We start from the raw sequence: 72,089 nt of genomic DNA, 5'->3' as shown, positions 1-72,089 counted from the left end.
TAATGTATAATTCAAGCCTCAAAATATGATATGAAGTGGGTCACTAAGTGGCAAAGTTGTAAATAAGGCCAACTATTGTAATTTATCAATATTTAATCTAATTTAATCATACCAAATCACATTTCAATTAAATATACCATAAAATCATATAAATCTTAATTAGCACAAAACATCAATCAATTTCAGATTCGGCCGCCGATAAGGCTTTCAATTTGCAGTTTAAAGCATTAAACATGAACAGATAATTTAACAGTCAACATATAGAATTGCATTCAAACTAGCACAATCAATCAATCAGTTTAATAATTCAGTCAGTCAGTCAATTAACATGCTTAATCATAGATTAGCATTAATCAGTAGTGTTATCAGTAAGCAGTGGTGGGGGTTGTCACAATGGTATACTCCACTCTTTAATTCATCACATTACACGTATTACTCACTGTGGGTGCTGATTTCTGACCACACTGCCAAACAGGAACTCAGCAGGAGAGCACAGGCAGAATAGATCACGCCCGGACAACTTGTCATGGAAAGATAAGACTCCGGCGGTGGTTTGTCCACCTGGGGGCACTCTGACGATCAAGTCAGTACTCAGTTATCTTTCAAAGATAGCAAATAGTGCTTAACTCACTACTCAGAATAAAAAGTGTACCATTAGACCCATGAGGGTGCCTTACTTTTATAGCCAGTACTAACTTGATCCTTGTAGAAGCCTAGCTTCAATAGACTCTAGCTCAATTCTCATCTTGGACTCCCAGCCAGATAGAGATAAACTCCCTAAAAGCTTTATCTTTATCCATGCTAAGGTCTTCCCCAAGACTCCTGTCCCTTATCCGCTCATCTCAGATTTCGGTATCTCCAAAGATAATCTCGTCCTAGCCGAGATCACCTCGGCGCCATGACCAAGACACGTGGCACCTCAGCTGACACTTTGGCGTTACCTTGGCCACATGTTGTCATTCACAAAATATGTCCCCACAACTGCCCCTTGGGTTCTATTACCTCGGCATCCTGAGGTGATGGAACCTACATCGTTTGTCCACGTAGTACGTCGGCTACGACTGACTTACTCCATCCTTCATAATCGAGATCATCACACGTCGGCTTGACATGACCAAGACTCTGCAGCCTACTTTATCAACGACCAAGAACCAAGTTCTTCAAGTTTCTTAACCAGGACCGTCCTTCTAGCCAAGGTTCTTGCTTCATTAAATCAAGAACTTCAAGAGTTCTATCTACGCATGAGTTGTCACGCACGGTTTTCTTAACCGTTTCATCCACGTGTCCTTCTCTTATTGATTTGTACCTGACAAGGGCCATCAAGTCACATCGCGTCTGTGCACGTCGCCTGACCGACACATCGTCCAAGGTATATCATTTATGGTTTGCCGCCTTTTCACATTTTAACAAAACTTCTCCTCTCTCCGTCTCTTCACTTTGCATTCTTCCACTCTTTCAAAGTTTTCTCTCTCTACAAAAAACCTTCATTTTCATTCCTTCAAAGCTTTTTACAACTGCTCTAATTACCTCCTCCGGTGAACTTTTCATCGTCCGTTTGCGACCACTCACGTCATCTGACTCCGGCATCATTCTCTTCGGTAAGCCACTATTTTTTCCCTTTTCAGTCTTTGATTTCTTTCAAACTCTATTGCATGCTTATACGTTGTTTGCTGCCATTGTGAATCTGTTCATGTTCTTTAATCTTTGCTTGTGTTTTGAATTTCATCATTTGGGTGACAAATGTGTCTGTTTGCGACTTAGTTCTTTTTCAGTCTGTCTTTGGATCTGTACATACCAACTGTTCATGCACTTGAGACTTTAGGAACTTTACCACTATTCTGAGTTTTTGCACATCTGCACACACTCATTCAGTGTTCTTGAATTTCTTGAGTCTGAATCATGTTTTCTTTTCTATTTCTCTTTGTCTTGTTTTCAGATTCTTGCCATTGATTCTTTGTTTCCATATAGATTTAGGCTTGGGTTTTGATAAAAATAACAACTTTAGGAAGAACTGAACCAAATCCTCCCTTAGATCTAAAAAAACCCTAGAAACTGCCAGTTTAGGGTTTAGCCGAGGTATTCAAACCTACTCCACTCATTTTTTCACAAACCTTGCACCTTCTTCTTTTAGCCAACATTATGGGTATGTTCAGGTGGCGGGTAGATACCCCAGAAAAAATAGAGTACTTCTGCCGAGAGTTCTCCATCCCAACCAATGTTCACCTTAGGCTGGCAGGGGATGAGGACTCCATCATGTCTGATGGAGACTCTATGACTTTCCCTGTAGTTGCTTTCATAGAGTGTGGACTTAGGTTCCCTCTAAACATTCTTTTTTGAGAAATTCTTCAATATTGCAAGCTCAATCCGATGCAACTGGCAATTAACTCCTATAGGGTTATTAACGATATAATTGCTTTAACTAGCCAAGAAAATGTTAGGATAACACTAGCCAACATCCAATATTGTTACACCATATGTGGCCTAAAATTCGAAAAAGGCTACATTTATTACTTTAAGCCGAGATCCACAGCCTACAAACTCACAGCCGACCTCCCAGACTTCAACAAGGGCACTGGAGATGATTACTTCATCATCTTAGGCAACTGAGAATTTGCACCTGACGACGACCTTTATTTCTATCCTCTGCGCCGATTGGTGTTTAAAGAGAATGAGGGTAAGAACCCAGTGTCAATTTTTCTGTTTAAGACTTAACATTTTATTCCTTCTATATGTCCTAATGTATGATTTTCATTTTTGCAGCTTTTTCCCAACCCTCAAAAGATTTTCACCAGTCCTTCTTTCCCAGCAAGGACTTAAGAAGGTTGCTGGGCTTGTCGGTTGATCAGCGCAAGGCCCCTTTACTGCTTAACTACATTCCAACCTACAAATCCACATTGCCCAGCATTCCCAAGAGGAGCAAGACTCCTCCCTCTGCTATAACTCCAATAGTTGCTTCCTTACCAAGGCCAGACCAGGCCTCATCTTCTGATCCAGCCAAGGTTGCATCAACTTCTGCTCCTTAACTGATTCCTCTAGCCCAACGCCAACGCTGACACTGACCTCCACTCTTTGCTCCTGCAGGCAGAACTCGTAGCCGCAAACGTCAAAACACTGAAGTGTCGGCTTACGATCCAGCCAACCCACCTATTGCACTTCCAGCAATCCACTTTGGCACCAAAGTCATTGTAGCCACCATTGCTGGAGAGATGGGTCGTAGCAAGGCTGTCATTGAAGACCTTTTGGCTGACCTTCCTGGGGTTGTAACAGTTCAATCCTCCCCATCACAATCCTAACCCAAGGCTAAGCCAAAGAGGGTAAAGAAAGCCAAAGCCAAGGCAATAGTGACTCAGATCGACTCTGAGGACACTGTTCCAATCTCCAAATTAGCCAAGCCTGAAAAGAGTACTCCCTCGGCTAACAAGAGACCAGGCGAGACTAAGGCATCTGACCCACCACAATCCAAAAGGCCGAGGTCCAGCGGCTCCTCTGATCCTTCTGGTTTCGTGCCGACGCTCTCTGGAATCCAACCGTCACAGTCGGAGACTAACCTCTTCTTGCGGGGAACAGTGCTCTAGACAGTTTGGAGGTCGGTGCCGCCATTTCCACCATCGTTCTACTTCCAGCTAACATCAACTGGATGGCTGAGCTTTCAAAGTATGAAAATTATGCAATGATGATGCAACATTGTGTCTTGGTAAGTCTCAATATTTGTAACTTTCTATCTAACTTCAACTCTGGTTTCCATACTTAACTAATTTCCTTTGCATTCTTACAGGCTATCCAGCAGGGTCACTCCCTGGCAGTCAAGACCGATAGACTCAAAAAAAAGCTTACCCAAAAGACAAAGGAGGCTGCCAAACTTCTTTCCTCACTCACTAAGGCCGAGGCCTGTATCCGAGGTCTCCTAGATCAAGCTAAAGCTAATGAGCTGGCCCTGAAGAATGCTAAGGATAAGGCCGAGGCCGCGAAAAATGTTGTCGAGGTCGCCAAAGCCGAGGTGAAAAAAGCCAAAGAAAAAGAGGCCCAGGCCCAAACTGAGCTCCAAATGGTATTGCCTACAAAGGCAGCCAAAATCAAAGAGGCGAACGAGAAGGCCTACGCCGAGGGGGCAGCCGACGTCCTCGAGGAGTACAAAAAGCAAGTCAGACAGGCATGCAATAGGAGTTACACCCATGGTTGGATGGCTGCTTTGAATGAACTGGTTGTCCCCGAGGACTCACCTCTCCGAGATGAGAGTCGACTCGCCGTGCACTTCCCTCCCACTCCAATCCAGTTCGAAGATGAGGTTAAGGATGATGAGGAAGCTGAAGCCGACAAGTCTGGAAAGACTAAAACTATTGGGGCCAAGTCCCCAACTTTGAATGAGCAAGCCGTTGACTTGAATCAGGATGATGAGGACGAGGTTCCCAAGAATACGCCGAAAACCGAGATCGAAAATGCCGAGAAGAGCCTTGACAAGACTCTCCTACAGATCGACGCTGAAATCGAGGCCGAGAAGGCTGTCGAGAAGCTCTCCCAGTTGTCTGCTGAGGCCGAAACACAACCAATTGCCGATGTAGAGCAGTCTGTTTAGCATCTTCTTTTTGAGCTTTGTAATTTTTCTTTGTAACAGTCTTCTGCTTTTAGTTGGTCCGAAGTCCCACTTCTGTAATTGAACAAGTAATCATTTTGCCACTTCTGATTTCTTCTTTCAAGTGTTGCATGTCTTCTTTTCTCTTATGTATGTTTACCACTTTCATACTTAGAATAATTTTGTATGTCTTCAAAGTACACCTTAACTGTGCAATCTCCTCGGGGTAAAGTACCTCGGATATACCTCCTAATTGTTTAGCTCGGCCTTGGCTTAACACTTAAAAATATTTTGAAATATTTTTACAAGTGTTGTTTCTTCAAACTTGCCACTTCACTCTCACTTACTGTCTTCTATCAAGACTTTTGTCTTCTATCCTTCCCAAGTTTTGGCAACCTAGTCATCTCAGCACGTACGTATGTCGAGTACTTCTTTCAATATTACCTCGGCTTAACTTCAACTTACAAATTTTTCTGTAAAATTTCAACAAGTCCCAAGCACTTTAAACTTTTACTCATCATTCCCCAGCTCTCTGCCCCCTAATGTGAACCTAAGTTTCACTTATGTTCACATTAAGCACTTATGGCCTTTCGCCTAAGTCATTGTCGAACAAAGGCCATCCGAGCCATTAAACCTGGGTTTCTCTGTTAATGTACTTAGTTCCATTCTGAGTTTGACTCTGTCGACATGGAAAGTCTAGTTTCAATTCAACTTAGTTCAACTCTATTATATACAAGTATAATTCAACTCTGTCATATAATAAGTCTAAGTTACTTGTCATGTTTCAATCAGAAACATCGCCAACTTAGTTCAACTCTATTATATGCAAGTATAATTCAACTTTGCCATATAATAAGTCTAAGTTATTTATCATGTTTCAATCAAAAACATCGTCAACTTAGTTCAACTCTATTATATGCAAGTATAATTCATCTCTGTCATATAATAAGTTTAAGTTATTCGTCATGTTTCAATCAGAAACATTGCCAACATAGTCCAACTCTATTATATACAAGTATAATTCAACTTTACCATATAACAAGTCTAAGTTATTCATCATGTTTCAATCAGAAACATCGCCATAGGACTAGTTAATCCAATCACACAAATTTCAAATTCTTAAAAAATCAGGCTAAAATTTTATTGCTACCTTGGCTAAGAAAATTATAAATTTCGAAAAATAAAAAAGTCTAATGATAGAAAAATTTTAAGTTGCAAGTGTTCCAGGGTCTTGCCAACTCTTTGCCTTCACCGTCCTCAAGCCGATATGCCCCATTGCCGGCGATCGAGATGATTCTATAAGGCCCCTTCCAATTTGGGTCCAGCTTTCCCTCCCTAGGATCTCTCTTGTTGCCGACCACTTTCCTTAACACCAGGTCCCCAACTTTGAACTCTCTTGGGTTGACCTTTTTATTATAAGCCCTAGCAAGTTACTTATAGTATGCCTCTAGTCGAATTGCTGCTCTTTCCCTTTTCTCCTCAAGTAGGTCTAGATCTCAGGCCAAGAATGCCTCATTAGTCCCATTCTTTACTCCTTGGGTTCTAATCCCTAGGATGCCGACTTCTAGTGGGATAACTGCTTTTGTGCCATAAGCCATGGCAAATGGGGATTCCCCAGTTGATCTTCTCGGCGTAGTCCGATATGCCCAGAGTATATTGGGCAATTCTACTGTCACGACCCAAACCCGCCCCTATGGGTTTAGCATCGTAACCGGCCAGTAATCCGTGATTACCAAAGGCCTGCTTAACAGTAACAACAGAAATACAGAGTAAAAGGGCTGGCGGAAGCCAAAACAGTAAATAAAAGATGTCCAATGAGCTATGACAGTCTGAATGCAAAAAGACTTTTTATAAACATGCCACATTGACAACCAAAACATATATATATGCAACATATACACAAACATCCATGTCAGGGATCAAATCCCTGACTATAACTGTACAGTCAAGTCTTGTTTAACTATTACAAAATAGAAACAAAAAGGTGAGTCTGAACACCCTAAAACAGCTGTGGCTTGGACGGACTTGGAACCTCGAGGCGAGGCACATAGGTTGGCTTGACAAAACAAGAGCTAAACCGACGCTCCTAGCTCCGGTTCGGTGCCTGGACACCTACATATATATATAAAAACAGTGAGCTAAAGCCCAGTGAATAACAGTTATGTAAAGGGGTTAAGAATGAATGTCCTTTCAGTAATTAAACAGTCATATCAGTCACTTAGAAACCATAGCAGTCATATGTGATGCATCCCATAGCAAAACAGTACAGTAGGTCTTAACAGACCGAACAGTCAGTTGATGGCCATTATAACAGTAACAGTAGTGGTTCTAAACATGGGAACCGACAGAGATCTCTGTGACAGTAGCAGTAACAGTAAATTGCTATGGATGCCACGGATACAGTTTACAAATCGGACAAACATTCATTCATTAAACAATAACGTTTCAGTAAGTAGAACAGTTGATTATTCAGAAAATAATCATAATTGAACATATCTTTACAACTTTGTTACTCACAGAGCACTGGGCTATAGACAAGCTAACGAGCGTCCTCGGATGCCAACCCTACAGTTACAAAACGAACATACACTCGGGATTAATAACTTAGCCCCTAATTATACTTGGTGTGGTTCTATAACATTATCCTTATTAAGATGCCTTAAACTTGGCCTAGGAATGCCTATGATGGAATGAGGATGCAAAAATGCACTTTAAAACACTTTTCAAATTTTTGCTGAAACAGGGGTCTCACTCGAGCGTGACTTCCTTCGCTTGAGCGAGTTTGCCAAAACAGTGGGGTCGCTCGAGCATGGACTTCCTCGCTCGAGCGGTCTGTAAAAAATGTAAAAAGTACTGGATGTTGAAAATCTCCGCTCGACGCTCACTCGATGTTCACTCGAGCGTGAGACACAGTCCTCGCTCGAGCGTAGGTTCCTTCGCTCGAGCATGTATCTGCACACGTAAAAAACCTGAGAGCTTGCAATTCTCGCTCGAGCCAACATTCCATCGCTTGAGCGGACCTCTGAACACACAGGTGCTCGCTCGAGCGTGGAATCCTTCGCTCGAGCGAGGAAGCCAAATTCTGGATTTTCCAGATTTGCCTTCAAGGCTCAAACCAAGCATTCAACATATCAAAACTCGACCTTTTGGGCCAATTTTCTGGAAAACACTTGAAAACTCATAATATAACATGTCTTTGAAGATCAATTTGTAAAATCAAGCCCAAATGTAAGCCAATTTGAACACAAATTCAAGGAAACTTGAAGAACAATGCAAGAATATTACATGCAAGTGTTCTAATGAATTCCAATGTTCCAAAATGTAACCAAATGCAAGTTTGAACTACAAAACATGGTGAATTCATGGACTACAACCAAGATGTGGACATGCATGTGGAAATTCTCATGAAAACAACCTCAATTTCAAAAATGTGCACATGCATGCATGAATAAGCTACTCAAATCAACTCTTTAAATCAATTCTTGACTCTAAACACCAAATTTCCATGAACCATGTAAGAAATAGCTTAAGTTCACAATTAAGAAGATGATTTTCCTACCTTAGGCCTTGAATCTCAAGTGTAATAGCTCAATTTTGCAATTAACCTTCAAATCTTCTAAGTTCAAGCAAAACTTGTTGAATTCAACCTTGTTCTCCTACTCTCCCTCTCTCATACGGTTTGGTCTAAGAAAATGGCTGAATAATGGTGCATAAAATGTATAGATTAAGTCCTCAAACAATGACCCTAAGGTGGCCCACTCAATGGCATTAAGGTAAATAACTAGGTTCAATTAATTTAACATTAACAATGCTAATTTAACCATTCCAAATCAACTTTTAATTAAACCTACCATAAAATCACATAAATTCTAACTAGCATAAAACACTAACCAATTTCTGATTCGGCCGCTAATAAGGCCTTCAATTTGCAGTTCGAAATTAAAACGTGAACAGATCATTTATTGATAAACAGATAGAAATGCAACTAATGTAACACACTCATGCAATCAGTTCAGACTTTCAGCTTAATCAGTTACTTATCATGCTTAATCACAGATTAGCACTAATCAGAGGTGAGGGTTGTCACATCTTCCATCCATTTTCCCTTTGCTGCTTCCAGCCTATTCTTGATCCCATCCAAGAGAGTCTTGTTGGATGCTTCTGCCTGAGCATTACTCTGAGGGAAACTTGGAGTGGAGTAATAGTTCTTGATTTTGTACTTTGCACAGAAGCTTTTGATTAGCTTACTGTCAAATTGTGTACTATTATCTGCTATTGTTGCCCTTGAAATCCCAAACCTGGTGATGATGTTCTTCCATATAAAGTTCTTCACATCAGTGTCTTGAATCTTCGCAAGGGGTTCAGCCTCTACCCACTTTGTGAAATAGTCGGTTACTACCAGCAGGAACATCCTTTGTCCAGTTCCTTGGGGTAATTGTCTAACAAGATCCATGCCCCACTGGGCAAATGGTCAAGGGCTGGACACTGGGTTCAAATCTGCTGCTGGTTGATGTATTAAAGGTGCAAACCTTTGACACTTCTCACGCTTTCTGACATAGGCTTCAGCATCCTTCTGCATGTAGGGCCACCGGTACCCTTGAGTAATGGCCCTATGAACAAGTGATCTGCCTTCAGCATGGCTTCCACATACTCCTTCATGTATTTCATACAAGAAGTCTTTAACTTGTGAGGGATGCACACATCTTAGAAGAGGACTAGTAAAAGACTTTCTGTAGAGATGTCTTTTTGCTGTCAAACTAAACCAAGCCGACTTCAGTCTGGTCTTGTGTGTTTTTTTGCGATCATTTGGCAGCTTTCCATCTCTAAGGAACATTACTATTGCATCCATCCAACTTGAACCCATCTCCACATACATTGTTTCGTACTCTGTAATCAGTGGTTCCACACTTAGACCTGACAAATAATTAACCATTATTGTCCTTGCCTCCCCTGATTTCATTGCACTAGCCATGTTAGCCAAGGCATCGGCATGGCTGTTGTCATCTTGGCTAACTTGTTGTAGTCGACAGTCTTGAAACAAAGCTAACAGTCTAACAACCTCTTTGACAGAGGCTATCATTCTTTTATCGCGAGCTGCATACTCGTCTATTGCTTGGTTCACAATGAGTTGGGAGTCACAAAAGACTACCACTTCGTCAGCTTCCATTGCTACTGCCAATTTCAATCCTGCGATCAGTGCTTCATATTCTGCTTCATTGTTTGAGGCTTTGAACCCCAAACGAATAAACTGCTCTAACATTCGTCCATCTGGAGATACCAACACCACTCCTGCCCCCGCTCTCTGACGATTTGAACTCCCATCAACAAATAGGCAGAAAAAGTCGCCGATGTAGATATCGCAGGGCTTGAGTTTTTCTTCTTTCTTTTAATTTGCTGTGGGGTTTTTCATTCCTAGCTGGGTCTCTCCTTGTTCCCCTGGACATCCTAAGCCGCGGCTCGCCAGAGCCCGACGTAGGATAGCACCTAGTGTGAACTCGGCCACAAAATCGGCCAGAACCTGGCCTTTGATTGTTGTTCTGGGTCTGAACTCTAAATCGTATTGGCCTAATAACACTGCCCATCTGGCCACACTGCCTGTTAGATCTCCTTGTTATAGCAGTGACTTCAAAGGGTGCTCAGTCAATACCACAATCTTATGGGCTTAGAAATAATGGTTCAACTTCTTGGAGGCCATAATTAAGGCCAATGTTAATTTCTCTAGGGGTAAATACTTTTTCTCTACGCCTGCTAGGGTTTTACTCACATAGGATACTGCCTTTTGTTCTCCTTTCTCTTCTCTTCTCTAATTATTATTGCACTCACTGCATGCTCTGAAACCGCCAAGTACAAGAATAGCTCCTCTTAATGGACTCTGGCTCAATGCTCATCTTGGACTCCCAGCCAGATAGAGATAAACTCCCTAAGAGCTTTATCTTTATCCATGCTAAGGTTTTCCCCAGGACTCTTGTCCTTTATCCGCTCATCTCGGATTCTCGGCCTAGCCGAGATCACTTCGGCGCCATGACCAAAACACGTGGCACCTCAGCCAACACTTCAGCGTCACCTTGGCCACGTGTTATCATTAACAAAATATGTCCCCATACTCACATCCCCTGTTTTTCACCTCATTACACGTATACACATACACTCTTGTAGCACTTCCAGGACAACACATGCACATACCCCCAGAAGTTTCTTTGCACACCCACACCCAAATACATCCTCAATTTTAGATTGTTCCATAATTCAATTTATGGTCTTAATAAATCTTAAATATCACATACTTAACTTAGTTATAGCTAATCATAAATCCTACATAATTTAATTAATCTAATTTGACTTCCATTAGAGCCCAATTAATTATGCTTAAATTTATCATTCTGAATCAGATTTTTAATCAAACTCCCAAACAACTCCAAATATTAAATTAACCTTATTTTCATCCTCAATTCTGGTCGCTTAAATCATTAAGGCCTTCAATTTCTGATTAAACTTCAAAATCTTCATCAATAATTTACATATTCAATCGAACACCTCATAAATAAATTTAATTCATAATAATCTTAATTCTCAATCCTCATAACTTAATTAACTCCAATTAGGACCCAATTAATCAAATCTCAATTTTATAAATTTGAATCGAATATTTAATTAAACGCCCGTAAGGTCGATACTCGAAATTAAAATAATTCAATTCAACATTTGTACTCTCTTGAGCCATTTAGGCTTTCAATTTCTAATTCCAAAATAAATCCTCAATAGAGTCATGTACGAATCAATCTCCATAATTTTTATAAATCCCAGATTAAATAAGAATAGTTAACAATTAAAAGTTCAAATCTCCTTAATTAATTAAGTGCTAATCATTGTACGTGGAGGGGTCATCACAGACGTGAAACACATAATAAAGAAAACGATGAGGCCAGATAGGAAAGATTGGTCCAAAGGTTTGATTGATGCATTTATGGGCCTACCGCACTGCTTATAAGACATCTATTGGGATGTCATCATATAGGGTGGTGTTTGGCAAAGCTTGCCATCTCTCGGTTGAACTTGAGCATCAAGTGTTGGGGGCCATAAAGAAGTTTAACTTCGATATGGCCATAGCTGGGCTCAATCGGAAATTGCAACTCAATGAGTTGGAGGAAATTCGGAATGATGTATATGAGAGTTCAAGAATTTTTAAAGCTCGGACTAAGGAATTCCATGACAAGCACATTAATAGAAAATCCTTTGAACCCGGCCAAAAAGTGTGGCATTTTAACTCAAAATTGAGACTCTTTCCGGGTAAGCTTAGATCAAGATGGGATGGTCCCTTTGTGGTTGTAGAGGCATTTATTCATGGCACCGTTGAGGTGCAAGATCCAAAGAATGGCCACACTTTCAAAGTGAATGGCCAAAGACTGAAGCCATATATAGAGGGGATTGGGAATGGGGATATGATCGAGTCCATTGTTTTGATGGACCCTTTTTACTATGATTGAGAGATTGATATATTGTTCTCTTTTCTTTCCTTTCTATTCTATTATATTTTGCTTTATTCTTTCTGTGTTTTATTTGCGTCTAGGAAACTTTAAATCCTCTAAAGGTGTAATTCCTTTGGTGTTAGCCGTGCCCGAATGGCATCTGACGGTCTGGTATTGCCACCTAACTGTAACTGTGTTTGTAGTGAGTTCCTAGGAAACCAACTTAGACGATGGAAACTAGAGTTCGAATGGCAAAGCCTAGAATGCAAAGGTTTGGAATTTCTGAGACTAGAGTCTGGTTTAAATACCCAGGAGTGTAGAGATTGCTTCAAAACCACCTCGACTTGAACTCTGTATGGCAGCCCCATAGGTCGAGTTAGCTTTATGCACCTCGATTCTAGATACCGAATCAACCTAGTCTGTCACCCTGTTGGAGAATAGAGAAAGTTACACACACTGTTAGAGAGAAAAGTAATACCCGTGGTTTTCGCGTGAAGATTGTACATTTATTGAACTTTTATTTCTTTTCATAGGTTATTCTTATTCTGATTGTGAAATAAAGGTACAAGTTGGGCTGAGGGTGTTTTTCAAAAAAAAAAACAAAAAAAATTCCAGTACATGCAGCACTACCCACCGCACGTGCGGCAAAATTTTCAATCCACAATTGGGTACTGTTTTAATTGCAGGTGCGCGGAGGAGGTGCGGCAACCAAGCCGCACGTGCGACTTGATCCCCACATGTGCGGAACGACGTCCCAAAAAAAAATAAAAAATCCTGCACATGTGGCCAAGTATTCAGTCCCCAAATTTAAGCCTACTTTAATTGCAAGTGAGGGTGTGTGGTGCGACAATAGTGGCGCATGTGTGAGGGTATAGTGTTGAGGACACATTAGTCTAATTTTATGGTTTGTGAGGGTATAGTGTTGGGACACATTATGTCCCCTCGAGGCATAGAGGTTGACAAAGCTAAGGTTAACCTCATTGTAGGCCTTCCTCCACCCAATTCTCTGTGTCAAATTAGGTTTTTCCTAGGGCATGCAGGTTTTCACCGTAGGTTCATCAAAGACTTTAGTAAAATATCACGTCCTTTATGTAGTTTACTTGCTAAGGACGCGCCTTTTATCTTTGATGAGGCATGCTTGAAGGCTTTTGAAACACTAAGAATGGCCCTTACCACCGCCCCAATCATGAAATCACCGGATTGGTCACTTCCTTTTGAAATCATGTGTGATGCCTTAGATTATACTGTTGAGGCTGTGTTGGGTCAAAGGGTTAATAGGGCATCATATGCTATATACTATGCTAGTCGCACTCTCTCGGATGCATAATTGAATTATACTACTACCGGAAAAGAGTTGCTAGTTGTGGTCTTTGCCTTAGATAAATTCTTGTCCTATCTCCTAGGCTCCAAGGTCATAGTCTTCACTGATCATGTCGCTTTGCGGTATTTACTATCAAAGAAAGAGACCAAGCCTAGGTTAATTAGATGGATATTGTTGCTTCAAGAATTTGACTTAGAGATCCAAAATAAGAAAGGATCTGAGAATGTGGTGACGGATCACCTCTCCCGAGTCCTTATTGAGTATAATAGTGACCCTTTAACTTTGCATGATTCGTTTTACGGACAAACAACTTATTGTAGTGTCACGAGCGACCCTCCTGTGGTTTGCACATATTGTCAATTACTTGGCCATTGGGCAAATTCCTCAAAATTGGTCTAAGCAAGACAAAGACCGATCATTTTCGCAGGTCAGGTATTATTTTTGGAAGGATCCGGAGTTGTTTAAATATTGCTCCAACCAAGTGATCTGACAGTGTGTACCGGAGTGAGGTGCATAGCATTCTTACATTTTGTCATTCTTTTACATGCGGCGGTCATTTTAGTGGGCATAAAACGGCCACCAAGGTTTTACAAAGCGGGTTTTATTGGCCCACTATATTTAAAGATGCCCATCAATTTTGTAGAACTTGTTTGTGCTGTCAGCAAATGGGTTCAATATCTCGGCGTGACATGATGCCAATGTCCCCTATTCTTGCGGTAGAGATCTTTAATGTTTGGGGGATTAATTTTATAGGACCTTTCCCATCATCATTCGGATTTGAGCATATTTGGTAGTGGATTATGTGTTTAAGTGGGTGGAGGCGATAACTACCCAAATAAACGATCATAAAGTAGTAATCAAATTTTTGCATAAAACCATCTTTAGTCGTCTTGGGTTTCTTAGAGCCATAATAAGTGATCAGGGTACGCATTTTTGTAATCTGCTCATTGAGTCAATAGTTAAGAAATACTCTATCACTCATAAAGTTGGCACTCCATACCACCTTCAAACTAGTGGCCAAGTGGAAGTCATAAATAGGGAGGTTGTCATGACCCAAACCCGCCCCTATAGGTTTAGCATCGTAACCGGCCAGTAATCGTTGGATTACCAAAGGCTTCTTAACATAATAACATATAATTAGGGGCTGCAGAAGCAAATAGCAATTATACAACATCCATTAAGTTGTGCAGACTTATATGAGACAAAAAAAAATTTAAAACTTTATATACATACATTCACACATCATCATATATATACAGACTAGACAGAAAGGGACTTGACCCTAAATACAGAATAAACAAAACTCGAACTTTATGCACATAGCCATAATCACTTGACATATCCGAAACCTCCACGGGAGGCACATAGGTTGGCTGACAAAACAAAGTATAGGCAGAAGCTCTAGGCCTAGTCAGGCGCCTGATCACCTACATACATAAATAATACAATGAGCTGGAGCCCAATGAATAATAACAAAGTAAAGGGTTTTAATGAATGATGTTCATCACAGAGTCAGAAATCATAATTTATATCAGAAATAGATTCTTATCAGAAACAGAGTCTTATGCATATTCAGATTTCAAATCAAAAACAGGTTCATATTCATATTCTTATTCAAATCATATACAGAATCAGAGTTCATGCTTAATCATACATGGTACATCCATTAGCGTTATCTTGCTTGTTAGTTCAATAAAGGAACCTCCGATACCGGGAACTTGTAATATACTTGAGTCACGGTATTGTTACCCCCGGGCAATGGCCATGAGACCACGGTATTGTTACCCTCGGCCAAGGGCCTTGTACTTGTAGACCACGCTATTATTACCCCCGGGCAAGGGCCTTATGCTAAAAATGCCACGAATATAATTCAGAAATTTAGACAATTATTCATTCATCCAAAACATCGCATTTCAGAAAACTGATCATTTCATAGCATTAGAAAATAATTAAAGTTAAACATAACTTTACAAAGTTATTACTCACAGATGGCTCTGCTAGCAGATCAGATCAGGCAAACAATAGCACGTGACCTACACAAACACATAACATATACACATTGAAACACAATATCACTTCTTTGATCAAACTTCACTTTCTCGTCTTTTCTATTTTAGTAGTCCGAAGTTCTACTACGCTTATTCCTTCTTATTCAAATGAACCGGGTTCTTATTTCACATATTCTTTCATGACTAAATCATTCTTTTCTAAATAAATCAATTTCTTACTTGGCTTCTTGATTAATTACTACTAAGTTAATGATTCATTCTTTAACTAACTAATTTATGTTGATTGATACTTTATTAATCTTTACTGAGTCATAAATCATGTCTAGAATGCTTTGGGAAGAGATGAGAATAAAAATATGAACTAAATGCAATTTTCCAAAATGCACTTAAAATAGTTGTTCACTCGAGTGAGCCTTTAGTCGCTTGAGCAGTCTGTAAAAGACTGCAAAAGTACTGGAAGCCTTTAATGTGCGCTCGAGCGGCAATTAGTCCGCTCGAGCGGTCTGTAAAATTCTAGAATTCTAAATTTCTCAAAAATAGCTTCCCAGTGCATTTTCAATCTTTAAACCCATACTAATCTTTATCAAAACTTTGAAAACACTTTGGAAAACATAAACACTTGTTTATTTATAAATCATTTCCTCAAATTCTCATTAAATTTTCCAAATTTAAATCAAAACTTCATGCATGCAAATATTTTCAACTTCTTTTCCTTTGAAACATAAGTATGCAATTAAACTTGAAAGTAATGAATTTTTCTGAAATACAATTCAATACAAGAACTTTCATACATCAATACTTTAAAATCCAAACTCAAAATCATGAAACATAATTAATAATTATTTTATTTGGACCAAAACCTTGCTTAAATGTTAAAATCAAAACTCATATATTCATGAACTCATGGTTTCTAAAATTCTTCTTCTTCAAAATCGAATATAATGAAATTGCGTGGCTCAATCCCTAAAAATTCATAATGCAAGTAATTTATGAAGCTTAATTCAATTATAACTTTCAAAATCAAACCCAAAATAATTAATTTCCAAATTAACTTCTTTAATTTTGAACCTAACTCAATTTCTTTATCCTTCTTACATATTCCTGTCAAAATATCAAATTAAAACCATAAAACTTGCAGAAAAACAGTTGCATGTACAAAACTAAAATCAAAATCAAATCATAATTTTGCTCTCTAACTTATCCTAATTTAGATTTAATCAATTTTCTTTGTATCAAACCTAAATTCAAACTCTCTTCTCTTTGTTCTTCAAAACATAACCATGAAGGATCAAATTCTTAAAGATTCATTAATACATATTGTTGTCAAATCTTCTATGTAAAATAAAATAACTTGAAAATAAATTCAAACAAAATAAATAAATAACATACCGGATTTATTTATCGAACCGAATTAAAATTAAGACCAAGTCGAGTGTGTGACACTCTGTCCTTAAGATAGATTCGCCCCGCTACGGTGGTTACGGTTGAGTGGCGTCTATCTCCTAGGATACAATGATCTTCACAAATTGTAGTAGCACTCCAAACAATTTGTTCGGCGAACTAGAACCTGTGTTCTATACTCTCTTTGTTATTTTTCCTAAAACTAGAATGAAGGAAAATGCACTAAATAAAAGTTGGACAGCAATATAAAGAACGCAGACTGAATTTCGGGATCAATCAAAATTGGAATGGGGCTGCCTTTATATAGGCTTTGTTGGCACCTATTCAATTTGAATAGAAAAGGTATGAAGAAGGGACATAACCCTTCCTTTAAAATAAAGAGACACCATGAAAGGTTTGCACCCTTTCATTCAAATGGAGGTTTGACCATTCCTTTAAAACAAAAAGACACCATGAAAGGTTACACCCTTTCATTCAAAATGGAGTCTATTTCAATTCACAACTACCTCTTTATAAATTTTCCAACAATCCCCCATATGAATGAAATTGACAGAGAGAAAATGCAACAACATGATGTAATTAGAGAGAGTACAGAAATTAGAAATATTCTGCAAAGGATAGGTAGCTTTTGGCTTTGAACCTTCCCTTGTGAGACACTATCGAATTTACTAGCTAACCAGTGAACAAGATGTCTTGAACTTTTCAACCGTTTGTGTAAACCAAGACAATAGAACTCACACAGTATATCCCCAAACACAGTTTAGTTCTCACTATTGTGTTCATTTTGGCCCTGAACAACCTGGTCTTTCATGAGTGCTTTAAAGACTTGTAGCCCTTCACAAATCTTATAGAACCGGCCCAGTTCACACTCACATAGGTGATTCTTATGAAAAGTATCATGCCATACTCCACTAGGTTTACCTAGATATAGGAATCATTAAAAGTATTACTTAACCTAAATCGCTGCAGACATCACTTATTTCATCATAGAAATGGGTAGGAGTTGGACTCCACAGTGATCTTTCTGAGTCAATCACAACTCGATTGTCCCTTTGAACCTAGATCTTGGGATCTCCAGTCAACTAGGTTGAGTTGCCGTTGTGGTAACTCTTATTTCATAGGCTTTAGTCCCATTCCCCTCGATGAATTCTCAACTAACTCTCTTGCCAACCCTTTGGTTAGTGGATCCGCTATGTTGTCTTTAGACTTAACATATTCTATAGAAATAATTCCATTAGAGAGTAGTTGTCTTACGGTGTTATGTCGACGACGAATGTGTCGTGACTTACCGTTATACATATGACTCTGTGCTCTACCTATTGCAGATTGACTATCGCAATGTATGCATATAGCAGGCACCGGTTTTGGCCATATTGGAATATCTTCAAGGAAATGGCGAAGCCATTCTGCTTCTTCCTCTGCTTTGTCTAAGGCTATGAATTCAGATTCCATAGTAGACCTAGCAATACAAGTCTGTTTAGAAGATTTCCAAGATACAGCCGCCCTACCAAGAGTAAATACATACCCACTAGTGGACTTTGAGTCTCTTGTATCCGATATCCAATTTGCATCACAGTATCCTTCAAGTACTGCCGGATATCTAGTATAATTAAGCCCAATGTTACGAGTAAATCGGAGATATCTAAGAACCCTTATAATTGCTTTCCAGTGTTCTACTCCCGGATTACTCGTATACCTACTTAATTTACTTACTGCATAAGCTATATCTGGGCAAGTGCAGTTCATCAAGTACATTAAGCTTCCAATAATTTGGGCATACTCTAATTGAGAAATACTTTCCTGTACATTCTTAGAAAGATACAAATTAACATCTACAGGAGTTTTAGCAAGATGATCATCATCTTTGCTGAATTTGTCAAGTATTTTCTCAATGTAATGAGATTGTGACAAACCATATCCTTCTGATGTTTTAGTAATTTTCATACCAAGAATTACATCAGCAATGCCCATGTCCTTCATGTCAAAATGTTTGTTCAACATTTTCTTAGTAGTTTTAATCATATCATTATTACTACTAATGATGAGCATATCATCTACATAAAGACATACAATAACATAACCTTTGTCTGTGTTTTTAATGTAAACACATTTGTCACGCTCATTAATTTTGAATCCATTTGACATCATTGCCTTGTCAAATTTCTTATGCCATTGCTTTGGCGCTTGTTTTAAACCATATAATGACTTAACCAATTTACACACTTTCTTTTCTTTCCCTGGAACAGAAAACCCTTCTGGTTGTTCCATGTAAATTTCTTCATTTAACTCACCATTTAAGAAAGCGATCTTAACATCCATTTGATAAATTTCTAGATTGTATAAAGATGCAATGGCAATTAGCATTCTTATGGATGTTATTCTAGTAACCGGTGAGTATGTGTCAAAGTAATCTAAACCTTCTTTTTGTCTAAAACCTTGCCTTGTATTTGTCTATTGATCCATCCGCTTTCAATTTTCTTTTGAAAATCCACTTGTACCCAAGAGGTTTACAACCTGGTGGCAAGTCCACTAATTCCCAAGTGTGATTTTGCAAGATGGATTCAACTTCACTGTTGACAGCTTCTTTCCATAAAGGAGCTTCAGGACTGGACATAGCCTCTTTAAAAGTTAAAGGCTCATTTTTTAACAAATATGTTAGAAAATTTGGACCAAAAGATTTTGAGGTTCTAGCACGTTTACTACGCCTAAGTTCCTCTTCCTCATTTTGATCTAACTCTTGTTCTTGATCATGTTCTTGATCCTGACTAGTAATAGTATCAAAAGATCTTTTATTAGTACTAGTCTCTTGTCCAGTCTTCTTTGGAAATACATGTTCAAACAATGATGCATTCCGAGACTCAATAATAGTATTTACATACATTTCGGTATGTTCTAATTTATGAATCAAAAACCGATATGCACTGCTATTCTTAGCATAACCAATGAAAATGCAATCAATGGTCTTAGGACCTATCTTAGTCTCTTTAGGACTAGGAATAGCCACTTTAGCCAAACATCCCCACACTTTTAAGTATTTGTAGGATGGTACTCTTCCATGCCACAATTCGTAAGGTGTTTGATTCACTTTCTTTTGGGGTACTTTATTAAGTATATAATTAACAAAAAGTATTGCTTCCCCCCACAAGTTCTGAGGTAATCCAGAACTTATTAACATGGCATTCATCATTTCTTTTAAAGTCCTATTTTTCCTTTCAGCAATTCCATTTTGCTGAGGTGAGTAAGGAGCGGTGGTTTGATGAATTATTCCATGTTCTTTACAAAACTCACCAAAAGGTGATTTTCAACTTCATTCTTATATTGAATGAAAGTTTCCAAAGCTTCATCCTTGGTTCGAATTAAATAAACATAACTATATCTAGTATAGTCATCTATAAAAGTGATAAAATACTTTTTCCCACCTCTAGTTTGAATTGATTTAAAATCACAAATGTCACTATGAATTAATTCAAGTGGTTCCGTACTTCTTTCAATTGAATGAAAAGGAGTTTTAGATAATTTTGCCTCAACGCAAATTTCACATTTATGATTTGAAACAATGTTAAATTTAGGTAAACATTCCATATTAATTAATCTACTCAAAGATCCATAATTAACATGTCCTAGTCTACCATGCCATAAATCTGAAGACTCAAGCAAGTCAGAAGAAGATGTAGTATTATTAATAACTGAGGGTACAACGGTTATTACATTTAACTTGAAAAGGCCATCAGACATGTAACCTTTTCCTACATACATCCCGTTTTTGGTAAGTACAAACTTGTCACTTTCAAAAACTAACCTAAACCCATTCTTACTCAACAAAGATTCGGAAACAAGATTCTTGCGAATGTCCGGTACATGCAGCACATTGTTAAGAGTGAGTTCCTTTCCATATGTCATCTTGAGTACAATCTTTCCTTGTCCTTCAACTTTGGAAGTTGAGAAGTTGCCCATAAAGAGTTGTTCACCATTGTCCACTATAGAATAAGATGTGAACATCTTTTTGTTGGCACAAATATGGCGAGTAGCACCAGTGTCCACCCACCATTCTTTAGTATTTCCGACAAGATTTGCCTCGGAAACAACTACAGAAAGATTGATATCATCTATACCATTGGAAATATTGTCCACTTCAGTCATGTGGGCTTGAGCAGGCTTCTTGCTTGTTCTTCTTTTGCTTTTGCCTTTGCAAAAATTAGTTCTTAAGAACTTCTCTGACTGTTTACCATGATTCACTGATATAGTCCCAACATAAGGAGAGATTGGCGCAATGGCAATCACCATACCAGTACTGGTTTGAACATTAGTTTGACCAGTTTTAGTAGCTATAAATTCTAAATTGTAAACCACAATTATAATTAGAATTTAATACTACACAGAAAATAAAACCAAATTCACAGAATTAAATTCTATAAAAATAAAAGAAACAAGAATGTAACTTTTATTTTCCAATTAATTTGAAAATAAAATAAAATTTTATTTAAACAAATTAATTCCACACAGAAAATTAAATTCTGTAAAATAAAAACTATAACTTTTATTTTTCAATTAATTTGGAAATAAAATTAAATTTTATTTAACCAAATTAATTCTACACAAGCAATTAAATTCTGTAAAATAAAAGAAATAAAAAGTATAACTTTTATTTTTCAATTAATTTGGAAATAAAATAAAATTTTATTTAACCAAATTAATTCCACACAGAAAATTAATTTCAGTAACGCTTCAATAATTAAAATACTGAAAAACAGAATTTTAATTAATGAAAACTCAGAAAATAATTTCTAAAAAACCAAAATTAATTTTCTGACAAAATTCCACCAAAATATATTCTGAATTGTTAATGACACCAGTATCGTACTACTAGTTGTTGTCAAAGAAAAGAGACAGTATATTACTACTATCTGTCAAATAGCATATAATCACTATTTATTTTTCCAACCAGAATATTATTTTGTAAATTCACAGAAAATAATTTTCTTCCGAAATTATTTACGAAGAATGAAAAAGGAAAACAAATGAAAAATTCTGTAAACAGAATAATTAAAATTCTGTCTTAAGATTGTTGTCAAATCTTCTGTGTAAAATAAAATAACTTGAAAATAAATTCAAACAAAATAAATAAATAACATACCGGATTTATTTATCGAACCAAATTAAAATTAAGACCAAGTCGAGTGTGTGACACTCTGTCCTTAAGACAGATTCGCCCCGCTACGGTGCTTATGGTTGAGTGGCGTCTATCTCCCAGGATACAATGATATTCACAAATTGTAGTAGCACTCCAAACAATTTGTTCGGCGAACTAGAACCTGTGTTCTATACTCTCTTTGTTATTTTTCCTAAAACTAAAATGAAGGAAAATGCACTAAATAAAAGTTGGACAGCAATATAAAGAACGCAGACTGAATTTCCGGATCAATCAAAAAAAGGACATAACCCTTCCTTTAAAATAAAGAGACACCATGAAAGGTTTGCACCCTTTTATTCAAATGGAGGTTTGACCCTTCCTTTAAAACAAAAAGACACCATGAAAGGTTACACCATTTCATTCAAAATGGAGTCTATTTCAATTCACAACTACCTCTTTATAAATTTTCCAACACATATAAAGATAAAGTCCAAATTCATGAGAAATAACACAAATTAAACTCAATTAATAAATTTCCTAAATTAATTTCTTAATTCTTGAACTTAATTTTTCATTTCATTATATTTAAATTTACATACAATTGAATTATATTTGTTCTTGATTTGAGATGTAGGAAAGAATTTACTACAAGCTTGGAGTTAGAAATCTCACCTAGAATTGTCAAATGATTGAAACTCTTCACAAATTCTTGAGTCTCCTTTATTTTCTTTATTTCTCCTTTGCTTTCTTAGTTGCTCATCTTGCATTCACACTCTCCAGCAAACTCTTTTCCAGGGTGAGTGATCTCTCTCTCTCTCTCTCTCTCTCTCTCTCTCTCTCTCTCTCTCGGTTTTCTGCCCTTTTTCTTTTTGACTTCTTGGACTCAATGGTGTACTCCACTTTTCAATTCATCACATTACATATATTACTCACATCCCCTGTTTTTGACCTCATTACACGTGCACACATACACTCTTGTAGCACTTCCAGGACAACACATGCACACACCCACAGAAGTTTCTTTGGACACCCACACTCAAATACACCCTCAATTTTAGATTGTTTCATAATTCAATTTATGGTCTTAATAAATCTTAATCCGCACATACTTAACTTAGTCATAACTAATCATAAATCTTACATAATTTAATTTATCTAATTTGACTTCCATTAGAGCCCACTTAATTATGTTTAAATTTATCATTCTGAATCAGATTTTAAATCAAACTCCCAAACGACTCCAAATATTAAATTAAACTTATTTCCATCCTCAATTTTAGTTTCTTAAATCATTAGGGCCATCAGTTTTTGATTAAACTTCAAAATCTTCGTCAATAATTTACATATTCAATCGAACACCTCATAAATAAATTTAATTCATAATAATCTTAATTCTCAATCCTCATAACTTAATTAACTCCAATTTGGACCCAATTAATCAAATCTCAATTTTATAAATCTGAATCGAATATTTAATTAAACTCTCATATGGTTCGATACTTGAAATTAAAATAATTCAATTCACCATTTGTACTCTCTTAAGCCATTTAGGCTTTCAATTTCTAATTCCAAAATAAATCCTCAAGAGTCATATACGAATCAATCTCCATAATTTTTATAAATCCCAGATTAAATTAGAATAATTAACAATTAAAAATTCAAATCTCCTTAGTTAATTAAGTGCTAATCATTGTACGTGGTGGGGTCGTCACAGAGATGAAACATATAATAAAGAAAACGATGAGGCCAGATAAGAAAGATTGGTCCAAATGTTTGATTAATGCATTATAGGCCTACTACACTGCTTATAAGACACCTATTGAGATGTCATCATATAGGGCGGTGTTTGGCAAAGCTTGCCATCTCTCGGTTGAACTTGAGCACCGAGTGCTATGGGCCATAAAGAAGTTTAACTTTGATATGGCCGCCGCTGGGCTCAATCGGAAATTGCAACTCAATGAGTTGGAAGAAATGCGGAATGATGTATATGAGAGTTCAAGAATTTTTAAAGCTCGGACTAAGGAATTCCATGAAAAACACATTAATAGAAAATCCTTTGAACCCAGTGTGGCTTTTTAACTCAAAATTGAGACTCTTTCCGAGTAAGCTTAGATCAAGATGGGATGGTCCCTTTGTGGTTGTAAAGGCATTTATTCATGGCACCGTTGAGATGCAAGATCCAAAGAATGGCCACACTTTCAAAGTGAATGGCCAAAGACTAAAGCCATATATAGAGGGGATTGGGAATAGGGATTTGATCGAGTCCATTGTTTTGATGGACCCTTTTTACTATGATTGAGAGATTGATATATTGTTCTCTTTTCTTTCCTTTCTATTCTATTATATTTTGCTTTATTCTTTCTGTGTTTTATTTGCGTCTAGGAAACTTTAAATCCTCTAAAGGTGTAATTCCTTTGGTGTTAGCCGTGCCCGAACGGCATCTGACGGTCTGGTATAGCCACCTAACTGTAACTGTGTTTGTAGTGAGTTCCTAGGAAACCAACTTAGACGATGGAAACTAGAGTTCAAATGGCAAAGCCTAGAATGCAAAGGTTTGGAATTTCTGAGACTAGAGTCTGGTTTAAATACCCAGGAGTGTAGAGATTACTTCAAAACCACCTCGGCTTGAACTCTGTATGGCAGCCCCATAGGTCGAGTTAGCTTTATGCGCCTCGATTCTAGATACCGAATCAACCTAGTCTGCCACCCTGTTGGAGAATAGAGAAAGTTACACACACTGTTAGAGAGAAAAGTAGTACCCGTGGTTTTCGCGTGAAGATTGTACCTTTATTGAACTTTTATTTCTTTCATAGGTTATTCTTATTCTGATTGTGAAATAAAGGTACAAGTTGGGCTGAGGGTGTTTTTCAAAACAAAAAAAAAAATCCAGCACGTGCGACACTACCCATTACACATGCGGCAAAATTTTCAATCCACAATTGGGTACTGTTTTAATGCAGGTGCGCGGAGGAGGTACGACAACCAAGCCACATGTGCGGCTTGATTCCCCGCACATGCGGCCAAGTATTCAGTTCCCAAATTTGAGCCTGCTTTAATTGCTGGTGCGGGTGTGTGGTGCGGCAACAGTGGCTCATGTGCGGCTTTATCCCTGCACGTGCGGAACGTAGTTCCTAATAATAATAAAAAAAAAATAAGATTTCTTATCTAATTTATTTATTTATTTAATTAGTTTATTTTCATTTTTGAAAAAATAAATAAATAAATAAATAAATTTGATTTTCTAACCTAGACCCACTTATAACTCTCACTCTCACAGATTCATTCTCTCTCTCTCTACATCTCATATTCTCTCTCTCTCTCTCTCTCTCTCTCCCTTATCATCTTCTTCCAACCTTTCTCTTTCACACAAGCCCCACTACCACTAACATCCTTTATTCTTCTTTCCACCATCCCCAACTTTCGTCCTCCTTCTTCCTCACCACCGGCATCACCATCCTTTTCATACGACGATCCCCGGCAACAGCGCCAAAATTTGATGGGTCGTTACATACACCAAAAATAAACACTAAATTTACCAAATTCTTTTAGAATAATGGCAAGTTCAGGTATCAATCTACAGGGACAAATGTGAAATTAGACTAATTCAATCGCTAAATTCCTAAATTAATTTTGATTAAAAAGATTGAGAGATTTTATGACTAAACGGGAATTAAATGAAATTGAGAAATTAAATTGACAATTAAAATTAGGGTTTGAGATATTAATTTTTGAGAAAAATCATAGGGCAAAGAATTCACCATTAACCACATAAATGAGAATTAACATCGGCTATCAATTGCAATCCAATTTGAAATACCCAATATTTCACAACTACAAGTTTGAAATATCGATCAATAGGGTTGTCGCATTCAACGTACAGGCACGAATCATCTTGAGTAGCATGAGGTGTTTGCTCTAAACTATGGTAACAATACGACCCGTCTCTCGTAGCATGACTTGTGTCGTACTTTGAATATAAACACAAAGAAAACTAATGTATGGAAAGCATTAAACAATCACAGAGAGTAAAATACTTGAAGAGATGAAAGAAACAATTATTAAAAACTTCTAAATCATCCATACATTGATTTAAATAGATTCATAATCAAAGCTTATGAAAAATCCTATTACATGGCTAGGGTTTCATCAAAACCCTAAAAAAGAAGACTAGCCACTCATGGAGGAATGGGAAAAGATGGAAAAGAAAGAAGCCCCCATGGAAGTTGTCCTTGAAGCTTCAGGGAAAATCACCTTCTATAAAACCCTTGCCTCCCTTTCCTTAGAGTCAAATTTCAGAACCCTAATCCAGCTCCTTTCTTGCCGTTTTATATCTCTGTTGTCTTTTCAAACAGGTTTAAAACATCAGGGCCGTTTTTTGAGGTACGGCTGCACGTGCGGGAAAGTCAACACACGTAAGGGAAAGTCAACACATGTGCGAAAAAAGTCAACACACGTGCGGGAAGATCTTTTCTCTCCAAATTTTGTGTTTTTGCCCATTTTATGCTCCGACTATGTACAACCTGATTGATATTAAACAGACATAAAATATATAGTTTGACAAGCAAGTAAAGTTAAAATATCTTAATTAACGACCTCAATGTTGCACAATTCAGCCTTAATCACAAGGTGGTGTTTGTTATTCATTTGTGGACAACCGCTTGGATACTATTCATCTTGGCCCTTATTCGCACTATTACATCACTTGGTGGTGTGGTATTATGCTGAAAGGGTTCGTCCTAGTCTACACTTTACAGATTACGATGTTCTTAGTGACGATGTTATCATCACTAACAAGGACGTAGCCACTATGTACAGACAGCTTCTTAAGGAATTAGGGGTAACTATCAGTGAGCAAAAATCACTAATCTCTGATTCTGGGTGTGGGGAATTCACGAAACGCTTTAATCTAATTTTTTTTATTATTATTATTGGAAACAACGTTCCGCACGTACAGGGATAAAGCCACACGTGTGCCACTATTGCTGCACCACACACCCGCACCTATAATTAAAGCAGGCTCAAATTTAGGGACTGAACACTTGGCTGCACGTGCGGGATTTTATTTTTTTTATTTTTTTTTGGGATGACGTTCCGCACATGCGGCTTGGTTGCCGCACCTCCTCCGCACACCTGCAATTAAAACAATACCAAGTCCGTAGGGGTGTCTTTACACCTAGTGCCCTAAAACTGTCTAGTTTGGGAGTCATTAGCCTAATGTTTGTTACATGGGTTGATTAGAAAGCTTAATGGATCAGGACATTGCACAGTCTTTCAAAAAAAAATAATAAATAATAAAAATTGAGAATCTTGGTTGCAATAGTTTAGTTTTTCTGTATATGCTAGGTCTTATTATGAGTTACACTAGGCTATTATAATGGACAGTTAACTAGTATGGGGATTGCACTTTACACCGAAGATACTGATGATGTATTTGCTAGCATTCACAAATACATGGGACTTTACTTTTGTATTAACTGAATTGTGATTTTTGCTCAATAGATTTCCTCATGTTTGTCTACTGTGCCGTCAATGACTCATCACGTCTTAATATTACACTGTATTGACACATAAATTGACTCATAAGTTAATTATTGAGTGGTGTAGCGTGATTGATTGTTGTTAGATAGATGTGAATATGTTAATATTTGTGGGCATCATTTCTAAAAACCCTTACAAGACTTTACTCGATCACTTGGGGTAACTTTGGGATTTAAAGGCTTGTTGCATATGCTAAATGCAACCGTTTTTCCACGAAATAGGAAATAGCTAGATTTTGTTTTATTTTATTTTATTTTTATTGCTTGCTTGAGGACTAGCAAGTTATAAGTTGAGGGATGTGATTAAGGCCAAATTGTGCAACATTGAGGCCGTTAATTAGGATCTCTTAACTTTACTTGCTTGTCAAACTATATATTTTATGTCTGTTTAAGTCAATTAGGTTGTACATAGTCAGAGCATAAAATGGGTAAAAATACAAAATTTGGAGAGAAAAGATTTTTTCGCACGTGGGTTGAATTTTTCCGTTCATGCGGCCGTACCTTTGAAAATGGGCCCAATGTTTTAAACCTGTTTAAAAAGACAGCAGTGATGTAAAAAGGCAAGAAAAGGACTGCATTGGGGTTCTAAAATTTGATTTTAAAGAAAGAAAGCCTAGGGTTTTAGGGAAGGTGATTTTCCCTCAAGCTTCAAGGATAACTTCCATGGGGGCTTCCATCTCTTCCACCTCTTCTCACTTCTCCAGGAGTGGCTAGTCATCTTTTCTAGGGTTTTGATGAAACCCTAGCCATGTAATAGGATTTTTCATAAGCTTTGATTGTGAATCGGTTTGAATCAATGTATGGATAATTTAGAAGTTTTTAATAATTGTTTCTTTCATCTCTTCTAATATTTTACTCTCTGTGATTGTTTAATTCTTTCCATACATTAGTTTTCTTTGTGTTTGTATTCAAAATATGAGACGAGTCATGCTACGAGAGATGGGTCGTATTGCTACCATAGTTTAGAGCAAACGCTTTGTGCTACTCGAGATGATTCGTGCCTGTACGTTGAATGCGACAACTCTCTTGATCAATATTTCAAAATTGTAGTTGTGAAATATTGGGTATTTCAAACCGGATTGCAATTGATTGCCGATGTTAATTCTCATTTATGTGGTTAGTGGTAAAATCTTTGCCCTAGGATTTTTCCCAAAAATTAATATCTCAAACCCTAATTTCAATTGTCAATTTAATTTCTCAATTTCATTTAATTCCTGTTTAGTCATAAAATCTCTCAATCTTTTTAATTAAAATTAATTTAGGAATTTAGCGATTGAATTAGTCTAATTTCACATTTGTCTCTGTGGATCGATACCTAAACTTGCCATTATTCTAAAAGAATTTGGTATAATTTAGTGTTTATTTTTGGTATGTGTAACGACCCATCAAAACGATAGAAGTAGGAGCAGCCGAATCTAAAGGCTTAGATGAATCCTTAAAGGTAGTAGCAGCAGTACAATGAACGGACAGAGATCAAGATTAATTCTCGGAACGACATGGACCCCCCCTTGAAGAGCCACCATAAGAGGAGTGACTAGAAGGAGATGATCGGGATGGATTACAGAAGCAATCTTGTTGCAGATGACCAGAAGCAATCTTGTTGCAATACCGACAGGATCTGACTGGGCAATGAACGAGAAGATGAGTAGAAGGAAAACCTCAATTCTGACAGTAAATGCAAGCATTAGACTACTAGGTGATCGAAGAAGAACCCTGTGATTGAGAAGTGGCAAGAACAGAGTCCACGTGATGAGTGTAGAGAGTATTAAGACGTGTCTCCTCAGATAACAACTCTGAAATAGCCTGCTCAAGAGTGCGTAGGAGAGTACGATGAAATAGAGATGTACGCACGGGCTCGAACTAGGTAGTAAGAGCCATGAAAAACTGAACTAACTATTGTTGATTGCAATACTTAGTGAATAAAGTGGCATCTTCAGTATAAGGCCATTCAGGTTTAGAGAGAGCAAGTTGGTCCCAAACAGAATATATCTGAGAAAGAAAATGATTAATAGACTAACCAAATTCTTGACACATGCGGTAAAGTTGACTCTGAAGTTGATATTGATGAGCAAGACCAGTAGTTTGGTACCAGTTTTTCAAAAAATCCCAAATGTCTTTAGCAGGAGTGATAACAGAGTCAAGCTGAAAATGACCAAATTGCAGGCTGATAGAGGTATAGATGTATTTTGAAACGAAGTAATGATCTGGTAGTTTTTACTGTCCCAATCCTCTAAACAGTCTTCATATTTGGTTGCAATTTCATTAGCATCTTTTACTGGTTCGGTCACGTCCCCAGTGATAATGCGCTATAGTTTCTTGCCCTTCAGAAAACCAGACATGGCGGGGAACAGAGGATGGTTGTTTGGTTTGATTGAATAGTGATGCTACAATGCCACTATGTAAGAGGAGAAAAAAAGTTAGAATTTAAAACCAAAACTCTGATACCATGTTACAATAGTAAAGAGAGATACAGGAAATAATATGTTGCATTTAATGAAATAAACTATACAATAGAAGGCCTATATATATAGACTAAGAAAAAGTATCCTACTAGAAGACTAACTATAAGAAAAGTATCCTACAAGAAATCTAACTATGGTAATACGACCATATCTAAGAAATCAATACCTAATATATGTAAGAATATATACCACATATATATTAACAGTGAAATTTTAATGTGGTACAATAATGATAATAACATGTAGTAACTCTCTTTCTCTTTTGTGTAATTTGAGGGGGTTTTTTTAAAATATATATATATATATATATCTCACAAATATTACACTACCATTTCACTATCATAAAATATATATTAATATTTTGGTTGGCAAATATCAATTTTTTGCGACTAAAATTTTTTTGGTCGGCAAAAATGGTCAACAAATGTGTAAATTCTTGAAGATATATCTTAGTGAATGCTAGAGATTCACAATCCCACACCATTCTACCATCAATTGCCCCCACTCTATTAGCAACCTTTACCACTTACTCCATTTTTGAATCAACGCTTGTTAGCTCATCGTCACCCACGCCCAAGCCTTCTTTCTCTTGCTTCCAACTACCCTTCCCATTGCTCTTTTTTATGTGACGCCTTTATTCCTTTCGCCTCTTGTCTCTCTTACTCTCACCTGTGACGTCCATCTCTTTCGAGGTTTGCAAACCCTTAGCCCCCACCCTTTGCAACCTTATATTTAAAAGAGATTGAAAAGGAAAAGAAAGAGAAGAAGATGGGAAGAAGCTCTAACAGTCACAAAATCATGAATGAGAGAAAAAGAAAAGAATGAGATGAGTGGAAGAAGTGGGTGCAGAGAATGGTTTGAGATCAAGAATGAGAGCAAGGTTTGGTGGGGTAGGAGGCCAGTAGAGGCGGTAGGTGGATGACCGGTGGTGAAGGAAAAAGAGCTAAGGTTACCGTTAGAGTTACGGTTTAAGTTAAAAAGTGCGGTTAGGGTAATGGTTTATAGAATTGAATAAAAAAACATATTTTAGGCATTATTTTATAATATTATAAGTTGTGTACTAAATGAAACATCATCTTTCACAAAAGGAAGAGGGGTCACTGCTGTGGTTAAGGCACAGCAGTAACTGTTGTATCTTAATATGAGATGTATTATAAATATATTTTTATGATCTAAACCGTTATTTTATAGGGTTTGTTGAGTACTTCATTCCTACCAAAAATCATATTAATCGGATATCAATAAATATATGATCAAATAGTATATTTTTTATGCTATTTCTGAAAAGAAAAACTTATTATTTATTTTTTTGATTATCGATCATAGAGTTATTGATATCCGATTAATATGATTTTTGGTAGACATGAAGTACTCAACAAATCCTACAAAACAAACGATTCGGATCATAAAAATATGTTTATAATACATCTCAAATTGAAGTACAACAGTCACTGCTGTGTCTTAACCACAGCAGTGACCCCAAAATTATCTAATATGTTTTCCCATAAGAGGTGGACTGAGCGGATTTAGGTATTGTTTGGGAAGTGATTAATAAAGTCAAAAAGTCAAAACGTAAATTGTGACCTCATTGTTTATACTTTTGTGCATGTCATTGTATAAAACAAAAAATCAAAATAGGAATTAGCATTGTTCAGTTTGGATTGATTTTGGATGAAATTAAGACCAATCCATTATATACGATTTCATAAAAATTAGAATCAAATCATGAATCAATTCAAACCAAACTATTCAAACACGATTCGATTTAATTTGAAATTACAATTTCGCATAATTTGTTCATAAAAAAAATTATATATCATTTTTTTTAAAAAAAATCAACCTATCATAAAATTTAAAAATAATAATAACAAACGTATCAAACAAACTACTCTCATAACATTCACCAATTAAGCAAAAACATAACATTAAACAAATATTGTTTAATATTAATATTTTATCATTCTTCGAAATATAAACATGCATATTGTTTTACCATTAACTTAAACAAACATAATATCTAACAAATAAACCTACATAGTTTAAGTTGTGCCGTCCAATTCGATTCAAATCTAAAACTGTGCACCTAAATCCGTAACTAATTTGCAGAGACCAATTTCTTAATTTTTCAAATTAGAATCAAACCACGAATTAAAAAATTAAACAAAACCTACAGAATTTATCTGGACCAATTTAATTTACAAATCTTTTAATTTCCTTACTTAATCTTAAACCAAAAAATCAATTAAAATAAAATAAAAAACTCCATCCACTTTTACATTTAAAAATAATAATAATTCATTTTATATTCGAAAGATAGTCTAACATTGGGGGTGTTTGTTTTAACTTTTCAGAGTTAATTTATGGCTTTTAACTTTAAAAAAGTTATTTTAGATTGTTTGGCTAAACTTATTTCAAACAGCTTCTGATTCTAACAGCTTATTTTAACTCAAAAAAACTGATTCTGAGAAGCTACTCACCCCTTGTTTCTGATTATCAGCTTTTGCTGTGAACATATTAATTTATGGTTATACTCTTAAATTTTTTTATTTTTTATTTTTTTAAAAATAGAAAAAGACTCAAATGGATTATAGATTATAGATTATTATTATTATTTTTTATGAAAAATGTAGACAAACAAAAAATAAAAATTAATTTAAAAAATTATTTCACAACTTATTTAATAAATACTACTCAACAACTTAAATCTATAATTCTACGATTACATCAAATAAATTAAAAAAATTTAATTAAAATCATAATATATAATCTATTTTAACAATTACACCCAACAACACTCGTCATTGGTGTCCATCTCACCGCCACGCATATGTGTTAACTTTTAAGAAAAGCACAAGCAAATGAATGAGAATAGCTTTAAAAAAAAGTAGAAAATGAATAGGTAGCTGTCCAATCGAACCCAAAATACGATGAAGATTCTTTCTTCAAAGAGTCCAAACCAAACATCAAGCACTACTACTAATACAATATAATACCCTCTCCTCTCTTAAGTCCTCTCCGCCTCCAACAACCGTCCTCCGCTGCCGGACTCCACCCTCTCCGGCAACCTTCTACAGAGAGAGAGAGCAAAAAAGTGGATTGTTATTGGTGTTTTATGGCATGCTTTGGTAATAGGAAGCGCTGTATCCAAGGAATTATACGGAGATTAATCGTCATCGTCAATTTGAAGTAATGAAGATTTGGTGTTCCTTTGGTCGTTTCATTCTCGCTATCTCTATCTTATTCACTCCTAAAGGTATAAACTTTACTCTTCCTTCTCTCTCTCTCTCTGAATAATTCAACTTCAATTTCCCACAATAATTTGTTAATTTGTACTCTGTTCTGTGGATTCAGATCACTGATCATCCTTCTTCTCTAATGGCGGATTGGATGCTTTCTATTTGTGTATATGTTTTAAATCAAATCTTTTTAGGTTGGAAATTTTCATCGGGAGATTGTAATTGTTTTGTTTTGTTTTGTTTCTATTCAAGCTCTTTACTTTTAGGATGACTTTAACAGTATATCTTTTCATGAATGCTATTTATTCAATTCATTGATGGAATTATCACGGACCAGTTTCAATTCATGTTAATCCACCCATCAAGCCTGTGTTTGTACTCATCAACTTGCTAAATTGCACCTTGAATTCCTTCCTAATCACATAAATTATTTTTTTTTTAATGTTGTATTATTGAGACCACCGGTTTTGATTTTTCTTTTTCTTTTTTTGTAAGGAATTGTGTACCAAGGCACCACGAAATTAAATGTTCGTGATATTTACAAAAGGGGAAATGTCAAAAAAGTGAGAAGTTGGAAAAATAATTACAAATTCATAAGAGTAAAAGTTATTTATGCACTAAATTGTGCAAATGAGTGTTATACTTTCATAAATTTGCAATTATTTATGCACTTAATTTTATTTTTTCCCTTTACAAAATGCAAATACAATCATCCATATATTGTAATTAGAAGATCATCTTAATTGCAAAGTCCAATTTTGCTCTTGTTCCTCCGAGTTCACTCAAATCCAACAAACCTTTCAACCATCTGACCTCTAAAAGTATCACATGGAGCAAATTCCAAACGCAGACACTCTCACTAGTATTAGTATAGAGAGACTAAGAGAGAGAGACTGCAATCACTTAGGATGGTAGCTCATAGGAGAGTTCTCTTATTTATAAACTTAGACTACCTTGTCCCACAAAGTTACGTGTACCTTATCTTACAAGAAGTATGTTTTATCATATTAACTTATTTTTCTCTTTTCCTTTCTTTTTTAGCAACAACAGAGATTTTATTAAAAAAGAAAGAAAAGGTTTATCATAATTAACTCTTAATTGCAATAAACCCGTTAGTCAACTCTTTATTAAGGTGAGTCCTTAATTAACTCTTAATTATGATTAAATCTGTTAATTCCTTTGTATTGCACATTAAAAACCTTAACAATCAACACAAAAGGTAGCCATGATGTTCACGATTACATACACAAATGCAACTTATAGACATTTATGAGTGGTCAAGTTAAGTGAATTTGTTATCCAAAAGCACTCGCATGTTTACTTTAGTATCTTCAAACAAGTGAGTTGAGACTAGCCACCCTCCTAATTGAGCAATCGTAACATGTGCTAGTCCACTGGATTAGCGCTTAATTAGTAATCCTATACGTAGGAACATTCAATCATAAAGTACTGAGAAGTACAAGTCTTCTTCTTAAGAACATGTCTTATCAACTTTAGTGCTATGGACTTATCATGTAAACAATAACACAAAAAGTAAACATGATAATAAATAATCTTGCCCTTTTATTAATAACACTGTTTTATAAATGTATCCCTATTGCATCTCTCAGATTGGCTTTTGGGTATACCACTAACGTTTCTCCCCTTTTTCTTGCTGAGCTATTTTCTGATGCATTCTATGATGCACATATAATTTAGTGGCTTTGGTCTTTATATATTTGTATTAAACTATGAACAATAGAAAAAAAATTCAAATTTACTCCAGGTACTAATTGAGGTTAAATGTATGATTTCAAAGGAATGTTCTATACTTCTTGGCTTCCCAGGATTTTAATGGAATTGTTGAAAGTTATTTTGGAATTGGCATTTGTTAATAGAAAAATGGGAAATCCAGTAAACAAAATCCAGTGATAGTACTCTAAGTCCATTACATCTTATTGTGACATTGTGGTATTTGCTGAATAAATTTATTTCTATTGATAATTTAAATATCTTCTGGTGCAAAATTTGTTGTTGTCTTGCTATTCTTGAGAATGGAATGACACAGTGGTTAATGGAACTGCTTCTGTTTTTCTTTCCCCCTAGTACTTCTGGCAGTGGAAGCATTCACTGGAACTTATGGGATAAACTATGGTAGAATTGCAGATAACATCCCCTCTCCTGATAAAGTTATTACACTCCTCCGAGCAGCAAAGATTAAGAATGTTCGAATATTTGATTTTGATCACAGTGTCCTTCAGGCTTTCAGTGGAACAGGGCTTGAATTAGTGGTTGGACTTCCAAATGGATACGTGAAAGACATGAGTTCTAACCCGGATCATGCCCTGACTTGGGTCAAAGAAAATGTGCAGGCATACCTTCCCGAGACACACATCCGTGGGATTGCTGTGGGAAATGAAGTTTTGGGAGGGACTGATCCATCACTATTTGAATCGCTTTTGGGTGCAGTGAAAAATATATACAATGCCACAAAAGAGCTTCAGTTGGATAAAGTAGTTCAGATTTCCACTGCACATTCAGAGGCTGTTTTTAATAATTCTTACCCTCCCTCTTCCTGTACTTTCAAAGAGAGTATTGCACAATATATGAAGCCACTCTTGGAGTTCTTCTCACAGACTGGGTCCCCTTTCTGTTTGAATGCTTATCCATTTCTTGATTATATGAATAATCCAAAAGAAATTGATATAAATTATGCTCTTTTCCAGTCAACTCAGGGAATATATGATCAGAAAACTGATCTGCATTATGACAACATGCTCGATGCTGAGATTGATGCAGCTTATGCTGCACTGGAAGATGCTGGATATAAAAAGATGGAAGTTATAGTTACGGAGACTGGTTGGGCTTCTGATGGAGATCAAAATGAAGCTGCCGCCACAGTAAGCAATGCAAGGACTTACAATTATAATCTCCGCAAGAGGCTTGCCAAGAGGAAGGGGACCCCCCGCCGGCCAAAAAGTGTGTTGAAGGTATATGTTTTTGCAATGTTTAATGAAGATTCGAAGCCTGGTCCAGCTTCCGAGAGGAACTTTGGACTGTTTAAAGCTGATGGGAACATTTCATATGATATTGGGTTTGCTGGGCTGAAATCTTCATCTGCAACATCATTTTTTTTGTCTTTAAAGGTATGAGTTTCTTTCCCTTTGAAATGCCTTGTTTATTGCTAAATCCATAATACCTTCTCTTTTGGTGTAATAATGTTATTAGAAATGTGGTAATGGCGGGATGCTATTTTTTTATTCCAAAATTAGTAAATAAATTTTGATAAATAATATGTGGGAGACCTTCATGTATAGGGAAGTTGTGCATAGCCAAAAAGAAATCAAAATTTACCTTCTAGATGAAACAATGCATCCACAAACAATACCAAGAAGTTCCCCCTCTGAACATGACCTTGTGCACCAATATGATAACCCTAATTCTTGGATAAACAAAATCCACAGGCATTAATAAGCTATACATCAAACGTCATACAGTCTAATCATGTAACTCTTGTTTTACTTGTTACAAGTGAAAAATGCAGAATTGAAAGTGAGCTAATGAGAATTGAAATGAAGAAAACTAGGTGCAAAAGTGCAACTAGGAAAGTTGACAAAAAAAAAAAAAGGCAAACAAATCTCAAGTTATAACATAAAGGCTTACATACTTTAGCGTTATACTTATGTCCACAGTTTGCAACGTAGTAACATGTTACAATTCTTGAGCTAGTTAAGAGATGGATATTGGTGGATTTCTCCGATCTATTTTATATATGGTTAAATTTCCATGAATGTTGTAATCTCCAATTCAATTGTCGATTTATATCTTGCCAATATGCACATGGACATGAGCCAAGTGCCAAACCATCTATATTCTTATTTGTCTTGATTACTTTTGTTGCTCACTTTCACACTATCCTTGGGTACCCTTGGCATTTAATTTCTAATAGTATGTTTTTGTACATTTAGGTTCGCTATTTAGACATGTTAAACATATTTTGGGACTTGAATAATTTAAACTTCTTTTTTTGGGGTTAATGACTTTTGGTTTAGAAATATTTTCCTAGAATACTTATGAATTACCTAAGGTAGGAGATTGTTTTCCCCTTCTCTTTCTTTTCATGTTTTCTTGGAGGGGTTTGTTTGAACACAGACCTAATAATACACGGGACATTGTTACAGTTTCTACTCTGAATTTGTCTATTTGTAGTGTGCAAAGTTTAAATGCCCGTTGAACTCATTGAGAGAATTTTGTATTTATAGGAAAGTAAATATTTCCGTATGTAGTTCAATTAAATAAATTGATGACCTAGCAAAGCTAAATAATTAGAATATGGTTAATGAAAATAACATTGCTAAAAATATTTTTCTCCTTCATTTATCTAATAATGCAGAACAGAATTGTTTGTTGCAAAAAATAAAAACACATATGGGGCAATTTAAATTTTCAGTCAATAATTGCATGAATCGGAGATCATGAGCTTTAAGTCTAAATTCACATTGTCCGAAAGTGTATGCATTGAAGGAACTGCTCCTTTACATGGACTCTTCTAAACATGTAAGGTACCCGTATCAGACACTTTGCCCATCCACCTAGTAAGCATACTTTGTAAAAACCATTGTATCCTAAAAAAATAAATGAAGAATATTAAAAAAAATATGGATATCTAAAGCTGTGTCCAGTGTCCTTAGACATTGGAATTAGAAGAGCCTGACAATGAGACATATACCTGCACCCAACACCCATACTTGAATCTGTGTAAACATAGGATGGAAGATACATGTATTTTGTGGTCTCTTGTATTTTTCTACAATCCACATAGACAGGAGAAATAATCTTAAACAGGGTCAATATCATTTGTTTCAAATCTTTCTTTAATGGATATATATATATATATATATATGAGTAATTCAATAGAAAAATAGAAATATTTGATAGGATTCGATTCATTCTAGTAATGGAAAGACAAATAGGATCCGAAGTGCTGCTTTTCCCCATTTTTTTTTTTTTTTTTCTCTCTTTCTTTTTGTTGTCTGAATGCATTAGTTGACAGCGAAACTATATTTGTTTTTACATGTTAAGAAGAACTATCTTCTAGAAGTAGGCCTATGATATTCCAATCTTGAAATCAAATTGAACTCAACCTCACTGAGTTTGAGAAACTTTTTGGATTTTATTTACATTATGAATATTAAAATGTTACTAGTGATGGTAGGTTGATTTTGATGAGAAACTTCACGGTAATTTCATGTGTTTTCACCAACTTTTTTTATTATTATTTCTTTGGAGTATGAATATATAATCTATATAACTGGTTTTCGTTTGTAGATATATATATCTATATAACTTGCTAATACTATAGCTTTGACTTGGGCCCTTGGGAGATGCTTTGATTGTTTCTCTTAGTTACCCTTGTACAACATGATGAATAAATGTTGTTTGGAGTTTATCCCTTTGCCCCTTTCAACTTAACCTCTTTGTTAGTAATCTTGCTTTTGAGAAACTGCTTACTTTGTTTGATTGAATTTACAAAATCTGTTTTCTCGTTTTTTTTTGTCCATCTAATCTTCGGGTTCAAAATGCTTAGAAGGGGGAAGGAGCATGTAGTACTTACTACTCAATGTATTATATACTTATAACTGGCTTGTTACCATCAATCCATTTTTTTTTTTTTAAATAAGGACTTTTTCAACTTATTTTCCAAATTACATGAAAGGGTGGTTAGTAAACACCTCACATTTTCTTGAAAGCGTGTGTAGAAACCCACGCTTTCTCGTTTCCTATTTTATTCAAGCTCTAGTGAAAACTGGGATGGTAAAAATGTTTCAGTAAAACAAAACATTGTTAGCAACCATGCTTTTTCTACACTTCGACTATTAGTGACCATTTGTTCTAAATTTAAGCTCCAAACAAGGAAATTTGGAAGTATGGTTACTAAACATGCTTTTAAAAAACGTGTTTACTAACCACATTTCCACAGGATTTGTTAAATAAGTTAAAAAAGAAGTCCGTATCTTTTTAAATAATTTTTTTTAAAATAAAACACATTGATGGTAAGAGACCGCTTAACATCTCATTAGGGCAACATTTGAGCTGCAATAACATCATTTGACTTTTTCTTTCATACACTTTGTTTTTGGGCAATATTACAGGATATTCAAGCTCAAGGTTCATCCAGGTTGTACTCACTCATATTGACAGCCTGTGTCGCTTCTCTTCTAAAATTCACGACGATGCAAGTTTTGATGCACAGCTCTTAGTTTATATACCAGATAAGAATTCATGAACTCTCTACATAGTTGTAGGTTTGGTGTATCTCACGTTAGATTCCAGCGCATCATCATCATCAATTCTTGTTGCTCTGCGAAAAACACAGAGAGGAATGAACAGCTGATTCATTTTTATCTTTTTCAGCAATGTATATTGGTTTAGTTACAAATAAATCTTCTTTATGATCACTTTTCGTGTCTGATTGATCCTAGTTAGTCTGAACTCGCATTTGTTTGTCTTTGTGCATGTACTCTACCACGTTGCATTGGTGGTGGCGTTCGGTAATGTTGCCAGATTCCTAATTTATGTGTAAACTGAAAACATGTTTGTGTAGTTTAGTTTACAAAAAACATGTTTTCAAAATATATAAAAACAATAAATAGGTTTGGTAAGTTTTTGGAGGGGACAGGTGGTTGGAGTTCGGGGGAGGGGGAGAGGGAGAGGCGAGAATGAAAACTCATATTGAAAACTAGAAGTGGTGGCACACAGGATCGTTTTCATTATGGGGAAATAAGAGAGGCTTTTCCCAATATAAGCCTTTTTTACATTGTATTTTCAAAACTAGGCCAACTTCTGACGGAATTCCAAAACTAAGCTAAAGCGCCATTACTATTCGCGCTTTTACTGTTAGGAGCGCAAAAGTAGATGAACAGCAAAATCGCTATTACAAATAGCGACTTTGATTAAGAAGTCGCTGTTACGAATAGCGCTTCTGGGGTTAATTTTTTTCTCAAGGAAAACGCTGTTAAGAACAGCACTTTTTACACAAAAAATTTTTGCGAAAAAAACGCTATTGCTAATAGCGCTTTCACTGTACATATAATTTTTTTTTTTTTTTTTAGAAAACGTTATTTCAAATAACGTTTTTACTGTTGAGACATTCACCAAAACCAACCCACCTCTGACACACGCACACACCCACACACACCCAACCCACACTAAGCATTGCTTTTAATATAATTTTTATAATTTTCGTAAATATAAATCATTTTTAGGTTATGGATGGTTTGATTTATAACACGTATGTAAGGGTAAAAAATTTTGTAATCAAAAATAATTTTTACAATTTTTATAATACAATATAATTTATAAATTACCAAAAATAATTTTTAATACGTATGTATTATAAAAATTTTTTATAATAATTTATAATATATATGTATTTACTTTAAATAAATTATATATAATCCGTATGTATTATATATATAATTTTTATATATTTACTTTAAATAAATTATTTTTGATACGTATGTATTATATATATACTTTAAATAAATTATTAATAAATATATAATAATTATTTTATAAAATAAATTATTAATAAAATTTTATAACACATATGTATTATAAAATTTTTTATAATAATTTATAATACGTATGTATTATTTAAATCTTTACATTTTTTATTTAAAACTTTTTACAATAAACCCATCTTCACATTTTATAATACATATGTATTATTCAAAAATAATTTATAAAAATTTATAATTAATACGTATGTAAATAATTTAATACGTATCTTCACATTTACATTTGCAGTAAACCCATCTTCACATTTACATACGTATGGTTTAAGGATAAAATTTTTGATAAATGATAAATCAAACCATCCATAATTTTTATAAAGTAATCAATTTATTTTACAATCAATAATTTTTATTAATAATTTATTTTATAAAATAATTATTATATATTTATTAATAATTTATTTAAAGTATATATATAATACATACGTATCAAAAATAATTTATTTAAAGTAAATATATAAAAATTATAATACGTATGTATTTAAAAAAATTTATAATAAAAAATAATCAAATAGCGTATGTATTATATATAATTTATAATCAAATAGCGTATGCAATTTTTATAATCAAAAATAATTTATAAATTACCAAAAATAATTTATAATACGTATGTATTATAAAAAATTTTATAATAATTTATAATACGTATGTATTTACTTTAAATAAACTATATATAATACATATGTATTATATATATAATTTTTATATATTTACTTTAAATAAATTATTTTTTATACGTATGTATTATATATATAAATTATTTACTTTAAATAAATTATTAATAAATATATAATAATTATTTTAGGTTATGGATGGTTTGATTTATCATTTATCAAAAATTTTACCCTTAAACCATACGTGTGTAAATGTGAAGATGGGTTTACTGTAAATGTAAATGTGAAGATACGTATTAAATTATTTACATACGTATTAATTATAAATTTTTATAAATTATTTTTGAATAATACATACGTATTATAAAATGTGAAGATGGGTTTACTGTAAAAAATTTTAAATAAAAAATGTAAAGATTTAAATAATACATACGTATTATAAATTATTATAAAATTTTTTATAATACATACGTATTATAAATTATTTTTGGTAATTTATAAATTATTTTTGATTATAAAAATTGCAAAAATTATTTTTGATTACAAAATTTTTTACCCTTATATACGTGTTATAAATCAAACCATCCATAACCTAAAAATAATTTATATTTACGAAAATTATAAAAATTATATAATTTATTATTATATATAAAAATTATATTAAAAGCAATGCTTAGTGTGGGTTGGGTGTGTGTGGGTGTGTGCGTGTGTGCGTGTGTCAGAGGTGGGTTGGTTTTGGTGAATGTCTCAACAGTAAAAACGTTATTTGAAATAACGTTTTCTAAAAAAAAAAAAAAAAAAAAAATTATATGTACAGTGAAAGCGCTATTAGTAATAGCGTTTTTTTCGCAAAAAAATTTTGTGTAAAAAGCGCTGTTCTTAACAGCGTTTTCCTTGGAAAAAAAATTAACCTTAGAAGCGCTATTCGTAACAGCGACTTCTTAATCAAAGTCGCTATTTGTAATAGCGATTTTGCTGTTCATCTACTTTTGCGCTCCTAACAGTAAAAACGTGAATAGTAATGGCGCTTTAGCTTAGTTTTGGAATTCCGTCAGAAGTTGGCGTAGTTTTGAAAATACAATGTAAAAAAGGCTTATATTGAGAAAAGCCTCGAAATAAGATTGTGAAGAATGTTTTTACAGTATTTTGAATATGAAAACTAAAACAGTTTTTGAGTTGTGTAGTCAATGCAAAATTTTGATTTTCTTGTTTGTCCTCATAAATTTATGAAAACCGAATATGTTATTTGTGACAGTAAAATTGGTGATAAAAATAGCGTGACTAACTTGACACCAACTTTCTCATGTTATATAATAGAGTAGATAAATAAAAACACCATTGAAAATTTTAAAAATTATTGATGGAAACAAAAAAAAAAGTTATTTCAGTTTTCAAATTTTTTTAAGCCATTATTACGTTTTTATGTTTTCTGTTCTTGTTTTCAAAAAATTTGAAAACTGAAAATGAAAATATGTTTGAATGGGTTGAACTTAAAAAGGGCTAGATTTGTGCTGAAATTGGAGCTATTTTCTGATTGTCAAATAACATATGATGATAAACTGATCATTGAGTGAAAATTTAATATAAAAATGTTAAATTCAAGGGTAAATTACAAACACTTCTTAAGATTTATTTAAATTACAAATTAGCTCTTGTGGTTTTAAAAATTACATTATGCCCCTCAAGGTTTCTAATTTCATAACAAATAGGTCTTTTTATTAATAAATCTTCAAGTTAATTAATAGTTTTTAATAATGTTAAAATTTTATTTCAATTAATAATTTAAATAATTTTATTATTATATAGGTAAACAGTTAGAAATTTTACTTTTTTAATTAATTCTGTTAAATAAAAAATTATGGCAGGGAGATATTTGTAATTTTTCAAACTATAGGGAGCAATTCATATTTAAGCAAACTTCAAAAGGTATATTTGTAATTTACCCTAAATTCAATATAAAAGTGTTACTAACCAATGATAGAAGGACACCTAGCACGGTCACATATACATAATACTAAACATTGAAACATACCCATACATTTATTGCAATGTTTTACAAAAATTTATCATTTCACATCACATTTTCTCTTTTATAATCTTGCTTCATTATTGATGAAATTAGGGAAAAAAAATTCATTCAGGGGCATATTTTTTTTATTTTTTTACAGAGCAATTAGCGATTTTTTTTTCATTTTTTAATATTTTCAAACTTAAACCATGGGTTATACCAAACAAATTACTTTTAAAAACTCTAATATAAATGAAATAAAAACATCAATAGAATGCAAAAGGGGGTTATACCCTCCAATGAAAAAAATGAAAGAATCTCCCTTAGATCAATTGTAAAAATCAAAAAATAAATAAATAAATAAATCTTCTATCTGTTCTCTCAATCTAACAAAAAGATATCAAAGAAGATTATTTTTCATTTTTGCTATTTTTAAAATATTTTATTTTGACCATAACTTTGTTTAAGAGGTTTTCATTTTTATTTCTAATACTTTATAGTATTTAAATTTAAATCTTACTTAAATTTGTTATTTTGTTGTCTGTTTTGAATACATATTGAAAGAAGCAACTATCACCATGAGAGCATGCTTATGTCACTCTTGGGAGTTGAAACTTGGAGATTTTTTTTTAAAGTCCTGGTATTAAGATTTTATAACATAAAGGACACTCAATATGTTTATAATATCTAAAGTCCCTCAACATCGATTTAGAGAAAATTCGATTCAGAGAATTTCTCTAGACAAATTATAGAGAAAATTTCAAATTTCTCTAGACACATCACAAAAAAAAATTCCAAATTTATTTAGACAACAATGAGGACTAGTGTTCTATTTCAAAGAAAATTGGGTTGGTCTAGAGAAATTCTCTGATTTGAACTGAATTTTCTCTTAGTTGAACTGAATTTTCTCTAAGTTGGTCCGGAGAAATTCTTTAGTTTGGACTAAATTTTCTCTTATTTGGTCCAGAGAAATTCTATGGTTTAGACTAAATTTTCTTTAGTTTGGTTCAGAAAAGTTCTCTGATTTGGATTGAAATTTCTCTAGATTGATTTGAGGGACCTTAGACATTCTCTCTTTAGCATTTCATCAAACAACTTCTTTGCTAAATCCATGTCTCCAGATCGTGTAAGGTTGTCTCTCTTTTTCAGTTGCCATTATGATATTTTCAATCATTACTTAAAGATAGAAGTAGAGAAAAATCTTGTAATTGAAAAAGAACAAAACCATAATCACACTAAGACCCAAAAACTATCAAACATAAACCATAAACTAGTGTAATGGAAACCCAAATTCCAATGTATACCTTCAACAGGTCTGGAAGAAGCCTCCCCACTATATGACCATGATGATAATGGAGACGGGCCACCACTACCACAACTCTGAATTCGATTTAGAAGTTTCTATCGAGAAAAGCAGCGATCGGAGACGAGCATGGGCATGGCGGTGGTAGTGGGAATAGGGACGATCTGGAAGTCTTCGTGGTGACAATGGAATGATCTAGAAGACGCGGAGATGAGAGAGAGAGAGGAGAAGAGGTGAATTTAGCACAGAAAGAGAGTTTAGAGAGAAAAAAAAATGAGGTTTGATTTAAGAAATTTTTCTGTGATATATGAGTGTAGGGTTGAGGGACCTTAAACTAATTTTCCCTTGAAACTTCATCGCACAATTATTATTATTATTATTATTATTATTTATTTATTTTAATTTTTTCTCCGTCTAATTTATGGGCCCATTACGCAACTTTTTCAATATGGAATTTAAATACTTATTAAACATCTCAACCTTGTAATTTAGCAGAGGTTATTTGGAATATGAAGACTTGGCTTGATTAATAATAATCTTTTAAATAAGTAAATGGATGAACAAATTAGTAGTCTGATACAAATCCCTCGGGAAAACTCACCTTTGAAAATCAGCATATGAAGAGAAGGTGCCCAATAGATTTATATGTACATGGCCAAAATCTATATTAATCGATGTGAAATCGTAACTAACCATCATGGTAACCCACTTATTCTTAAAAACTGACTTGCAATGAGAGGATGCCCACGAGGCATATAACAAAAGTCTAATGTATTTTGATTTGCATGTTTAATCCACTATGATGAACTAAAAAATCAGATAATTAACTGTGGTTCGCATGTAAAAATAGGAATAAGTATGTTATATTGTTTCACAAAAAATGGATCAGGTTGGGTTTACAACGCGAATTCGGATTCGAATAAATCATTATCAGATCTGTTAAATTCGGATGAATGACTCATTGAATTGAATCAAATAAAAAAATTCTTAAATCCAACTTGAATTCAATCTGTTTACAGTCTAATCCAACAAATAAACAAAATTATCCGACTTGAATTTGATCTGTTTACAGCCTAATCCGACAAACCAATATGGCCGTAGATTCAAATTGAGTCTTACCAAAGAGTGGTAATTTTCAAAATTTGTTTTTTTAACTTGCTATGCTACATACAACATATGTTAAAAAGTTTTACACTTTTTAGCATTGCACCAACGCCACCACTGCATACTCTTTTATTGAAGATCTACAACATTCTGTATCAAATAAAAATTACAATCATAATTAACAAATATTTCCTAAATCATACAAATTTAGAAATCCATGCATGAAGTGTATCATATACCAAAAGATGTAACACAATATTTATATTTATACAAAGAAAAATGAAAAATGTTTCAATAGGTAACTTTAAATTCAGTATTAGTCTTTTTGCCGATGCAAAATTTCAGGGAACCATTTTCTCATCCCAAACGACAGATTAAATAGCCCATCGCACCAAACAACCTCGAAAAAGCACAAACTCTTTTCAGAGCCATGGAGATCAAAAAAAGACGAAGAAAGCACATAAAAACTGCAAATCGGAGAAGATGAGACTATAGTACTGTTCCACTTCCCTCTACTTCTGCAGATTTAGGGTTCTACAAATCTTTAATTTGGTAAAAATTTCCGATATTGGTTCTCAGCCGCAAAAATATCATAGTGTCCCCATTTCAGGTCTCCTCAATTTAAGGCCAATTTCAAGTTTTCCCAAACAAAATCTCACTACAACCCGCCAAACTGAGAACAATTTTCCAGACATTGAATTCAAATTCCCATCAGAAACAGGACTACTCGGCTGTTTTTGTATGCAACTGCTCCAATTCATTACCCGGGAACACTTCAACTTGCAAAGATGGAGCTATGTTCTTCACATGAAGCCAAGTCAATTGCCAGAAACTGTCCCCATTAATGGCATCACTCGGCACAAGAATTCCTTTCGCCTTCATGACAAGCAGAGTGTTCTTGAGAAGCTCAGGAGCTAGTTCGTGGGTCTTCTCACTCCGTTTCCCTCTGAGCTTCACTTTCACATATCTCTCCATACGATTAAGAACTCCTAGCCATAGCTTGCAGAAAGATGCCGATTGTGAGAGATCGTGCAGGAACTGTAAGAACACTTTGGATGAGAGTTTCATCGATAGAGCAAGGGAAGATTCCATGTTCCGATAGTCCTTGGGAGAGTTCTCTTGCGCGATTTCTAGTAAATCATCGAACAATGTGAATATCACTAGATCGAAACACTGCAACCACAACTCATTCGGAAGGACAACGATCCCATCGACCCCTGTCAAGCACCGCTGCAACAACAAAATGGCTTGATTCCTCACCTCTTCTCTCTGATCAAGACATACTTTCCTCAGTCCCTGTAGCAGCCTCAGCCACATCTCACCTATGTCCTGATTCATTTTCGTAGCTTCCTCCTCCCCGTGAGCTTCCTTTGACTTGCAGGACCATTTTGAAAGACAGACAACAGAGCCTGCCATCAGATCCAACGATCTAACAGAACGTTCGATAAGCCCAACTCGAGATTCAGCAAATTGCCGAGCTGCATTCACACAAAGAACATAATTAGCCGGTAACAGGTAAGCCCCATCAGCCATAATAAACGATAGTGTCTCAAATCCGGCTTCGGATGCTTCCGGATGTCGGGCGGTAATTGAAAGCAACGAAGTGATTGTGCGCCATCCCATTTGGGATCTTATCTGCATTGCGTTTGCTTTTACAAGGTGCATAACTTCTTGCGTGATGTTTTCGCAATAAGCATCGGCAACCCGAGCATCAAGTTTCAATATCAGTTGCAGTGACTTGAGAAGCTCATCTGTCAGGTTTTCCTTGTAAGGAAGCAGCCTCTGGCATATCCGGAGGAGCCCAAACACAGCCTTCTCAACAAGAGCACAAGGCATTGCAGTTGACTGAACAACACTAGCTATGTGCTCATAAACACCCTGCCAGAGAAGCATAAACCTGTCCCGGTTATTCAGCGTGATCGCAATAAGCAACTCCAGACAAAAGACCGCAATTTCTTCGTCTTCCAAAGCATTATTATTCCCCTTACGACGTCGCCCCGCAGCCAAGACAACAGCCTGAGCAAGCTGTAATAGGGACTCAGCTTGCAGAAACTTACTTTCGGTAAATATGCTATCAATGTGGCAATTCTGAATCATCTGAAGAGTGCGCTGCTGAGCTGCAAGTTGTTCTTCAGATGGTTGGGCCACAGGCTCCTCCTCGGTATCAAGATACAAGAGTTGGCTGAACCGCCCCATCAGACCAGAAGATTTCCGAGATGGGGTTGCCGATAGCATGCGAGATGGTGGTGCAGAAGAACTTGTGGCGGGCCTCCCTCGGTCTGATTCGGATGAGGGTTCCAAATCACCAGCCGTGTTGCTGGCCAGAGGAGGGGGGCGAAAGCCTAACTTATGCAAGCTTAAAATGCAATCTAGAATGTTTTTCCAACCCGAACGAATAAAATCACCATACCTATTTGCTATGGTGAAAACGGCTACTGTTGCCATCCTAGCTTTAGTGTCATCCCCAAAAGCAATAATAGATTCTTCCACAGATAATGGACCTAAGAGGGTTGTGAACTTGCAAAGAGATACAACCAGATCATCTAAAACATGATCAAGATGATAACAAGCCGAAATTTTAGCAATGGCCAAGAACCCATCAATACAAGTTTGTAAAATGTCTTCCTGCTCCACGTGATCAAAAACCACCGAGATAGCAGCAATTGTGGGACCTGACAATATAGCAAACATATCATAGTCGAGGTGTGCTCCGGAATTATCACATATGACAAATGGGGCAGTTTGTTTGGACTTGTGCATTAGACCAATCCAATGGCTTGGTGTCATAACAGGAAAACCAGTAACACCCTGCTCTGTGTTCATCCGGATCTCATTCCGACAGATAGAGTGGTAAAGTTCGGTGAGATACTCTCGAGGGAGATCATTCCCTCCATTTATGCGCCGATTGTTGCGGATAAAATCTTCTTCAGTCATCTTCCTCTTGACTTGTGCATTATGCTGATCTGTGTTGAGCAGTATGAGTGAATACGACAACAAAAGTGCAGCATCTTTGTTGGCCAGAACATGTGGTGATTGCTCGTAATATCTCTCCGCAAACGCCTCTAGCACCCTCTGTATCTTCTGAGATTCTCCAGGCAATCGAAAATTTTCCAAGAAAACACGCAATGCGGTATCCAAATTCATGCCTTGGAAATCAAATGCCCCAGCAAATTCATGAAGCACTTGAATACAGAATTCATCATGATTTCCAAGGAAATCTCCGACAAGATTCTTATCTAACCCAGTCGTGTATCTGAAGAAGTATGCTACGCTTTTGGGGTCAAGTTCATCAGGCAACAGATGCATTCCTTGGAGAAATTCTAAACCCTTCTTTGGATCCCTGTTGAAGTGATCGACTCCAATCATCAACCTTTTCTTGATGAACTTCATCTTATGGACAAATGCAACCCAATGTTTAGGGTCATCATAGTTCTCACATTTCACTGTCCAGAATGGATTGTATTCCTCAAGATATGATGAAGCAGCTTGTTCTGGAGCTGGAGAATCATTGCCTATCCTGTCAGCCATACCTTGAATCATCGCATTCAGACCATCCAAAGCAAGAACATGCATTGCAGATAGAGGGCCATTCACTGGAAATGCACTTTTTGATAACAGGTTGGCAAGGTCTTCAAACACATTGCTGCAGGATATATCACAATCAAAGTTGGCATACATCTCAGCCACAAATGCTTGCTGCCTGCACAGGTCAACAAGAGTCTCCATAGCGACCTCCTGTTGTTGGTATGATGCTCCATGCTTACTTTGTGCAATTCTCAAGAGCACACAAGAGAAGAAAGCTTCAATCTGTAGTTTCAGCTTGGTACGCAGATGATGATACAAATTGAAAACAATGCTACATACAGTAGAAAGAATCAGTGGACTCATTGACAACCCAAACCGCATCAAATTATGGAACAGTTCATCCTGTATCAACTCCAGTAACTTGGGGTGTCGGCCAAAAGACGCCCCACCCAATTCAATAGCAGAATTGATTAAACCCAATGCAAATAGAGGAACATCTTCATCATAGGCTATGGGATTTGACCTTGGACCTATTTCAAAGTGTTCCATTGCATTCAAAAGAGAACAGAGGAAGTGAAATATATCAACCATGCATGGGATACCATAGGGCTCCGTCAAAACATGCCCTCCATTTTGAGTAGTAGCCTCCTTCCCCTGGGCAACTTCCTCAGGTGCACTTTCTTCCAATGAAACCACAAATCCAACTGAAGGTGGCAGACCATTATTTTCCACAATGACAACACCATTATTTGGTTGTTTATTACTGGAAGTGTGATCCACATCTGATGCGCCCACCTAACAAGAAACACAAAGTCCAATAAATAAACAAGGAAATAACAAATTAATGCTAATCTCAAAATTCATATACTTGCGAGCCTGAGCACCTCCTTGTGCCTCGTTGGTTATCTCACGAAAATAATTAAACAAAAAAAATTTTAAATCCAGATTCTTTATCCAATGGTTGTTCCCCCTTTGAGCCACAAGTTCCAAATTGTTAAAGACGTCCCTATTTGAGTAATCAAGGCCTGATTGACTCAATTCAGGCTATCAACCTATCTGGAATGATCACCAAAGGAATAGTTCATAATCAATGTTTCATTAGGCAATCTGCAGAAAATGGAGCTGGCACCAGCATTTTTACCTGGTACCAGAAGCACAAAGTATTTCTAAAGCTCAGCAGATATATAAAATCACAACAGAATAACTAAGAATGAGGCCATTACCTCCTCCTTAATGTACGAACTGCCTCCCTGAGGTGGTGCATGTTCTCCATGGTCGATGTCAGGCAGGTGTGAGAAAATGCACCTAATCAGTTCATGCACGGTGTGGCGTGAGATCCTCTGCAACAATTCACCTTTAGAGCTAGCTTGATGAACTACCCGAAAGCAAGTATTTACTATGTTGCATACATGCTGGTTACTCAATTTAACCGATGCCTTGTTTTTCATGCAAGCCAAGAGAACCTGTAGTATTTTCATCAGTACCACTTCTTCAGATGCAGGATCAGTCACCTCAAACCGGCAGCTTGTCACAGCATCAACTATCAGATGCAAAGCATCATCTACATTCACAGTATCTATATCAAGTATGTCAAGTGTTAAAACTTTGTAAATAGCTGACAAAGCAACACCAGTGATTGGTGCACCAGTTTCATCAGATTGAATCACATCCAAGAAAGGCTGGAGATACAGGACTGGATTTATAGTGTGCCACCGATTTTGCCATGAGAAAATTTGTTTCCGTAGTTCCTTAAAAGATTGGATAAGAGAATGCTCTAGGTGATCATCATCTGCCATATAACGAACTCCCCATCTTACATTTCTCCTCATCACAGCCAAAACTGCGCCAATTTCTGAATTCACCATACATGCTAAACCACCTCTAGAAGGCCTAATACAGTCCTTGGGTTCTCCAAGAAATGCACTGTCACCAGACTGCTGATTTAGGCACCCCATAATTGCCCCAGCTTCTTAATGCACTCCAAGAAGCATTCGAATTATATAGCCAGCAACTATTCGGACATGGTACCAGACCAAATCATATCCTTCAGAGTGAGTAAAGCAGGCCGTCAGCACAATTGAAATTCTATATGGATTTATGAAAATATTCATAGTGAAGAAACCAAACCAAGCTCGAGCATCAACTGATAAATTACTTTTTTTGGTTGGGGGGGGGGGGGGGGGAGGAGATTACAACAAGACATAAAATGGAGCTCAAACGAAAGCCTTATGAATCACCAAAAACAAGCTTAGCAAGTTCTAACAAATAAATAACCAACTGATAAATTACACCTTTTCAACTACAATAAACATTTTGACCATTCCATAAAAACCCACCCAAAAAAAAACCAAACTAACAAAGTTTAACATGGGTTTGTGTTATGAAAGTCTTTCGTGACCTCAACTTGACAACTAGTACTTCATGTAGATCACAGACTCACAATACATTAAGATAAGCACCATAATCCTGCTAGGCAAATTAGCATAACTTGTTCTTAAATTCAATTAGTGACTAACAAATTGGTTAACAAAACCATTTGACATCCATTTTTATTCAATATTTGTTAAACCTTGTTGGTTTTTTTTGGGTGGGCTCTTATAGAATGATTAATATGTTTACTATAGTTGAAGCGGTGTAAATTATCAGTAGGTAACTGGGGCAATCTATGAAGCATCAACACTTCAAAACAAGTATCGTATCCAGGTCAAACACGCAGATACTTCAGGGACACGTATGGAACACTCCACATGGCATGTCCCCTTATTTATTTAATTTATTTTCAGAGGCCACATTGGGGACACTTCAGAGACACACTAGGGATATGCCAAGTTGTCTTTTTCCTCATTTTATTTAGACTTTTGATGAATGTTGAATATTTTTTTTTTTTTATATTTAAATACTTAATAGATCATCCATAAAAAAAATAGGATTAGAGTTAATTTTTTGTTAATATTGATTGTTTGTGGATGTAATATTAATCTAAATAGCAAACAAAAATATATGAAAACATATTTTATTGCCGTGTCTCCACCATGTCCGTATCTCCATTTTTTTGAAATCGCCATGTCCCATGTCCACATCCGTGTCCATGTTTGTGTTTGTGTCTATGTCCGAGTCCGAGTCCGAGTCCGAGTCCGTATCCGTATCCGTATCCGTATCCGTGCTTCTTAAGGGGCAATCAATTGAATATATTATACGTCAAGGCCTTAATTCATATGTCTATATCATAGCATGCATTTGTTTGGTAGATTTGTTATCCTCACAATCGAAGAAAGAATGTTAAATTGAACTATATGGGAATGCTTATATACTGTTTCTTATTGATTAAGAGTGATGACTTTAGTATCAAATGGATTGTTAACCAATTTCTTAATTCAATTATTGAATTTACAAACAAGCTATGTTAACATGACTAGCAGAAGTGATGTACTTATCTTAATGTAATGCGAGTTTGTGATCCACATGAAGTGCTAGTTGTCAAGTTGACGCTCCAAGAAACTTTCATAACACAAATCCACTTTTATTCAATATATGTTAAACCTTATTTGTATTTTTTGGTGGCTCTTATGGAATGATCAGCCCCCCGTTATATAATTGTGCATGACACAACATGCTAAGACCACATCCACCTATGTCATGAATGGCCAATATGGTTCTACATCCAACACATGAAAACACTTCTTTAAAACTCTAAAACAGCGCTCAATGGTAGGTCGCAGTGAAGAGTGACAAAGATTGAACAGTTCCTTCTCATTTTGAAGTTGATGATCACTAAACTCTTTCAAATGGTATCGAACACCACAATAGGATAATTCCTTTTATAATTCCACAACCAATATCACCAAGATAATATTTAACTATAAAGTTACAATGAAATAAAAACTACTAGTGAATACTAATAATCCACAACAAAAATCATTTTTTAATGCTATAAAACCTTCTAGAATTTATTTATTTATTTATTTAATAATTAATACCTTCTAGAATTTTAAATCCCCCTGATCTAGAGAGTGTGCATAATTTAGAACACGTGAATCATGTACACTTCCTTCCTAACCCCAAGGAGTTTGGCTTAGTGGGTGAAAAACAACCAAAGGGCTTACCATCCAAGAGGTCGCAGGTTCAAAACCTACGGAGACCAAATATCTCAAACCTTGGGATCACTGGAGGTTTGCTCAGTCGTTAACTTCAAGGCCCTAAGATTTAGTTGACATGCGAGTAAACTGACCCAGATACCCAATTATCAAAAAAAAAAATGTACACTTCCTTCCCAACCTGCTAATACATATGTGAATTTCAAGTCAAAGGTAATGGCAACTAAGATATTTTGTTCACCTTCCTTGCATTTCAATAGGAACAAATGCACAAACATGAATTCCATCTACCACTCTGATACAATCCTAACGATGACAAGCACAAGATATGTTTGTTTCATAACTTCTTAAAAACAACCCAAAAAAATATAGAAAATATAAAAACTCTAAAACTCGCCTATCCTTCTATTGTTCGGTATTTTTGGAGATTTATATCATTGTCAGAGAATGTAAGCACGTATTTGTATAGCAACATAATTGCCTAAAGGACAACTCTAAAGTATTGGTATATTAGTCTCATTTGATCTATAAAGCCTTCCACCAACTGTTCGAAACCTCAAATTAAAACCAATGATTTGTAAAAACATTAACACTCGTTCCGTAATGGACATGAGGATGGTTCCTTGCAGCAAGTTCTTCTCGGCAAGAATTTTACATAGCTTAAAATAAGCAAATAGGCCTCATCCTTATCTGATCCACAAATTTAAGATCACAATTATAAAGAATGCTATTAATATAAATTTGTCTTTCAAACTCTCGATTGATGCAAGGTTCCCTAGGTATAAAGTTCCTAAATCTATCATCTGCCAAGACTACAAGACCCACAGCAATGGTAGATGCAGCTGCACCCATAATTGTTGCTTCGATTTGTTTGTTATCCGTCTACATAACAAAATACAATTTTTGGAAAATAAGAATATTGAACCACCCAAACTCAAATATTTCTCTAGTGCGAAATATATTATCATGAAAATCTAACTTGATTCATTTCGGCTCAATTGTCAATGCCAAGTGAAACTGGTTGCAGAAATTGCTCGGGTGCAAGACAATGTCAATCAAGGCACTAATTTGGCATAAGAATTAGTTGGGTAATTTTGTAAGTTTGCAAGTTTTGTTAGTTTGTATATCATTACTCAGATGGAATGTCCCTTACAAAATCTATAAAATATGCTTTTGTAAGTGAGAAATGTTATACAAATTAATAAATTTTATAGTTTTTTTTTTTACCTATATAGGTTACCAATATAAGCTACAAAACATTCTTTTTACCAATATAGGTTACAAATGTCATGCATACCTATGTTGGAAATGAACAAATTATAAGATAAAGGAAGGCCCATATGTAATGCCAAATTAGTGCCACCAATTTGACAATGTTAATCAAGGCACTAAGTTGTCGATGCCATGTGAAACTGGTTGCAGTAGCTTCAATGGGTTTCTCAGCTTTCCAAGCCACTAATTTGGCATCATCTAAAAGTCAAATCTTTGTAAGGTTCACTTCACATCCATGGTGATGGTGTTTCCAAAAATGAAATGTGTCCAAAAATTATTAATTAACATCACGAGTAACTACAGCCAGTGAATACCAATTTACACAAAACTATCCGAAATACAGGCAGTAACTCCCCATTATAAGCATTATTTGTACCTACACCCATATCATAACCTTCAATTGATATTGTTATACATATTTCTTAGCATAAAAGATTCCACACAAAGCATTAATCAAAACAGATTACTACATAGAGCTGCTCTCAGTTTGTTTTTCATTCTAAAATCTCTTAGGTAGCATTTCATTCTTTGGAATGAAAGTGGATTGGAATGGAACCTTCTTATAGAATGACCATTCCCTCACAAATGATAATTTCGTTTACATACATTTTTCATAACTTCTTTAGTGAGCCAAACATGAAAATGGACATTCTTATGGAATGATCATTCAATTCCTAGCTCATTCCAATAAACCAAACATAGCACTAGCATTACTTCGATTGTATTATCCATTTTATTTCCAAAGATATAAGTCCCAAAAGGGTAGTTCACAAGAAAATGCATATTCCACAGCCAATTTACCATGAAAAGGCAACACAATTCTATTGTCTGCAATCTCATATCAAATAAATACATAAAAATTTAAAATTTACATATAAATGGAACAACAAAAGTATAAAGTTGAGCAGCCAAAATTTAAAACTAAACCCAAATCATTTGAACCATATTGGAACATTACAAAAAAACTAACACATATCCACATCAATTACAGGAAAAGCCCAACAATTGTTTGATGATATATCCGAAACAATCCAAAAGCCAAAGAAAATCATCTATAACCGAGGCATAGAAAAACGTATAGATCTGAAACCACATAAACTATACAAATCAATTATATCTCAGAAACCAAAATACATAGATCCGAAACAAAATCAAGCAAATCGCAACATATATACCGTAAAAACCAAGAAAAAACAACAATAATTACAGAATAATTGTACCTGAAAGTGCTGGGTGCGTGGATCTGCAAGTGAATTGTTAGGAAACAATTGGTTTCCTAACAAAAATCAATCGGTCTCTACAAAAAGGGATGAGGAAGAGTGAGACCAGAGAGAGGAGGAAGAGAGAGAGAGAGAGAGAGGGAGAAGCACATACCGCTGGGCTGGGCCTCGTGATGGTCTCCACAGATCGAAGTTCTGTGCTCGGTTCTTCCAAAAATTGTTTTTTCATTTTCCATTTGACATTTTATTTTTCATCCTAGCATAAGGTAAGGAAAATCACCAAGTTTTTTTTTTTCAATCCCGTTAGGTAGCTCGAATCCAGCGAGGCTCGAATGGCTCGAGGTACCAAAACGACGTCGTTTTGGTACCTTTTTTTTATTATTTTTTTTTTGTTCTTCTTCTTTCTTTGTCTTCCTCTGTGTAGATCTGTCTTCGTCTTCTTCTATACACAAATCTGCTCCACCACTCCTATGTTTCTTCTCTTCTTCTTCTTCTCTGTATTTTCTGCTCCACCAGCACAACACCCAAAATCAAAATCAAAATCAATACGCAGATCCATACAGATCGGGGAATAGATAGAGAGATAGATGAAAGGAAAAATCAAAAAAATTTAGAACTTTACTAACAAACATCAGAACCAACCAAATACAGCAGATCACCATCTTCAAATTATTCACAAATATCAATCACATTCATGTAAGGTTTCTTCAAATTAAACAACTTTACTAACAAGCATTTATAAAGCACACAACCCAATTACAGTTTTGAAGTTTTATCACTTTCTTTTGTACAAATTTTCAAATTCAACCTATCTTCTTCTTCTTTGGTTCATCAAATCGGCAAATAAATTAAGATGTAAAATTGCAATCGAATCAATCGCGTTTATATATATACATATGACACCTGACGGAGGGGGATGTACCAGGAGGTGAAGAACTTGATGGATTGGGCTATGGTGAGGGAAATTGGAAAGTATAGAAGAAGACGAAGATAGAGCAGATTTTGTGGCCCTTTCTCTCTCTCTCTCCCTCCCTCCCTCTATTTCAGATAGAATAATAAAAAATAAAAAATAAAAAAAAACACTTCCTCCCTCCCTCTATTTCAGATAGAATAATAAATAAAAAAAATGTCTCGTGACTCAAATTTTGTGGCTTAAAAGTGATTTAAATGGCCAAAACGACGTCGTTTTGGCCATTTTTATGTTGTTCTGTACTCAAAACGACGTCGTTTTGGCCATTTTTATGTTGTTCTGTACTCAAAACGACGTCGTTTAGGCCATTTGAACCACTTTTGAACCACAAAATTTAAGTTACGTAGCATTATCGTAATAAAAAATAAAAAAAACACGCCTTGTTTTGAACATTTGAGCCATTTTAATACTTTAAGTAAAATTTTTATTTTTTAAATGTACATAATTTAAGTACATTTAAAAAGTAAAATATTTATAAAAAATATTTAAAAATTTCAATAAATATATAAAAATATGAAATTATACTGAATTTTTTTTTAAAAAAATTTTGTATTTAATGAATTATTTTAAGATTTTTTTCATAAATATTATAATTTTTTAGTGTATCTAGATTAATTGGATCTAAATATTAAAAATTAAAAATTTTTACTAAAAGCAAAAAAAATGTGAAATACAAAAAAAATTAATTTTTTGAAAAGTAAGCTTACTTTTTTTAAACCAAATAATATTTTTTTAAATATATTTTTTGTGAAAACAAATAGAATATTTATTTTTTATTTAATCTTTTTTCACTTACTACTAAAGTTTTTTATACATTAATAGATTATTTATATGTCATAAGAATGCACATCAGCTCAACGGGCCTCCCCGTCCCCGATGGTGAAAATTCCCCGTCCCAAAAAAACCAATAATACAGAGAGATGGTAAGATTTGAGAGAGAGTATGTTCTCAAATCCCCTTTTCGTGAAGCCATTGGAATTTGTTGAGGTGTAAAGGGAGATTGACGAGGAGAGAGAGTCTGTTCTCACATCCCCTCTCATGATACAAATATCGGATCGAATACTGTTTGTATCACAACATATTGTTCCTGAATTTAAAACATTGAAATAAAAAATTCCAAATTAGAACACAATGTTGAAAATGTAAAAACATTGCCAAAAAAAAAATAAAAAATACCATTTCATTTCAGCTTGATTGAAAACAAAACAATATATATATATATATATATATACAAACTACAAAAATAAAAACTGAAGTTCGAGGAACAAAAGGGTATTGTCTATATCCATACTGCCATAATTAGAAGTTAAATCCCAAAAACAAACAAAAACAAAAGGAAAGGAAAAAGAATCATCGGAGATTAATCAAATGACAAAATATATATATATATATATTGAGATTGAAGAACGAAAAAATGGTGATTTTCATGGATATTTTACATCAAGACAAAAGAAAAAAATGAAAGAAGGCTTTGATCTTCATGTCCAAATGAATCTTTAAAAACCCAAAAGAGAAAGAGGCATTAAGACCCAAAACAAGAAGAAATCAATGGAAGTCAAGAGAAAGAACTTTACATAAGATGCATTGATCTACCTTCAGATCTGCAGATGTGTTGATCAACCTTTAGACCTGCAGATGCATTGATCTATCTTTATGTCCAAATGACCTACCTAGAGAGAGAAGATGAGAGGTGCATATCTGTTGAGTGATTGTCTAATGTTTTAGGGTTTGGTTATTATACATATATAGAGGGGTAAAATGGTAATTTTATTTTGAGAACAAACCAGGATGGGGAGCTTCTATTTACACACACAATATACACTTTCTACACATCTCCCCTCATTATACTTTTTACACACTCCCTTCATTAAGTGTGTGTATAAAGAGGGTTTAGTGTATGTAAATAGAAGCTCCCACCGGGACGGGGACAAAAACGGGCCAAGAACGGGGCTTCGACACTTATTCCCGTCCTCGGCCCAAAATTGATCGAAGATTATGTTTTGAATACCATCCTCATCCCATAAGAGTATTTTTCAAAAAAAAAATCATTTAAATCGGGATCAGGGATCGGATCCCCATCAATCAGATTCAAATTGCCATCCTCTTGGCCGCACAGTACACCGGGCTCATCTATAAATTATAGGCCATGTTTGTTTGGGCGGACTGGATTAGCATTTCCATGACTAATAGTCCTAAGACTACGAATCCGTTGGATTATGTATCCTATCTTAACTAATAGTCAAGTTTAAAATAATTAATCCTCTACTTCAATTGTTTAACCAAATATCGGATTAATAATTTTATTGGACTATTAGTCCAATCCCAAACTCATGTCTACCCAAACAAACATGGCCATAGGACTTTTCTAATTATAATTTAGGTGCGGGACTGGATAATTTTTTTTTATTAAGCCTAATTCTAGTTTGAGTAGAGTGTTTCAAACCCGGCCTGGCACGACTTGCAAACGAATAATATTATATAATATATTTTTATAAATTTGCATATTTTGAGTATATATTTTACATTATTTGGCTTTATTTTCATATAAACATGTATTATATATTACTAATTATGTGAAAGAATTGGTTAGAAATTTTGAATTACTATTCAACAATAGATACCCACACCATTAAATTAATGATATTTTTTATTTTAAAATATAAAAAAAATATTTATATTAAATAATATTGGAGCCATATGGGTAGATTTGAGATTTTTTATTTTATTTTTGGATGGTTTGAAAATAAAGTATAGGCTTGTTGTCGAATCAAACCAGGGTTGATAAAATATTTCAAGTATTACTATGTAGGGTAGATTAAGGAATCTATAAAATCCGCAAATTGAATCAGTCCAGTCTAATTCGGTAGGTTTAGATTGGATTTTTGAATTCCTGGTTCGATTTTGAATTGAAAAATTGAGAAACTGTTCCCCGCAGATCGATTCCGGATTGAAATTGACCCGGACTATATACAACTTAGATTATATTCATACCATACACCCTTGTTTTTTGTTCCTACTGTTGTGTTATTTTTTTAATTTTAGTTTTGTAACGGTGTAATGGTGGAACTAGTTTTTTTTTTTTTGTTTTGTTTTTTTTTAAATTTGGTGATGGTTTCTGCTATTGTTGCTCCGGAACTAAATATTATGTTTGTTTAAACTAATGGTGAAATAATGTGCATGTTCATGTCATGAAAAATTATGAACAGATTACTATTAAAATAAAAATATTATGAGATTTTTCTTTGTTAACAGATTATGTGAATCTGTGGTTCCAAACTAAATCAAATCATGTTTAAATGATTTAATTTGGATTATTAATTTTAATTTTTATAAAATCATAAATAACGAATTGATTCTAATTTTTTACAAAACCAAACTTATCTGAACCATGCTTACATCTATTACTATATAATATGGACTCCGCCCAAGCCATCCTTAACCCGGCTATGTCCATCCTTAATCTTAGGTGTACAATCCAAAATTTAGATTGATATGTAATCACCCATTTTTTTCCTTTTTTTATTCTTATGTTTCAAGTAAAGGGAATAGCATGTCTTCAATTGAAATTTTAACTAAATCAAACAGCAGTAAAAATCATTAAATAGAAGACTCTTATCGATAAGAAATTTATGTTTAACGATTCTTATCAATAAGAAATTTTAACTATTTAATCCAGTTGATAGTTTAACGAAAAAGAAGTCAAATCTTTAAGTAAAATAATTATGTATTAGCTAAACACATTAACACATGACAAGTCAAACTTATCAAGTAATTTCACACTACTGTGGTTGTGTTGCAAACTAATCTATTATAGATATTTAAATAATATTACAGACATTATTTTACATATCCTGCTTATAATGAAAATGTGTCTCACACTTTATATTGTATAAAGCCCACTTCCTTTGTGAGTAAACAATGTAAAACAATATTTAAAAAGTAGTATCTATTTAGTAAAACTTTAGATATTTTAGTTTCTCTTTATGTTACCGTGTATGTTTTTCTGTAAGTTACTTTTGATAAATTATTCTATAACTTCCATATAAAGTTATGATAAATTTGTCCCATTTTTTTCCCGCTAAATTTCTGTTTGGATTAGTTTTTTATTTGGCATGTGCTTTTCTATTTATTAATTTGTAGTTTTGGTTTTAAGTAGGTCAAAAAAAAAGTACAAAAAACTCATAAAATTTTGAAAGAATTTCAAAAAAGTGGAGTGTAAGCAAAATAATTCTAAAATGATGGAAGTATAAGTAATTCGTGCATAAATTTATGCAAGAAAGACTTGCACTTTCATCATTTTGATATTATTTTTCCTTTTTTGTTTTTTTGTTTTTTGTTTTTTTGTTTTTTTTTTGATATTGTTCCTAAAATTTTATTTGAAAATATGAATATGGGTATGGGTGCAAAGTTAGATGCAAGCCCGACCCAAGCCTAGTTAGGCTTCAACAAAAAATTGGGCCTGGCTGTGTTAGCCCGTTTTCTAATTAGACCTAGGCCCAATCATAAGCCCGGTAGATTTATGGCCTAGATTGTGTTTGGGCATATGTTTTCTTTATTTATTTATTTATTTATAAATGATTTTAAAATTTTAGTATAAACAAAATAAACTTTAAAAGCTCGTAATTATTAATTATTAAAACCAGTAAAGTTGGCATAAGTAAAATGAAAATGTTATATAGTTTTGAATTTTGGATTGGTTTCGGGTTAATTTGGGTTTCAAAAATCCAATTAAGATGTTAGTAAGTTAGCCTCCGTTTGGCAAGGGCTTTTTCAGGCTTTTTTGGCTATTTTAGCCACAAAAAACAAAATAGGCTATTTTAGCCATAACAAACAAAACATCACATCCAACCTATAATCATTACATTCTTCTCTCACAAAAAAAGTCAAAAAAGCCAAAAAGCCAAAAAGCCCTTCCCAAACCAAGCTTTTTAGCCCAGGCTAAAATAGCCAAAAAAGCCAAAAAGCCAAAAAGCCAACCCACTTCCCAAACGGAGGCTTAATAGAGTTAGATTATTACAATAGACTAAAGTGGTGTTTGGCAACCCGGTTTGGTGCATATTTTAGACCCCAACGGAAAAAATTTCAAAAATCGGGCACTATAGCTGAGTGAAGGGCAGCGTCCAACTGTATCGCATTATATTGGTAAATAGACAGTTTTGCCCTCTGTATGCTTCATCTGTAGGAATGGCAACGGGGCGGGGCGGGGCCGGGGATTGCCCTCCCCGTCCCTGATCCCCGATTGAGAAAGTCTTCCCATCCCCGGCCCCGATCCCCGACGAGGAGCCTATCACCAGTGTCATCCCCGTCCCCTAACGGGGATCGGGGTTCCCCGACCCCGAAAATTCCCCGGCCCAAACAGATCTGTTTCAACAACACCATACATGTACAAATCTATTTTCGTTCCAAAAAAAAAAAAAAAATCTGTTTCAACACATGCTGTGTAATACATATACAGAGAAAAATCTGTTTCAACACCATACATAAAAAAATCTGTTTCAACACCATACATGTACAAATCTATATACAACACCATACTGTTTATATATTTATACCTGTGTAATAAAAATAAAAAATATGTATATATACATACTGTCTAAACACATGTAAAATACACATACAAAAATTTGTTTGAACGACGAATGAGAGGATCGGCGTCGCGGAGAGGACGATCGGCGACGAGGATGAGGATCGGCGTCGTGGAGAGGACGATCGGCGTTGAGGACGACTCTCGGCATCCCAGACGCAGATCGGAGGAAGGCAGTGACGGAGATCGGGGTGAGGCAGTGATGTCGGAAGGAGGGAGATCGGAGGGAGGGAGATCGGCGTGAGGCAGTGATGAAGATCGAAGGGAAGGAGGGAGATCAGAGGGAGGGACATCGGAGGGAGCCTCCCTAGAGAGAGGGGAGACTTTTAGAGAGAGAGAGGGGGAGAGAGAGAGGCAGACAGACTAACTGAGAGTCTGAGTCCAAAGGCCTAAACCTATAATATAATATATATAATATAATAATCCTAAACATATAATATATATATATATTATAATAATTATACGGGGGTCAATCGGGGATCAGTCGGGGCCGGGCCGAGCCGAGGCCGGGGTTGGGAAATCTATCCCCGTCCCCGGCCTGAAAATTATCGGGGATCAGATTTTTAATACCATTCCCGGCCCTATGGGGATAATTTTCAGGAAAAAACCGTTCCAATCGAGGTCGGGGGATCGGGTCCCTATCGGGCCGAGTTTAAATTGCCATCCCTATTCATCTGGCAAGAGCCACGTTCACATGTCTCATATCTCTCATATCTCATACCAAACGCTCTACCCTCTACCTAGACGGTTTCACAGCAGAGGCGAGTAGCTCTCTCCGACGGCTCAGTCCGGCGGAACTGACGGTGAACACCAACTAGCCGATCGTCGAGGATTCTTAAAGGTACGGATGCGAAACACCATTTGTTAGCTTTTTCTTCACTGATCTACACGATGATGATGAACTCCCCTGCAACTTTTTTTTCTTGCTTCAGCTTCGGTCGTTGACTGGAAGATCTTCCTGGTGCTCTTCACCAGGAAGTGTCCAACGCAAAATACATACAAATATCCAGAAAAGTTTCTAACTAAACCAAGCAAACCATTTTCTCTCTTTCAAGTCTTTCTTCATTTTGGGTCTTCTTCAGGTTTTCTTCACTAACCTTTTTTTTCGTTTCTGCCATGTAAATAACAACTAAAACAACCATTTCATTGTGCAACACCAGCTATGATTCTTGTTAGTATTTTCCCCCCTCCCTAATTTGCTTTTCACTATAACTACAAAAAAATTGGACAAAATAACACCAAACTTTTAATTCAATTCGTAGTGCAATTTGGCGTAAAAATCTGAAATTCAAAATTATTGTCATGTATAAATTTTAGCTTTTATCAAAAAATAATCAAATTAATAATTTACATTTCTTTCACTTATTTATTTGGGGAAAAACTTAGGAAATCTTTTAATGTGAACTTGTATTTTAGGCACTGAGAAATTTTCCGAAATTAATTTGAAAAAAAAAAAATTACCGACGCTTTCAATTTACCACCTTCTTTTCACTGTTAGTTTTTTTCCTTGCTTCCATGTAAATGAAAACTTAAATCTATTTAGGAACTTCTTTACAGTAGTTGTCTGTTTTAAGCATCATAATTTTTTTTGAATATAATTTCATTTTCAATTCAAATACGTTTGGGCTTTGCACATTAATTGATTTGCATCTCTCTGTACATTATTTCCATGCCACGACGCATCACCATTTTTGTGATGTATTGGACTACTTCTGATATGCTACTTTCTGAATAGGTATTCGAATTTTTTGATGTTGGTTTTGTACTACCTTTACTTTGACACCTTAAACCGTAATATATGCCTCATGGTATTTGGCACCCTTCTGTTACAATGGACGAATGCCATATGTTTGCTGTATTTTGGTTTTCCCCTTATTTGATAATCACAAGCAATAAAATTTGTAACTTAAACACCTATTCCTTCAATCTGTGGGTATACCATTATGAATTACCTGTTTCATTTCTGCCCATTTGACTCTACATTTGTTATATATGTATTTCTTCCATGTAAATCAAATATTAATCCAACATTTAATTGTTGCGAGTATGTTGCACTTCTCATCAATTTTTTTTTCCCGATTATGTAATTTGATTTGAAAAGAACATTTCTTCTTTTATTTACCCTTTTCTTTTTTGCAAACAAATTTTTTTAATTTATGTACAAAAAAAAATGTAAAGTAATGGACAAATGTGATCTGTAGATTGGTATGCTGTTAACAATCTGTTGATGGCTTAATTACCTATTACCTTAATTGCCTATTCACTCAATCTGTTACGCTGTTAACAATTAACTGTTGTTATAAATGTAGATTGGTATTCGTTCAATCTGTTCTGTTGTTATAAATTCATTGTTACGTTTCATCAAATAAATTTGCATTGCAATTTTATAACCCCAATCTGTAGTGCTGTTTTAGTTATGTGCTTGGTCTGTGTGTAGTAATATGGCTTCCTCTTTTTCCACTGCCACGTCGACATGGCCATAATGCATGTGTGCTTGTGGCTATGGCCACTGTTTTGTGAAGGTATCCAGATCTCACAAAAATCCTAGCCGTGCATATTATGTTCGCCCCCGGCCCGTGGTGAGTTGTAACAAATGATTATTTGTCACTCTGGTTATATGCACACTGTAAATCCCATAACTAATAAACGTTTTACGTGTCTTACTCATCAGCAATGTGTTAATTGGATTGGTTGGTGTGACGAATCAGGGACACGAATCCCCGACCATGACTCTGGGTCAACCGATGTAATGCAGTTACAGGCTGATGTCGTGACCATTTTCAATACTTTGCGTGTAATGAAAACGGTGATTTGTGTGTTGTGCATCATGGTCGTCATCTTATTATTGCGAATGTAGCAACCCTGTAAACCATTTTGCGACTGTACACATTTGTTAGTGTTTTGAAAAAGTACTATTTTGAACAAGTAAATGCTTTGTCATCGTTTGTATGTACGCGCTACATCGTGTTAGTAATTATCATACTACTTTTTTATAAAAATGTGGAAGTTGTCTGTTACATATTGTTCATAGTTTATTGTCTGAAATGTATTCATCAACTGCGTTCTAATGTATACAATACGTCCTGTCACATTAGTGTAATTGCTGCAACACGGTCGTCCCCTCGCACCCCGTCTAAGAACAAAGGGGTTAGCCCATCAGGTACCGAAGGCATTGTTGATGGCTTAGATCATGCACATAAGGTGAACTGGGACAGTACAGCGATAGAAATATTCCTACAGTGTGTTAAGGACGCAATATTAGCGAGCTGTTAGGTTGGTACAACAATAACCAAAACAGGGTACAATGAAATTGCACTGAAATTCGCTAAGCGCACGGGTAGACGTCATGACATTACACAGCTTAAGAACAAGTATGGCAGTTTGAAAAAGGAATGGCAAGCTTGGAACAAGTTAATGGATAGCAGTAAGGATGTGACTAGCATTGGCTTTGACAGGGACATCGGGTTGTTCACTACGTTGGAAGAGTAGTGGGACAATCTTAAATTGGTATGCACTAACATATATCTTATTTTACGTAATACGTCCTCTAAGTTTAATGGCAACTTGTACTTTTTCATATTCATTATTTGTCCTTTAATTTTTCATATTCATTAATTGTCCTTTAATTTTTCATTTGCAGACAAACAAGATCGCTTACAAATTGAAAACGAAACCATTGGAGCATGAAAATTTGATGCGCAAAGTATTCACCGGTGCAACTGGCAAACACCATTGGACGCCGGGGAAGAAGTTGTGGATGTTGGCGAAGGTGAATCCGACTCAATGGACTTTCTTGGGTTGGCACCATTTACAGAACCATACAAACTGGTCGTTAACTCACCTCTAAACTCCCCCACCATCCACCTAGAAAAAGCAGAACCCGGGACAAAGAGGAAAAAATGAGGTAGCATTAGTGGAAAGTCGAAGAAGGTTTCTAGTGGAGCATCGGTGCTTGCAGATAGTTTTAACCATCTGTCTAAGGCGGTTGAAGCACAGAAGCACTTGACGGTCAGGCACGAAACTGGTGCATCGCAAAAGTATGGCATTGAGCCATGTATGCAGCGGCTTATGGCTATCCCGGACTTCATCAGTACCCTCTGTTCCATTTTACCTGCATTGTGTTAGAGAACGCGGATTATCGAGAAATATTGATGTGCATGCCAAATGATGAGAATGTAGTCGGTTGGCTTGCGGCATTGCAGGTTTCAAAAGGCCTGTGAGTACTTGGGTTTGGTCGTTCACACAAAAAAGGGACCTGTTTCGTTTTGATGTAGTGTGGTTTTTGTGGACTACTTCTGTGGATCTCTTTTTGTAGTTGTTTTGTTTTTTGTGTGGTTGCACAACATTGTAGTTACTATTACTTTACTTTTGTGCACGGTACTTACTATGGGATCATGGTGTAACCTCTACTTTTTTGGCATAGTTCACTTTGATGGTTTAATGTAATGTCACTTGTTGGTTGATGTGTTCCAATTTTATGGTTGCTCTTTAATGGTCCAAATGTGCTTACCTTACAACTGGATAATTGATTGGTGCGTTATGTGCATTGTAGGAGTCATCAACAAATAATGTGGAAAGGTCAAAGTAGCAACTATAGAAATTACGATGATGTAATCATCGAACTCGCTGAGGAAGAAGATGACCTACAAAAAAGCATAATCAGTGACGCTGTGCAGCATGCAATGGAATATTACCTGAAGTACATGGAGAAGATCTCATGCCGAACTTCTATTCTGACCGGTCGTGCCTGGATTCAAGAATTGTTTGATGGGCACGTAGGCAGACACAAACAAAATTTTCATATGTCGCTGTATGTGTTTCAAGCGTTGTGTGACACATTGCGAAGCGACTTCGGTTTACGGGTACCTACAAGACCCCATGGATTACATATTGAAGAAAGTGTTGCGATGTTCATCCATACGTTGGATGGCTCCAGTAACCGAAAACTTCAGGAACGATTCTAACACTCGGGAGAAACTGTGTCGCGACATTTCCATGTAGTGTTAGAAACGATGAAGTTGTTCACAAAAGTGCATTGTAAGCCCACCAGTGATCAAAATAATAGGCATTCATATTTGCGATCCAGAGGGAAATACGTGCCTTTCAAGGTTAGAATATTAATTGCCGTTATGGGTTAATTTTCATTTGATGTGATGTATTTAAACCTCATGTGATGTATGTTATTGGTGCATCATTGTATTGGAGCGTTGGACGGTACTCATGTAGAAGCCGTGATGCCGACACATATTATGGTCGTAAAAGATATCCAACCCAAAACATACTAGCAGTATGCGACTTCGACATGTGCTTCATTTTCATATCTTGTGGTTGGGGAGGAAGCATGCATGCATGACAGTCGCATCTTCAACGAAATAATTGAGAACGAACATGCACTGTTCCCGCACCCCCAAGAAGGTAACACATTTGAAATTAAGTACTAATTATTAATGTTGTTGAAAATCTTAAATTGATTGACCCAATGTAGGTAAATATTACCTTGTGAATGCGGGATATACAAACAAGAAGGGGTATTTGGCACCATACAAAAAATCTCGTTATCACCAGGCACAGTTCCAGGATCGTGGACGACCCGATAACCCAAGAGAATTTTTTAACGAGGCGCACGCATCATTGAGGAGCGTGGTGGAAAGAACATTTAGAACGTGGAAATCGCGCTGGAAGTTCCTGCACAACATGCCCGACTATGATTTTGCGATGGTGCAGATGCCATTGGTTAGTGCGTCAATGGACTTACACAATTTCATCTGTAGGCACGAGATAGCTGCTAATGCACAGAACGAACATGTCAGCTGTTGCTCTGTTCTAGATGACACCCCCGTCGCGGAATGAGAAGAAAATATGGATGATGGTCTCATGGTGGGGGATACAGATGTAGATATGGCAAGAGTTCGCGTACGCATCCGTGACCATTTGTTTCACATACGGAGTCAAGGACTAGTGTGAAATGTTTGTTATCTAATTTATGTGTTTGTGTAATTTGTAATTTGTATCGAAATGAAACTGTAAGAAATTACTCAAATTTGTAATTCGTGTGCGGACAATGCAAGTGTGTTGCAAATTTAAATTTAGTTGAAGTACTATTAATTTTCATTTACTATTTAAAAATTCGTAGTATTAATGAATTTCAAAGATAAATCAAAATAGAAAATTCGTAGTACTTTTTTCATTCATTTTTAAGCTGATCCAAATATTTTGGAACAAAAAAATATTCGAATAAGTACTTACTTTACTATTTTTGTAACAAAGTTTATTTTCTTACTTAACTACAAATTTGAAATTCACCATTTCCCCTATGTGAATTTTTTTTTTTTAAAATTTAATTTTGTCGTCAGGGTATATTTCATAGTACTAATGAATTTAAAAGATAAATCAAAATAGAAAATTCGTATCATTTTTCTCGTGAATGTTAAACACCAAAGAAATTTTTTGTTCACCAAAAAAATATTTGAAACGAAACTTAGGACTTGATTGGTTTTGTTTTGAGAGATAAATTATGAAAATTAATTATGGTGAAAGAGTTACCAAATTTAGTTGGTTTGTTTGGTTGTATATTTTTCAGGTAATTTGAGAGTACAGGAGTTCAGTAAATAAATTTAATTTCATTTCAGTAGATGTGTGTGACAGAAAAAGTGATTTATTTATATTTTTTTTGCAAATTCACTAAATCAAAAAAAATTGTAGTTAATTTTTATATGTGAAAATGAAAATAAATGTTTAGATTTATTTTATTTTTTTTAAAATATATATATATATATATATTTTGCCCATTTTGTGTGTGCGGAAACTACTTTAACAAGCATTGAATAAATGAAATATATTGAAACATAACTGTTATACTTCGTTCGAAAGTTAATTTCTAAGTCATAATATTTTATTTTAAAATTGATTTTCAAACTATATAAATTTATTGTGTTAAAAAAAATAACTATATAAATTTATTTAAATGAAAATAAAATAAAAAATACGAACCAATAAAAAGCATGTGTGAAAAGAGAAGGAGAGAGAGAGAGAGAGAGAAGGTAATTTTATTGCCCTTTATTTTGTTTTTCATGAGGAATTAACAAATATTAAATTACAATTTACCCTCTTATATTTGTTCGCTTTCTTATTTTGATTTTTAATTTTTTTTTACTTTGACCTTTATATTTAATTTTCTTTTTTAATTTACTCTTAAAGTTAACTTCTATTCAAAATTAGATAAAAAAATATACTAATAGATGTCACATAAAATAAAAAAAATATTATTGTGTGTGTCAATTTCCGGCTACACTGCCAAATTAGTACTTAGCTGGAGAGTACCGGCAGAATAGATTAAGCCCGAATGACCTGCAACAGAAAGAAGAGATTCCGGCGGCAGTTTGTCCACCTGGGGGCACTCCGACGATCAAGTCAGTAAAATATCTCTCAAAGATAATCAATAGTACTTAACTCACTAGACAGAGTATAAAATGTAACAACCCAGATTTTTAATTATTCTGTAAAATTTATACTAACATTATTTAATCACAGTTAGAGAAAATATATAATTTATTATATATTATTATGTGTAATATTATTATAAATTTAAGGGTCAAAATATAATTAAGTAATTAAGTTAAGTTTGAATAAACTTCAATTAATGGAGAACTAATAAGAAGGTGACACGTGGCAGCCGTGGCTTGGAGCCCACGGCTTCTTTGTATATAGGGGGTGTTTGGAAAGAGGTGGTTTAGGTTAATATAGCCTCTAAAATAAAAATAGCCTAAAAGCCTCCAAATTAAAAGGTTTTCAAAAAAAAAAAAAAAAAAGAAAAATTAGGCCGGCAGTGGCTGTCACAGTGACAGGTAGTAGAATTATAATTTTGCCCCTATTGATTTACTTTGAAAACTGTGAGAATAGGGATAAAATTGTCATTTTAATTGCAAATATCATTTTATCACATTTTTCAATACACCAACTCAAATAAAAATTTATCCCATCTTTTCAAATATAAAAACTAAAATAACCTATTAAAATAGTTAAAAAATTAAAAAACTCTAAAATAGTCACTTCCCAAATGAGGCCATAAGGGGCGAAGTGCCCAGAAGGAAAAGGAAAGTATAGAGAAGGAAAGAAAAAGACGAGACAGGAGAGAAAAGAGAGGAAGAAAAGAGAGAAAAAAATAATGGAAGTTGAAAGGGTTTTTGGTGGTTGAAAAAAAGAGTGAAGTATTAAAGTTAAGGTGAGTTATATTATATTTTGAGTTACCAAAATAAATTTTATTTATGTTTTGACTTACCAAAATTTATTTTACACAAGTTATGTTTTATTAGTATATTAATAAAAGTTATATTTTATAAAGGTTTCAATTACGTGAATTATTTTATGAGCCCTATTTGCTTAAAGTGAAATCCATGGATATGTTTGTTTTACTTTTAAGGAATATCTGATTATGACCTTATAAGCAATTATGTTTTGTAAGTACCACCACGAGAGTCGCACGCCTTGGGGGATTTAAAATAATCATTGGCTAGTGTTTGACCACTTTGTGGTCCAGTGTTGTCATGGATCCATTGACCTCTGTAGTGATTGTTACTTTAGTGATGGACTGTGGTTATAGTGATTATTTCAGTTTCTGACACTTGATTAATTTGTGTATTCAACTCAACTCAATTTATGTAGTACATGTCAAATGATTTCCGTATTATATGTTAAATGATCTTCGTATTATATATGATGCATTTTAATATCAACCTCTTTTTAGCCAATAATTATATATGGTGAATTTTATGCCCTTATACTCTTATTATAATATTTCTCACTCTGCCATGTGCTTATAGTTGTTTACCAATTTTCAAGAAACAATACAATTCAGGAATAGCTTTTGGAAAGTCTTAGATGCGAGGCTACGGATTAGACACACACAGCACTTTTATGATATTTTTCTATGTAAATATCGGTCTTTTTGGTCAATATATTTTGTAATAAAAATAGAAGCTCCAATAATTATTTTGATACCCTTATTTAAATATTACTTTCGCTCGCGTTATTTGATTTGTTAAAGATTAGGCCGGAGGTAACTTCAGTTACTGGCCATCACGATTCTTAACCCTTAGGTACGGGGAGCGGGTCGTAACAAATGGTATCAGAATAATGGTTTATAAAAAAAAAAAATCATTATTGGAGCATAGGACAAACGCACATTTAAGAGGTAGGATAGCGGGTAATTCGCATCGAAATATTATATTTTGTTAGTCGATTTAATTATATTATAATTTTATATGATTATATATATATATTAATTTTTTTTTTTTTGTATAATTTGTGATGGATATTAGATATAATTTATATTTGTTATGGCAAAAGAGGGAAAAAAAACAAAAGGTGTCAGACTCAAGCACCCGCCAAAATTATAATATAATTAAATACATAGAATTTTCAGTTCAGTATTTAAAAAAAAATTTATTTCGACTTTTTAAAAGTGAGTTCAAATTTTAAAAATACTAATTTTGAAACTATTTCCATCAATGAAAAGTTCATCTCAAATTTTTTCAATTTTTTCAACTCTTACATATGATTCTGTCATTGTGGTCTCATTTTATTTATTTTTATCGTACACAAAACGAGTGGAAAGTTTTTAAAGTCACCCATTATTTCTCGCTTTGGCCCAAATCAATTTTTGACAATTAGACAGTGAATTATTTTTGATAAAATTTTTTGGAGGTAA

General features: G+C 35.0%; 2 protein-coding genes across 5 annotated transcripts; one reads left to right on the top strand and one right to left on the bottom strand.

Moving 5' to 3' along the window:
• The first annotated feature begins 32,686 nt into the window (after positions 1-32,686).
• LOC114271325 (glucan endo-1,3-beta-glucosidase 14) lies at positions 32,687-39,570 on the top strand. 2 transcript variants are annotated; one of them, XM_028212943.2, is made up of 3 exons: positions 32,687-33,150; positions 35,219-36,258; positions 39,265-39,570. In XM_028212943.2, the coding sequence occupies exons 1-3, from the start codon at positions 33,087-33,089 to the stop codon at positions 39,370-39,372; spliced, it is 1,212 nt and encodes a 403-aa protein (XP_028068744.2). In that variant the 5' UTR covers positions 32,687-33,086; the 3' UTR covers positions 39,373-39,570. The 2 variants fall into 2 exon arrangements, with proteins under 2 accessions (XP_028068744.2, XP_028068745.2); XM_028212944.2 differs by having other exon boundaries at positions 32,701-33,150; positions 35,279-36,258.
• A 6,248-nt stretch (positions 39,571-45,818) lies between these two features.
• On the bottom strand, positions 45,819-58,517 carry LOC114271324 (ARF guanine-nucleotide exchange factor GNOM-like). 3 transcript variants are annotated; one of them, XM_028212942.2, is made up of 6 exons: positions 58,393-58,517; positions 56,752-57,886; positions 55,984-56,333; positions 55,830-55,906; positions 50,467-51,287; positions 45,819-50,038 (listed from the first exon to the last, which is right to left on the bottom strand). In XM_028212942.2, exons 5-6 carry the CDS (start codon positions 51,196-51,198, stop codon positions 46,442-46,444), a joined length of 4,329 nt encoding a protein of 1,442 aa, XP_028068743.2. In that variant the 5' UTR covers positions 51,199-51,287; positions 55,830-55,906; positions 55,984-56,333; positions 56,752-57,886; positions 58,393-58,517; the 3' UTR covers positions 45,819-46,441. The 3 variants fall into 3 exon arrangements, with proteins under 3 accessions (XP_028068743.2, XP_082726403.1, XP_082726402.1); XM_082870277.1 differs by having other exon boundaries at positions 57,828-57,886; positions 58,393-58,507; XM_082870276.1 differs by lacking the exon at positions 56,752-57,886 and having other exon boundaries at positions 58,393-58,514.
• Between the last annotated feature and the right edge of the window lie 13,572 nt (positions 58,518-72,089).

This window comes from Camellia sinensis, chromosome 5 (assembly GCF_055761805.1).
Source record: "Camellia sinensis isolate YWXY chromosome 5, ASM5576180v1, whole genome shotgun sequence".
Classification (NCBI taxonomy): domain Eukaryota; kingdom Viridiplantae; phylum Streptophyta; class Magnoliopsida; order Ericales; family Theaceae; genus Camellia; species Camellia sinensis.
This window is presented reverse-complemented; position numbering and strand designations above follow the sequence as displayed.

Coding starts and splice junctions, on each gene's coding strand:
- LOC114271325 (XM_028212943.2), top strand. CDS start 33,087: ATGAAGATTTGGTGTTCCTTTGGTCGTTTCATTCTCGCTATCTCTATC. Junction 33,151..35,218: donor TATCTTATTCACTCCTAAAG/GTATAAACTTTA, acceptor CTTTCCCCCTAG/TACTTCTGGCAGTGGAAGCA. Junction 36,259..39,264: donor CATTTTTTTTGTCTTTAAAG/GTATGAGTTTCT, acceptor GCAATATTACAG/GATATTCAAGCTCAAGGTTC.
- LOC114271324 (XM_028212942.2), bottom strand. CDS start 51,198: ATGGGGTGCCTAAATCAGCAGTCTGGTGACAGTGCATTTCTTGGAGAA. Junction 50,039..50,466: donor GTTCGTACATTAAGGAGGAG/GTAATGGCCTCA, acceptor GTTTCTTGTTAG/GTGGGCGCATCAGATGTGGA.